The sequence below is a fragment of the Panthera pardus genome, unplaced genomic scaffold (assembly GCF_024362965.1).
Source record: "Panthera pardus isolate Hobbes unplaced genomic scaffold, ASM2436296v1 HiC_scaffold_19, whole genome shotgun sequence".
Taxonomy (NCBI): Eukaryota; Metazoa; Chordata; class Mammalia; order Carnivora; family Felidae; genus Panthera; species Panthera pardus.
In genome coordinates this window covers 14,622,016-14,694,104 of record NW_026526754.1, presented here as the reverse complement: position 1 = coordinate 14,694,104, position 72,089 = coordinate 14,622,016, and the positions used below count along the sequence as shown (strand labels likewise).

The following is a 72,089-nucleotide window of genomic DNA, read 5'->3' as shown; positions in this document are numbered from 1 at the left end:
GAGGATCCAGACAGAGCAGGCTCTGTACTGACAACAGAGAGCTCAATGTGAGGCTCAAACTCACAAGCGTGAGATCATGACCTGAGCCAAAGTGGGATGCTTAACCAAGTGAGCCACCAAGGTGCCCCTGACCTTATTTGTTTTTACCTTTACTCCTGTTTATGACTCTTTATCACCTAAGCTCCAGGTCTATCAGTTTACACACTATTACCCAGCATTTTAAAAATATTTGTCCTTGGGGTTATCTGTGTGAAACACACATCCCCCAGACTATCACATAGAACTCTTCATCATTCACATTGCAACATAACTATCACCTTTGAAAAGCATGTCCTTCTATTTGAAGCAGTTCCTATCTACCACCAGTTATCATCGTTTTAGTACATAGTTTTGTTTACCTAAAAGCACTAATAATGTTCACATACAATTTTATCTACTTATTATATATGTACTTTTTAATCTATAAACACAAATGTGAATTTCAGGAGAGCAAGGGCCCACTCAAGTTGCAGCACCTCTCCTAACTCAGAGCCCTTCACACTGATGATAAATACAAAGTAAATACATGTTAAGTGAATAAAATAATCTGTAAACACAGTACAGAAGATGTCATCAAGGTCACATAACAGTAACTAAGTTTTTTAAGTGTGCCAAAGAAAAATTACAGTTACAGCTGACAGCTCTTGGAAGATGCAAATTAGTGAGGAGAATGAGGGAGTTATAGGGCCTATAAAAAACCTCTTAAAAGAGGGCCTCAAGGAGGCAGGGATTGTGGAACCATAGTATGAAGAGCCCATCAAAATCCCTCCGCAGGAAGTAATGTCGCAACTGGACAAAAGTGACCAAAACAATCATTTTGGCACGCTGGAGATCAAGCAGAGGCATATAAAACAAATCCAGAAGAGTTAATTTAAGAAAACTACCCAATCTGAGGCAAATGAACAGTGGGACTTGGAGCTCTGCCCTGGGGCTGCTTTCATCTGCCTTATTCCTCCCACACCAGCCTGGCTAAGCAGGAAGCATCAGCTTCCCTGCCAGAGGGCATTGACTTAATTTGGAACAGAGACTAGAAAACTACCAAACTCCTGGCCATTGTCCACAACAGCAGCAATCCTGGTAGCAAAAACTGGGGATACTTAAAACACAGCTAGCATGAGGTTGCAATTTTGGGTGAGACACGCAGCACCTGTCTAAGTTAGCCAGAACTTAACCAGGGATCACAGAATGAGCCCGTGATACGCTCCCACAGATCTCAAGCAACCAGGATGCCCATGTGCGCACGCAAAACTGCAGACACTAAGGACGTATGAAGAAGGGGTCCTAATGATCCAGACATCCCTCTTTGGATCATGAGAATTTCTGTCTTCTCAGAGAAACTACACAGGACCCAGCAGAAAATTTAAAACCAAAGTAGACAGATTTCTACATTGCCAGAAGTACACAATAGGTAAACAAATGTGCCTGTGTTCCACTAAAATGCTGCTTACAGAAACAGGTAATTGAACCAGATTTGGCTCATAGGACATTGTCTGCTGATCACTGCTCTAAAGAAGTGTCCGCTAACCCACTGTGACATAAAATGGATCACTGGTTGGGGCACGTGGGTTGCTCAGTCTATTGCTTAACCGACTCTTGATCTCAGCTGAGGTCTTGATCTCAGGGTCATGAGTTCAAGCCCTGCACTGGGCTCCATGCTGGGCCTGGAGCGTATTTTAAAAAAATAAATAAAGGGGCACCTGGGTGGCTCAGTTGGTTGAGCATCTGACTTCGGCACAGGTCGCGATGTCATAGTGAGTTCGAGCCCACGTTGGGCTTGCTGCTGTAAGCATACATCCCACTTAGGATCCTCTGTACAACTCTCTCTCTGCCCCTCTCCGCCCCCCATCTCAAAAAGTAAGTGAATATTAAAAAAATGTTTTAATAAATAAATAAACAAATAAATAAAAACAGATCACTGGTTTGAGGTTTTGAAGGTGGCAGGAGTAAGGGATTATAAAAAACGAAGAGGGAACTTTTAGGGGCTGATAGAAATAGTAATCATCCTGATTGTGGTGATCGTTACACAGGTGCATACATATATTAAAATCTAAGAAAGTGTGAATTTAAATATGTGCAGTTAATTATATGTCAATTATATCCAAATAAAGTTATTAAAAATCAATTTTACCACATTAACAGAATAAATTAGAACAACCATATGACTGTATCCATAGATGCATAAAAAGTGTTTTTTTCAACTCTGACATTCCCTTCTGCTATACAAAATACCTGACATATACTCAGTAAAAGCAGTTATTTTATGGGAGACAGTGACATAATAGAAAGGTATAGTGGAAACAACACTGGCTTTTGAAACAGGTAGGCTATTCTTCAAGTCCAAACTAAGTTATTCACTAACTGTATAAATTAATGCCAATAACAGTTACTTTCCTGGCCTATATTGTAATCATTAGAACAGTTTACATAATGTGTATTGTAGAACTCCTGATTTTCAGTGGGTAGCCATTACTATTCTTGTGGTATTCTAAATTTAACATTTTAAAATCCGTACAGATCCTGGCAGACTGTGCCTAGTAGTCCCATCAGTAATTAATAATAATGAGTTAGTTACATTTTGAAGCTATTTATTATGTCAATTTTCAATCATATACTAAGGTAAAGAGAACACATAATGAATTTTCATGGACTCAAAAAATTTCCATAGTAATCATCTTGGCATTCTTTATCATCTATCCTCCTTTTTTTCCCCCCGCCAGAGTATGCCAAAATAAATTCTAGATATCATAGTATTTTTCCATGTAAAATTTAAATTTAAAAATTTCCTTTAATGTTTAATTAAAGACTTTTAAATGTTAAGACCTTGTATTAGTTTGCTAAAGCTGCCATAACAAAGTATGACAGGCTGTATGGCTAAAACAATAGAAATTTTCCCTCAATTCTGAGGCTATATGTCTAAGTTCAAGATGCTGGCAGAGCTGGTTTCTTCTGAGGCCTCTCTGGCCAACTTGATGGCCACATCTTTCCACTTGAAGACATGGTCTTCCCTCTGCATGTGTCTGTGTCCTAATTTCCTCTTCTAATAAGGACATGAGTCATATTAGAATCGGGCCCATTCTTAAGACCTCATTTTACCTTAATTAGTTCTTTAGAGTTACTGAGGGTTAGAACATCAACATCAGAATTCTGGATAGACACAATCCAGCACAAAACAGAGCTAGACAATAATACAGACCTGTAATGGCCATAGCAATGTGTGGCTCGGATATCCTGCAATAAATTGTGTCATTTGTTGGTAGTCCCCAGCCGCTATACTCTAAGTTCTGTGGCAATGTTTACCCCAAAGCCACACCATCTCTGAGTTGCTCCTAGTCAATGACTGGGCACAGTGGGAACACTAGAGCCAGCCATTTCTGCCCTACATGAATCTCCTCTGGTGGGAAATAACTGCTCTGGGACCCCTCAGTGTCCTGGTCAAGACTTTCTCAGAGGTGCTCCACAGTGTGAGGCCTCTCCAGCCCCATTTGCCTTTCTCTCCTTACTGCCTTCCTTCCTTCCTTCTCTTTCTCTTTTCACAAGTCCGAGATGTGTCTCATGATCTAAAACCTTCCCCTATTGATCCTATTCCCCACCCAGGTTTATCTCCTAACAAATCTTGTACATGTCTAATTCTACCTTCTATCTTCTATTTACACAAGAAGCATACTAATGGTAAATGCTGAAATCTGTAAAGCAGGTAAGTAAATGAATGGCAAAGCTGGGAGTCAGGTTTCTCATTGCTAGAATGGGCTGTTTAAGATAAGCAGGAGCAGGTGGTCCATGTGGTGATAGACTGCTGTTGAAGACATCAATACGAACTCATGTTTATCTTACTATGCATGCCGATGGTTACCTGTAAAATATTTATAGACATGTGTATATACAAACGTTAGTATGTACACATACTTTGCTTTGTCAGCTAAGGCGGCCCAGAAGAATGAATGATGCTTCAGTAGCAATGAGTGCATTTATCACTCAGATACTGGTTTCTAATGTCATTCTTCAATAAAAGGAACCAGGGCTCCTTGAAGAAATGGCTGATCCTAGTACAGGGGCAGGATATCTGCAAGATGAGCCTGGAGCATCTTCAGGTGCCAGAAAGTAAGTAAATGCTAAACAAAACAATAAAACAAAAACACACTCACAATGATGGGGATATACCAAAGGGACCTAAGAGCCAACATAAATGGCCCCCAATGACCAAAGCTAAAATAATTTGAACAAAATAAAGTTGTACTGGATTACAATGCAAAGTAAAAAATAAATACTTATAATTCCATACAGATATAAGCATATGATTGAATGAATAAATGGGAGAAAAGACAAATCTCCTAAGCAGAAGAATTTTAAGTAACTTATGTAGATACTCCACCCTAAAGGAGGTAAAGTACAACTCTCTACTCCTTGATTGTGGGCTGCACATAGTGACTTTCTTCCAAAAAGTACAGTATTAAAAAAAAAAAGAGGAAAAGAGTAACTTTACAGTGGAGAAACTGACACAGCTTCAGCCAGATGATCAAAGGAAGCGTTAAGACTGGTAAGTCACGTTGATACGATGTACCCTTGATATGTGGTGATGAAAATTATACTTTATCTCTGTGCTCGTGCTCTCAAAAATTCATAAACCCAGTCTAATCATAAGGAAAACACCAGACCAATCTCCAATGAGGGACATTCTACAAAACACCTGACTAGGACTCCTTAAAACTGTCAAGGTCATCAAAAGCAAGGAAAGTCTGAGTCACTGCCACAGCCAGGAACATCCTAAGGAAACATAAGAATTAAATGTAAAGTTGTATCCTGGATGGTACCACATAATAACAACAATAAAAAAAAAAAAGACATTAGGTAAAAAACTAAGGAAATCTGACTAAAATATAGACTTTAAATTGTGTATTATATTGGTTCATTGATTATAATAATTGTACCATATCACTTTAAAATGTTAATAAGAGGGGAAGCTAGATATGGGGTATTTGGAAGCTTTTTGTACTTTTTTATAATTTTTCTGTAACCCCAAAATTGTTTTAAAATAAAAAATCTGTAAGACAAAATGCCATGTGGATTATGATTGCAATAACTAGTATTTATTTAGCACTTTCCAGACTACAAAGCACTCTCTACTGCATTAACTCATTGAATGATAAATCCATTACCTTCCAGGATTTTATGATGAGATCATATTATGAAGCCTGTCTAAAAAGCACATTAATAAAACATGTAACTGTCATTATTTCAATAAAATCATGTTCTCCTCAGGAAAAAAAAAAAGTGAATCATAAAGGACCTGAATTTACCAGCACAGCTTTTAATTTCTGGCAAATTTCACATCTTTGCTCTGTGTGTCAAACCTGTTCTGGGCATGTTGGGTTTCTATTTTGCAGATCTCCAGTGATTTTAACAGCAGTTGTGAATACTTAATGAAATTCATCATGCATTTACAACAAATTGCTCACCTTTCCCAACCCCAGAGAGAGGTGTGGAAGTAGAAGAAAAGAAGCTAGTGATGAATTCTATCCCTCCTCACCAGAGCAGGAGGGAATAACTGACAGAACAGGTGCCTGCCAGAGATCCAGCAAGCACTCTGGTATTTCAGCTTGGCTCCTCTCCATCTCCATCTTTTTGGGCATCCTCCTCTCCAATATCACTCTGTCATGCCACTTCACTCCTTCCCTTTATTTTGCCCATGGGTCACTTTCCCCTCCTCTCCATTGCTTTAGGCCAATCAGAGAAACTCAGACAAATACCCAAATCCTAGAGATGACTGCATGTGTTACTCAGGAAAAATAGGTGGCTAAGTATAGATGAGACGGTTAAAATTAACTTCTAGGATGCCATATATGTCCAAAAGTACTTATTCACTCTTTGTAAACTTATCATTTGGAGTGGGATGACCTCCCACTCCAAACACAAGTAAGCATTTTGCTGGGCCTGTGAGGCCAACAATGGTATGTTTCTTGGCTATAACTTATCATAAACCTGTAATGTGTTAAGGTGAAAAATTCTTCAGACAGGAAGATGGCAGTAGAGTACGAGGACCCTTAGGATCTCCTCATCCCACAAATACAACTAGATACCTATCAAATCACCCTAATTACCCCAGAAATTGACCTGAAGACTGACAGAACAAGCTCCACAATTAAAAGGAGGGAAGAGGCCACATCAAATAAGGTAGGAAGTGCAGAGACACGGTTTAGGGGAAAAATGGATCCTGGATGCTGCAGAGAAGAGGAAGCCATGGTCACAGAGAAGAGTGACACAGAAACACACAAGGAAAAAGTTTCCCCATAGCCACTGGCTTGGAAAATGAGAAGGGCTGAATTTTGTGAGTTCTTACAACCAGCAGGCCTTAAAGCTTGGAATTTTAAAGGTCAGCGGGCTTTGCTGGAATGGAGCTCAGAATGCTGGAATGGTGCTGCTCCTGGAGAGAATTCAGGAAAACAACTCAGGGGCATACAGCATGGAAACAGTGATCTGAAGAGGACCTAGGGCACACAGTGGGGAGATTGTTTGCTGTTCTAAGAGCATGTCTGTTCTAAGAGCATGTCCCTGAGAGGCAGTATCCACAGAGACACCTCTCCAGTAACAAAGGAGCTGGCCTGTGCCATTTCCTTCCACCACCCCTCAGCTTCAACAGACAGCCACCAATGGGAAGCAGTGCAGCACCAAGGCTGGCTGCCTAGCTTGTTTATACTATATCCCACCCCCATGCACTCTGGTAAATTGCCCTTTTCACTCATGCACAGCTGACCCCTCCCCAAGGAGGCCAGCACAAACCCCTGCCCATACCACATCTCCTGACCAGAGAGTTTTGCAGGGCCTCAGTTCCAATGGAGGTAACGGGTGTCACTGCACAAGCAGACCAGAGCACACGTGGTTAAAATTCGCCACGTTCCGGACAGGAACCAAACACTACCCAAAGCAGGCAAGGAGAGCTTCTGCAGATGACTGGCCTGAAGGATAGAGTAGCCAAAACACAAGACGAGGGTACAGGCAGCACACACTGGAGATACTACCTGAAGCACCAGGGCCTGGGCACTACATGATCTCTTCTTCATAAGGCCATTACTTTCAAGAACAAGAGACACGATTGGCTTTTCTAATACAGAAAAGCAGTTGGAGACTTAAACAAAATGAGAAGACAGAGGAATGTATCCCAAATGAATGAACGTGATAAGGCCATAGCCAGAGATCTAAGCAAAACAGATAAAAGTAATATTTCTGTAAAATAATCTCCATCTGCCTGATGGGGAATTTAAAGCAACCATCCTAAGGATACTCACTGGGCATGAGACAAGAATGGAAGATATCAGTGAGACCCTTACCACAGAGATAACAGAGTTAAAAAAGATTCAATCAGAGATGAAGAGTGCAACAAACAAGATTAGAAACACAAATGATGTAAAGAACAGCAGGCTGGGGGCGCCTGGGCAGCACAGTCGGTTAAGCGTCCGACTTCAGCCAGGTCACGATCTCGCGGTCCGTGAGTTCGAGCCCCGCGTCAGGCTCTGGGCTGATGGCTCAGAGCCTGGAGCCTGTTTCCGATTCTGTGTCTCCCTCTCTCTCTGCCCCTCCCCCGTTCATGCTCTGTCTCTCTCTGTCCCAAAAATAAATAAAAAACGTTGAAAAAAAAAAATTTAAAAATAAAAAAAAAAAAAAAGAAAGAACAGCAGGCTGGAAGAAGCAGAGGAATGAATTAATGATCCAGAAGACAACATAGCAGAAAAGCAATAAAGCTGAACAAAAGAAAGAAACATGCAAAATGAGAAAAGACTTGGGTAACTTAGTGACTCCATCAAGCATAGTAACATACATATTTCAGGAGTCCCAGGAGAAGAAGAGAGACAAAAGGGGGTAGAAAATTAACTTGAAGAAATGACAGATGAAAACTACCCTAATCTGGGGAAGGAAACAGACATCCAGATCCAGGAGGCACAGAGAACTCCAACCAAAATCAACAACAAACAGCAGGCCCATACCAAGATATACTGTAATTAAATTGGCAAAATATAAAGAAAAGCTCATAAAAGCAACAAGAGAAAAGCAGCCATTAACTTACAAGGGAAAACCTGTAAGACTGTCAGCTGACTTGTCAACAGAAACTTTGCAAGCCAAATGGCTGAATGGGAAAAATGTGCAGCCAAGAATACTCTATCCAGCAAGGCTATCATACAGAATAGAATGAGAGATAGAGTATCTGAGACAAACAAAAACTAAAGGAGTCTGCGACCACTACATCAGCCCTGCAAGATATTTAAGGGGATTCTTTGAGTAGAAAGGAAAACTGAAAGGGACAGTATAAAGGTAGGAAAAACAAAAGCAATAAAAATGAGTATTTCTGTAAAAAAAATCAAGATTTTATTTCTCCAGAAACAACCACAAAACAAGTAACAAAATGGCAATAAATACATACCTACTGGGGAACCTGGGAGGCTCAGGTAGTTAAGCATCCAACTCTTGATTTTGGCTCGGATCATGACTTCACAGTTTGGGATAGCAAGCCCTGCATTGAGCTCCACACTGTTACCATGGAAAGGAGCGTGGGATTCTCTTTCTCCCTCTCTCTCTGTCCCTCTCCTACTCTCTCTCTCTCTCTCTCTCTCTCTCTTAAATAAACTTAAAAAAATACTTATCTATCAATAATTACTTCAAATGTAATTTGACTATCTGATCAAAAGACAGGATAAAAAAAACAAGACCCATCCATATCCTGCCTACAAGAGATTCATTTCAGACCTCAAGACACCTGCAGATTGAAAGGGAGAGGATGAAGAAACATCTATCATGCAAATGTTTGTCAAAAGAAAACCAGAGTAGCAACACATATGTCTAACAAACTTCTCTTTAAAACAAAGACTGTAACAAGAGAAAAAGAAGGACACTATAGAATAATAAAGGGGACAATCCAACAAGAAGATATAACAATTATAAATAGTTATGTACCCAACATCAAAGCACCCAAATACATAAAACAGTTAATAACAAACATAAAGGAAATAATCAATAACAATACAATAATAGTAGGGGACTTTAACACCCCCCTTACATCAATGAACATCATCTAAACAAAAAATCAACAAGAAAAATATGGCTATGAATGACACACTAGACTAAAAGGACTTAACAAATATATTCAGAACATTCCATCCTAAAACAAGAGAATACACATTCTTTTTAAGTGCACATGGAACATTCTCCAGATCACATATTAGGACACAAAACAAGCCTCAACAAACGCAAAAACACTGGTGTCATACCAGGCACATTTTCTGACCACAGCACTGTGAAACTAGAAGTCAAGCACAATAAAAAAATATCAAAGACTACAAATACATACTACTAAACAATGAATGGTTCAACCAGAAATTAAAAGAAGAAATTTTTAAAATACATGAAAACACAATGGTCCAAAACCTCTGGGATGCAGCAAAGGCAGTTCTAAAAGGGAAGTTTATAGCAAAACAGGTCTAACTCAAGAAGCAAGAAAAATCTGAAATAAACAACCTAACCTTGCACCTAAAGAAGCTAGAAGAACAACAACAAACAAAGCCTAAAGGAAGCAGAAAGAAGAAAATAGGAAAGATTACATCAGAAATAAATGATATAGAAACTAAAAAAGCAATAGAACAGATCAATGAAAGCACAAGCTGGTTCTTTGGAAAAAATTTTAAATTGATAAACTGCTAGTCAAACTTATCAAAAGGAAAAGAGGAAGGACCCAAATAAATAAAATCACAAATGAGAGAGAAAAATAACAACCAACACCACAGACATACAAACAATTTAAAGAGAATATTATAAAAAACTGTATGTCAACAAACTGGACAACCTAGAAGAAATGGATAAACTCCAAAAACATATAAACTACCAAAACTGAAACAGAAAGAAATAGAAAATTTGAACAGGCTGACAACTAGCAAAGAAATTGAATCAGTAATCAAAACACTCCCAACAAACCAAAGTCCAGGACCAGACAGCTTCATAGGAGAATTCTACCAAATATGTAAAGAATTGATAGCTATTCTTTTCAAACTATTCCAAAATATAGAAAAGGAAGGAAAACTTCCAAATTCATTTTATGAGGACAGTATTGCCCTGATACCAAAACCAGATAAAAACACCACAAAATAAGAAAACTACAGCCCAATATCCCCAACAAACATAGTTGCAAAAACCCTCAACAAAATATTAGCATACTGAACCCAACAATACATTAAAAAAATCATTCATTACAATCAAATGGGATTTAATCCTGGGTTACAAGGATGGTTTGCTGTTTGCAAATCAACCAACATGATATACAACACATGAACAAAAGAAAGGAAAAGAACCATATGATCATTTCAGTAGATGCAGAAAAAGCATTTGACAAAGTACAATATTCATGACAAAAGCACTCAACAAAGTAGATTTAGAAGAAATATACTTCAACATCATAAAGGCTATATATGACAAACCCACAGCTAATATTATCGTAAATAGGGGAAAACTAAGAGCTTTTTCTCTGAGGTTAGGAACAAGACAAAGATGTCCACTCTCACCACTTTTATTCAACATAGTCCTGGAAGTCCTAGCCATAGCAATCAGAAAACAAAAAGAAATAAAAGGCAAATTTAAAAAAGGCATCCAAACTGGTAAGGAAGTTGTAAAACTTTCACTATTTGCAGATGACATGATACTATATATAGGTACTATATAAAGATTCCACCAAGAAAATTTCTAGAACTGACAAACAAATTCAGAAAAGTTGCAGGAGACAAAATCAACCAAGAGAGATCTACTGCATTTCTATACATCAATAATGAAATTAAGGAATCAATCCCATTTAAAATTGCACCAAAAACAGTAAGATACCTAGGGATAAACCTAACCAAAGAAGTAAAAGACTTATACTCTGGAAACTATAAAACATCGATGAAAGAAACTTGGAAAGACATTCCATGTTCATGGATTGGAAGAACAGTGTTAATATGTCAATACTACCCAAAGCAATCTGCACATTTCATGCAATCCCTATTAAAATACCAGAAGCATTTTTCACAGAGCTAAAACAAAAAATCCTAAAATTTGTATGGAACCACAAAAGATTCTGAATAGCCACAGCTATCTTGAAAAAGAAAAGCAAAGCTGGAGGCATCACAATTCTGAACTTCACGTTATATTAACAAGCTGTAGTAATCAAAACAGTATGGTACTGGCACAAAAATAAGTAAACAGAACAGAATAGAAAACCCAGAAATGGACCCACAATTATATGGTCAATTAATCTCTGACAAAACAGGAAAGAATATGCAATGGGAAAAAAATCTCTCCAACAAATAGTGTTAGGAAAACTGGACAACATGCAAAAGAATGAAACAAGACCACTTTATTACATCATACACAAAATTAACTTCAAATTTGATTCAAGTAAAGACCTAAATATGAGACCTAAAACCATAAAAATCCTAGAAGAGAATACAGGCAGTAATATCTTTGACATCAATAATAGTAACTTTTTATTAGACATGTTGCCAGAGGCAAGGGAAAAAAAAGCAAAAATAATCTAATGGAACTACATCAAAATAAAAAGCTTCTGTACAGCAAAGGAAATAATCAACAAAACTAAAAGATAACCTACAGAATGGGAGAAGATATTTGCAAATGACAGATCTGATAAAAGCTAGTATCCAAAATATATAAGGAACTTATAAAACTCAATACTCAAAAAATAAAATCCAATTAAAAATGGGCAGAAGACATGAATAGACATTTTTCTAAAGAAGACATACAATGGCCAACAAACACATGAAAAGATGCTCGACACCACTTTTCATCAGGGAAATTCAAATCAAAACCACAATGAGATATCACCTCACACCTGTCAGAGTGGCTGAAATCAACAACAGAAGAATCAACAGGTGTTGGCAAGAATGTGGAGAAGGTGAACCTTTCTACACTGTTGGTGTAAATGCAAACATAGTGGTGCAACCACTATGGAAACAGAATGGAGTTTCCTCAAAAAATTAAAAACAAAACTAAACTACCCTATGATCCAGCAATCACACTACTAGGTATTTACCCAAAGAATACAAAAATACCAATTCAAAAGGATACATGAACCCCAATGTTTATAGCAGTAGTATCTACAATAACCAAATTATGGAAACAGCCCAAGTGCCCATCAAATGATGAATGGATCAAGAATGTGGTAGATATATATTACGAAATATTACTCAGCCATAAAAAAGAATGAAATCTTGCTATTTGCACTGACACGAAAGGAGCCAGAGGGTACAATGCTCAGGGAAATAAGTCAGACAGAGAAAGGCAAACACCATAGGATTTTACTCATATGTGGAATTTAAAAAAACAAAACCAACAAGCAAAGGGAAAAAAACAGAGATATAGAGAGGCAAATCAAGAAACAGACTCTTAACTATAGAGAACAAACTGATGGTTCCCAGGGGGAAGGTGGGTGGGAGGAATGGGTGAAACAGGTGATGGGTGTTAAGGAGTGCATTTCTTGTGATTAGCACGGGTGTTGTATGGAAGTACTGAATCACTATATTGTACACCTGAAACTAGTATTACACTGTATGTTAGCTAACTAGAGTTTAAATAAAAACTTTAAAAAGAGAAGAAAATCCCCACAAAAATTCTAAATACAGTAAAACCTTGATATGTAAGCATAATTTATTCCAGAAACATGCTTGTAATCTAAAGCACTTGTATATCAAAGTGAATTTCCCCGTAAGAAATAATGGAAACTCAGATTATTCATCCCACGACACAAAAATATTCATTTAAAAATGATTACAATATTGCATATAATACAAAATAATAAAGGAAAATACAAAATATAAAGAAAAATAAGCAAATTAACTTGCACTTATCTCTGAAAACTTTTGTGGCTGGTGTGACACGAGGGAGATTGGAGGGAGATGAGAGGAGGGTTACTGTGTAGGATGACTTCACTATCACTGAGAAAAACCACTACTGTCTATTGGCTCAATGGAATGTTTTTCTTTTTGTGCAACTTTAACAAGGAACCTATGCAATGACACTTGCTTCTGTTTGCTTTTGAGGATTTCACATAAATGTGACATCGCATTAATGATCACCCACAATCCAGCAGCGTGTGAGAGAGAAGAGCCATTGGCTCAGTTGTGCTCATGTGATGTTCAGCATCACGTACTACTCATATTGCAAGACATGGCTCATTTATCAAGTTAAAATTTATTAGAAATGTTTGTTCGTCTTGCAGAATACTTAGAGAACAAGTTACTCACAAACCAAGGTTTCACTGTACTTTTTTTTTTTTTTTTGGAAAAGTATACTTTTTTTTTTTTATCTTTTTTTATTTTTTATTTTTTTAAATTACATCCAAGTTAGTTAGCATCCAGTGCAACAATGATTTCAGGAGTAGATTCCTTAATGCCCCTTACCCATTTAGCCCATCCCCCACCACAACCCCTCCAGCAACCCTCAGTTTGTTCTCCATATTTATGAGTCTCTTCTGTTTTGTCCCCCTCCCTGTTTTTCTATTATTTTTGTTTGCCTTCCCTTAGGTTCATCCGTTTTGTCTCTTCAAGTCCTCATATGAGTGAAGTCATATGATTTTTGTCCTTCTCTGACTAATGTACTCTTCATCATAAAACAAGAGGATCCAGATTCAGAGGTTCCATGATGAATCTGACACATGCTAGCCATGTGATTTAAGACCTCACAAGTTCACTTCCTTATTTGTAAAATTAGAATAATGTGTTCTGAGTACATGTTAAGCATTTGGTGAATATTAGGGGAGAAAAAAACCTACTTAAGAGTAGCATATGCTACACTGACTCTTGCTTACAGGTCCACAATGTATAAAAAAAATAACAAAAATCTATCTTGATCTCAGGATAGTGCATGTTAAATTTTCTTTCCTGATAGGCTTTTGAAATAAATATTGAATGTTCTAAATAAATCATGTAACATGGCATTAATAAAAACAGTCATAAACATATAGCATATCACAAATACCTACCCTAAATGTGACACATACTTGGAAAGACAAATGCTAGTGAAATGTGTGTGTGACTTTGAAGTGAAATGATCAGTGTTTAGCCAGTTCTTTGAAAGCAAATCATTTTTTAATCTTTTTAAATCAACCACTTAGCAATATTCAAGCTTAAGTTTTCTATATATTTTGAACGAATAACAAATACATTAAAATTTTACATATTTAGTGAAAATACCTAGTGAATGCATACAATATATAAGTTAAATAATCTAACATTTATTTTCCCTCTATGAGGAAATTTTTTAAATCCATCTTGCCCAGGTCGGAATATTTCCTTGTATACCTCTGCTAGCTGCACTTGGCAGGTCACCCACCACCATCACAACAATCAAGAAAAAATGTGAACAAGACCATTTCTCTGTCTCAAAGCATTTGATTTAGTCTCTGCCTCAGAGTTTAAACCACCCCAAGTTGTGTGGGCCAAATAAGCACAAAGAATTCAATGGTGAGCAATAACTATACTCAAAATTGCTGTACCTCTGTTCTTTTCTCAAGAATTATAAATTTTGGACCAGGAGTGCAAATTCTAGGATTTGATATGATGTTTACAACCGAAGTAAGAAAGGGGAACAAAGAATTCAAGACAATAGGATAGCTTCCTTTACTCTGCTTTTACACATTGAATATTACCCTAATATCCTTTTTGAATCTTCAACTCAGAGGTGTAAAGCAGAAGTTTCATACCCCTTGCTTTAGAGTGGCATCTCATTGGAAGGAAGCTAGTATTATATCAGCAGCTATATTCTTTCTCCAACAGAATAGAGAAAAACATTTTTCTACATTTAACAGGCCTGATGGTAACATTTGGGTGTATTTTTCTCTTTCATCTTTTTATTATGGGATAAATATTCAGGTTGTCACTAATCTTTACAATAAATACAGTATCAGCTGTCCCCCCCCCCATTTCTTTTCTCCAGTGTGTGAGGGGTTAAAAGACACTCTTTACATCAGCAAACAAGATAATACTGACAATGTGTCCAACTTCTTAATATAATTATATGGCAAAACCTCTCACCCTCCAGGAAACACTCAAACTTCACGGCATTCACTAATTGAGAAGTCACAAGGAGCATGTATTTACAACTCAACTTATGGACACAGCTTCCTGAATATATGGAACTAAAAACTACAAAAGAAAAAACAACTGGTTCAGAGAGAAGCCTTCAGCCAGTCAATAAACTCGAAGCTGGAAAACAGGTCATAGTAAAAGTCAATGTAAAGCAGAGCTCCAAATTCAGTGGGGACATGGCTTTTTGACCTACTACCAACAAAGACTGAAATGTTATTCATTTTCCCCATATTTTCATGTAAATTTAATTTTTATGAAATTGCTGACTTGTTAACCCTAGAGGCTAGTGATCTATTAATCTACAAAATGAGTATTAATGGTAAACTCTTCAAATGAGCACTTTTTCATTCCTGTCACCTCTATTTTATTCCAAAGAGTACACTGTGCTCCTCCTGAATGTATTTGCTGGATAGAAAATGAAGAGAGATATGAGTGTTTTATATTCACTCCCTTACCCCAAAGGAATGAGTGGATGATCCTTAAAAGCCTGTTAATTACTCCCTGAACATACCATGAAAATAATAGCAAATCTGGAAGTCTAATTCTTTGTCATAAAATAAGGGTAAAGAAACTTGCCCAAAGATGTAGATATTAGCAGCAAACAAAGAATCAAAGCTGACTCAAAGAGTTATAATGTAAGAATGCCTTGAGCTTGGCTTGGTTATTTTTCGCTTCCATAAAATTGAATGGTATGTTTTAAAAATGTTCCTTGAGTTTTCAAAATATCATGGAAGAAGGCAGTAACTGTTTTTAGTTCTCATTAATGTTTCTTTAATTCGCACATGGATTATGAAAGAAATAGATTTTGGTTATCAGTTACATTGGACCAACTCTCCCGTTGGGAACAAATGTAATAGCCAGATACATTTTTTAAAGTCTGTTTGAAGGCATCAGAGAGATACCAAGTCAGAAAGGACTTGAAGGGTCAAGAACCCAGGGAGAAAAGAAGAGCATAGAATTGAGCTGGATATTTAGAAGTACTTTCACCTGTAAGGCATTTTCTAATTCCCAAGCAGTGGCCAAGGGGCAGAAAAACCCAGCACAAAGTGATGGTCACAAATCTTATTTGGGGTTTTTCCAGAAGCAGAACAGAGATAAATATTTTAGTGCAAGTAGTTCATTTGGGAGATGCAAGGAACATGAAGACTAAAGTGGGAATTGATGTAAGGAAGAGAGACAACCAATAAGAAGCACCCAAATAAGCAGGATACAAACAACTGGAATAACTCTGGGACATGTAAGCACATACCTCAGTTACATCCTATGTGGCGGCGGGGGTTGGGGGGGGTAAGGTTTGTATGACCTTTCTTATCAGGCTGAGGGATAAGACTGAGGGATATTTCTGAGGGTGTTAAATAATTCCAAAGTACTTCTAGCCTTCCATGAGTACAGCAGAACATACAGTTACTGGCAGCCACCAATTATCTAGAGCACACAGATACAGTAAGCCTGCAGTCTGACCTTCGTGATACTCAAAACAATTCATGCCCCCAAGTTAAGTGTATTCTTTCCTGTCACCTTTCCTTCAGGGTCAAGTTTTATTTGGTTTTGTTTTTTAATTAACATGCACAGGAGTTTTAGTGGAACAAGTTACATGCCTCATTGCAGTTTATCTGAAAGTTGTAACTAATATTTACTATCTCTTCTACCACTCAATCAAGGTAATTGGCCAGTGCTTCTGATGATCTGGGATAAACCAGGTCTTCATCTTTGAGGACTCTGAGACCCCAGTTACCATGCTCTTGGTAGATCATGCTTTCTGCCATTACCCCTTTCTGGTAAATTACTAGATACAGAAACACAAGGAACTTGTGTTTGTCCCTGCCTTCATTATTATGTTGCAGCAACTCTGTATACACACGATAGTAATGATCTATTTCCACTAACAGTGTAATAACTTCTCAAATGCCTTCTATACCTCATGGTGAAAGACCAGCATGATTAAAGTACAGCTGTGATTTTAGCTTTTGTGGAACTCTTGTATGTACCCTGGCGGAAGCATTTCTCTCAGGGAAAGTGAAGCACAAATTCATCAAGTGGGTCCCTGGGAATAATGGTGAAAGAGACCACTAATACTCCCACTCTTGGTTCTTAGACCCTGGAGATCCTGTGATACCTTGAGGGGTCTTTGCAGTCAAGAATATTTTCCTAATATTGAGATGTTATTTGCCTTTATCACTGCAATAGATGCCAACAGTTATCAGTGCTATCACTTGGTTAAATTTATGGTACTTCCCCATAATTTTCCCTATGGTACTTCCCCATAATTTTCCCTATCTATCTGATATGTTCAGGATTCAGACGAGTTAAGTGAATGGAAATACAATGGAGATCACCAACCCTGCATTCTTTAAGTGCATGGGGTGATACTAAATCTGCCTTTTCTCTTAGGATATATTAGGCTTCTCATTTAGTCTCTTGACCAGTGAGGAATTTTAGGTATTTCCACTTGTTTTTTTAACAAACATTCTGGTTCTTTCTCCGTAAGACAGAAAACCAATGTAAGAATTCTGCCTAATTATAATTATACATATATATCTTCGTTATGCAAGGAAGGACTGGGGAATTCACCAGAAAAGTAATGACACCAATGGATTCACAGTGAGAGAGACTTAGGCCAGGACTCTATGTATCACCTGATCACCCTAGTACCTTAAGTAGCAAGAGGACTACAGGATTACAAAGATTGAAACAATTCCATGTGTATCTCTAACCAAGTGGAATTAGATGAGAAACCAGTAACAAAAATCTAACTAGAAAATTTCCCAATCTTTGAGTCAAAGCTAAAGTTGCTGTGCTATTTTTTTAATTTGCTAAATGGAAATACAATAAACATAAATTATATTGAGTCTTCTGAGACACATTTAAAAATTCTAGGATGGAAATTTATAGACTTGAGGGTTTATTTAGAAAAAGAATAAATGCTAATACTCAATGATCTAAGTAACCATCTCAGTAAGCTATCCAATGAAAGCAAAAGGAAGGCAATAGTAAAAATAAGATAAAAAATTAATGAAATAAAGAAAAGAACCCATTAGAGAAAAAAATTTAAATGACAAGTTTGGAAAATAATAGTTTAAAAAAATAAATAATAACTTAATAAAACTGTGGACTCCATGTAAAGACCTTTAAGAGAGGGACAAAGACAAAGAGAGAGACAAAGAAAAGCCAAATAATATTAGGAATGAAAAATATTCAAATACTATATGATTTCACTTACGTGGGATTTAAGAAACAAAAGAAAGGAACACGGCAGGGAAAAGGGAAGCAAACCAAGAAAGAGACTCTTAACTATAGAGCACAAACTGAGGTTCTTGGAGGGGAGGGGGGAAGGGGGAGGGGGTAAGTAAGAGATGGAGGATAGTAAGGAGGGCACTTGTTGGGATGAGCACCTATTATATATAAGTGATGAATCACTAAATTCTACACCTGAAACTAACATTACAATATATGTTAACTAACTGGAATTTAAATGAAAAATTGGAGAAAGAAGAAGAAAAGATGTAAAAAGGTATGAAGACTTCATATAATTTTAGATAAAATGAAAAGATTGCTAGTAAAATGCAATTTAATAAATCTAACACAAGAAGAAATAGATAATATGAATATTCCCATACCTATAAATTATTTTTAGTCTTTATTTTTGAGAGAGACACAGGGTGTGAGCAGGGGAGGAGCAAAGAAAGAGGGAGACACAGCATCTGAAGCAGGCTCCAGACCCCGAGCTGTCAGCACAGAGCCCAACGCGGGGCTCAAACTCATGAACCTTGAGATCATGACCTGAGCCAAAGTCAGACGCTCAACCAACTGAGCCACCCAGGCACCCCTGAATATTCCTATACCTATAAAAATGACAGCTAAAATGAAAACCTTCAGAGGAAACTTCAGGCCAAGATGATTTCATTATTGAATTCTTCCAAATATTTCAGAAATAATTAACCTCAATCTTACTTAAAAACTTTTCTAGAGAATAAAGGGGAAAATTTTCAGCCTATTTGAGACCAAGATAACTATCAGTCCCAAATTTGACAAAAACATAAACCTATGTGCAAAATCATATATAAAATGTTGGCAAAAATAATCCAGAAATATATACAAGTTGGACTGATTCCGGGAATGCACAATTGGTTTTAACATCTGAAAATAAATCATGTAATTCATCACATTAACAAAATAATTAATGTTTTCAAGAGTATATCTGAAAAAATATTAAATACTCTTTCATGCATTCACAATAAAACCCACTATAATACTAACAGAAGATTCCCTTAAGCTATCTAAAAAATACCTTACAACAAAAAATTACACCCAATAATGAATACTGAAGTTTCTCCATGAAACTGTAGGGAGAAACTAAGATGTCCATTATCACCAGCTTTGTTCAACATAATCTTGAAGGTCCAAGCAAGAGAAATAAATAAAAATATCAAAATTATAATTATTTCAAAGAAAAAATAAAACTTTAAGTTCATATATTATGTATATAAAACATATAGATAAATCTAAAGATAATTCTTCACCTTAATAAGTGATTTTAAGAATCTTATGGGTTAAAAGGTTAATATAAAATCACTTTTGTTTCCATTTAGAGGCAATAATTAGAATATTTTTCATAATACAATTTACAATAGCATCAAAAGCATCAAATATCAGGCATAAATGTAATTAAGAATTATACAAAATTATCAGGACACCTGGGTGGCTCAGTAGGTTAAGAATCCGACTGCAGCTCAAGTCATGATCTTGTGTTTCATGAATCCACGCCCCACATCGGGCTCTGTGCTGACAGCTCGGAGCCTGGAGCCTCCTTTGGATTCTGACTCCATCTCCCTCTGCTCCTCCCCTGCTCATGGTCTCTCTCTCAAGTATAAATAAACATTAAAAAATTTAAACTTAAAAGAAAAGGAATTATACAAAATTATCAAAAGAAAATAAAGATGTAAGATAATGAGGGTTATGACTTATTCATGAGCAAAAGGATTAATATTGTAAAGATTTATTTTTTTCTTTAACATTTTTGAGACACACACACACACACACACACACACACACACACACACAGACAGCATGCGTGGGGGAAGGCAGAGAGAGAGGGAGGCACAAAATCCAAAGCAGTCTGCAGGCTCTGAGCTGTCAGCACAGAGCCCAACACAGGGCTCAAACCCATGAACCGTGAGATCTTGAGCCAAGATGAAGTTGGTCGTTCAACCGACTAAGCCACCCACGCACCCCAAAATTTGTGTTTTCTTAAATCGATACATAGATTTTGTGCACTCTCAATCAAAATACCCTCATTTGTTTTTTAAACTTGCAGACTTTTTCTAAAATTTGTATGGAAAATGTAAGTGGACAAGAAGAGCCAAATCTATCTTTTCTTTAAAAAGCCCCCCCCCCCCCCAAAAAAAAAAAAACCTGGAGGACTTCCATAACAAGATATCAAAATTTGTTGTAAAAAAAGAATATGTAAGAAAATGCTGTATTGAGTCAAGCAAAGGCAGACAGATGTATGAAATGGAACAAGATTCAGATTACATTTAAGTAGAGATTTGATGAGTGACAAATATTTGCTTGCAACAGAATAGACTTTTTGATGAATTAGTTTGGTCATTGTATTAGGATATGCACTTGGTCAATCTATATATGGATGACCATTAAACTGGACAACCTACCTCACATCATACAAATAAACGTGTAGAAGAATAAAGGGAATAAAAATTTTTAAGATATATAATAAAAAAAATCTTTGGAACTTAAGATAGGAGAAATAGGCAAGTTTCCTTATGGGGTAATTATAAATAAAAATATTGATAAATCAAATTAAAATAAAGAAGGGATCCTCATCAGAAAAGACTATTAAGAGAGTAAAGATGTGTGCCAGAGTAGAAGGATATATTCACAACGTATTTCATAAACAAGAGGCCCATATTCAGAATATAGGAAAAATTTGTAACAATCAAGATGTAGAAGACAACCAAGAGAAATGGCCAAGAGTCTTTTGCAACTTCTCAAAAGAGGATATGTCATGATCAATAAACACGAAAGAGCATTCAGTCTCCTTAATCACCAGAAAAATGTAAACTAACTCCACAACAATCTACATGTGCATATATATTAATATGACTGTAATGTAAAAGTCTGAAAACACTGAGCACTGCTAAGATGAGGAGAACCTGGAACTCTCATCATTTCCACTGTGGAAAACTGGGGCTTTCTATAAAAGACAGACATGTTCATACCCTATCAATCCCCCACTAACAATCACAAATCTAAATACAAACCTAATAAAATTGCATACATATACTGACTGAACGATTTGCATAACTACATTATAATAACATTATGTGAATAGCAGCAAACCAGAAACAAGGCAAATGTCAATAAAGATTAGTGGAATTCATAAAAATAAATACCGTATTTCTAAAGCAACAGAATGGAACAACAGCGCACATGCAACTTTGACTAAAAGAAACCACACACAAAATAGTACATACTGTATGATTCCATTCAGGCAAAACTAACCTACAGTGAAAGAAGTGGCTTCTTTGCAGAAGGTGGCTAATAAAATGAAGGGGTCACACAGAAGGACATTCGTGAAAATTCTTTAAGGTCCATTTTTACTGTGTTATTCTGTATATGCATTATAATTTGATAAAAAATAAATTCAAATACAGATTAAAATGGAATTATAACACAGAAAGTAAACATAATGTCAAAATTAATCACAAAAGAAAACAGAGGATAATTAGTCTTAAGAATTTGTACTACAGTAAGTAAATCTAATTTCTTGATTCATTCTTTAAATGATTCAAAGTTTTGAGAACTCTTTGAAAAATCAAATTCCTATTAGAAATCAAATATTACATATTAAATGCAAAGTGAATAAGTTGGAATATTAATTCAGTATATCCACAGGGTATTGTGGATAAAAGTGAGAAAAATCTCAATTATAGAATTTTACTATTACAAATAGAAAGTCTGCATGCCTGATGAACTGTGCATTTGCATTAATGAACTTGAACTAGTTTGATGTATCACCAATTGGAAGTACTACCAACCCCTCAAATAATTTTAACCCCAATTAAATGTTTTATCTTTTCCCCAAAGCTGCTTATGCTTCTCTGTTCCCAGTTGCTATAAATGACAGCCTGGTCTCCTAATCATTTGCATTTAAAACCTCAGTGCTACCCTTGACACTGCCCTCTCCTCTATTGATTCCTTTGCCTTATTAGCTTTCACATCTATCACAACCTTTACATTCCAGTGACCAACCTCTCCTTCAAGCCCACAATTACTCTCTCCTAGAATACTGCAAATAGTCTTTTCACTTCTAGTCTCTTGATGTCAGTCAGGGCTATTCAAGCTAGTAGATTAGTCTCTTTTTTGTGGGCAGCACTAATCATGTTATTCTTCATTTCAAAAAACCTTAATTGAGTTGCTATTATCTAGAGAATGAACCCTAGTATCCTTAGCTTGACTTCCAAGGCCATCCAAAATCTGGCCCCAAACTAATCTGCAGTTCGCATGCTCTATTCCAGCAATGCAGCAGTAATTACATTCACCTCACTTTTCTGGCTGTTTCTTTGATTGTACTACCGCCGCTGTCAAGAATAATTTTTTCCACTCTTCCACAATTCTATGTCCTCTACAACCTTTAAAACTCAATTTGTCATGAAAACTGTAGAATAAGAACTTGTTTAAGTGGTTTTTAAAATTGATCAGGTTTTAGGATCACCCGAGGAGCTTCTAAAATTAACCAGTAATGGGGGTCATATCTGCAGACTGCTAGAGTCACCAAAGTTGACAACGTCCCAGTGGTATTGCAGCGGCCACCAGCTCAACAGTTTTGCAGGACCTGATGAACTAACATCTGGGGGCACAGAAGATGGCCAGGCTAAGCAGAAAAGTAAGGTTACATCACATCAGACTTGCCATGTATATGGACAACCACGGTCACAGAATGAAGGTTGAAGTAAAAGCAAATTGTTTGCAATCCACTTCTGATATGGTTTTAACAGTCCTTCCTAACTAATTATCCTACAGGTAACATTGATCAATTCTGGAGAAACTACTGAAAAATAAATTTAAAACAAAAAACAGTATCATGAAGAAGATTCTAGAGAAGAAGAACACAGTTGGAAAAAGGGAAGAGCACAGTTCTCAAAACATCATAGGAAAACACTCAAAAATTGCAGAGAAAATATTGAAAGCAGTGGGGGGGGGGGGGTGAGGGAACAAGCAAAAACAAAAGGTATCTTACATGCAGGAAACACCGATTTAAACACCAGTGACTTCTCATCAGGAGCAACTGAAGGCAAAGAAAAGCTACAACATCCTTAAAGTTCTGACACACAAGAAAACAACAAATACCTACAAACAACAAATCCTGTAACTTATAAAATGCTTTTCATAAATGGAAGCAGACTTCAGGTTTCTGCCTAAGAAGCTGGTTACAGTGTCATTCCCACCCTAATGACAAGAAAAAGCAAGATAATTTACAAAATTATAATGGTTCTTGGACACATTAAAAGGTGAGGAAATAGAACCAACTAATATCAAAGGAAAGACAGGGCATGAGCACAGTCCTAATAGCTGCACCAGGAGGACAATGACATCTTCATACAAGATGATACGAGGAATTCAGCTGTTTTCAGTGAACAGGGCTCACCAGTGTGAGCTAGTGGGAGAGACTAGAAGCCCTAAAAGTCGCAGACTCTTACACCCACTAGAGACTCTTCTCCATGGACTCAGAGGGTGCATAAGAAATCTATACGACAAAGAACGGGAGTGGGGGGAAGCCTGGGGAAAGCCTCTTGTGATGCTGCAGGCCAGAACACACGGAGTGGCAGCCCCTGGAGAAAAACACAAAGCACCAGCTGGTGTCTTCTCCACTAAATAACAGAGGGTTTAAGCCACCAATGAAAAGGCAGCAAACCCTATGCCTAAGAGGATAGAGTAAAAGATCCACCATGACTGGGACAAGTGGAGAAAGAGAAAAGGAAAAAGGCTTCATCTCCTCAGGGAAGGGGCAGGAAACCTGGACTCAATCCATTAGATGTTTCCTAATACACAGAGCAGTGGCAGGATCACTGAGAGAATCCAACCCAAGAACCAGAGACTCAGGACTCCAGGCTGGGCCAGGAACACAGAGACCCCTGCCCCTTGCATCTCAAAATAAGCAGACCATGCACAATTAACAACCAAAGAGCAATTTACCACTCAAGAAAGTGGCAAAAACAAGGAAAAAGAGCCTTCTCTGAGGTTATCTGATGTATCTATATCATCTACAAAGTAATGTGACCTCCATTTTTTAGGCAACTAATTAGTTTAAAAAAATGCATGTCACACTATTTTTGAAAAGAAGAGAAGAGAAGAGAAGAGAAGAGAAGAGAAGAGAAAAGAAAAGAAAAGAAAAGAAAAGAAAAGAAAAGAAAAGAAAAGAAAATGAAACGAAACTTGGACCACAGAAAATATCTTAGAAGCAAGTGTAAGAAGCTGGAACATTTAATACTCCATGAAGTGGATACTTGGGAGAGGGGATAAGGAGCTTTAACTCATTATTTTAATCATCATTAAACTATCTGGATTATTATTTCAGTCAAATTCTCTTTCAAAGATCTCATGAAAGCTAAAATTAAAGATGCTGGAATTACTGGTAAATCTTGAAATCAATATAAACTTTTTTGGAAAACTATCTGGTAATTATACAATCAGGAGTACTGAAAATGACAGGGCACCTGGGTGGCTCAGTTGGTTAAGCGTCCAACCTCAACTCAGGTCATGATCCCATGGTTCGTGGGTTCATGTCGGGTTCTGTACTGAGAGCTCAGAGCCCCAAGCCTGCTTCAGATTCTGTCTCCCTCTCTTTCTGCCCCTCTCCTACTCGCACTCTGTCTCTCTCTCTGTCAAAAATAAGTAAACATTAAAAAAAAAATTTAAATACGAGTACTGGAAACATCAACTTTTCTGTTTTTGGTATAAATTTTTATCACGGACCTATATTCTAAGAAAATAATGCATAATATGAAAAAGATTACTGCAACATACATTTAACAAAATGCTGAATTTTTTAAATGTACCTACAACTTTCAACTCTAGAATAATTCCATTTTTACAGCACCTCCACTTAATGGACATGGTTTCGTCATTAGGAATTACTGTTATACAGACTACAAAGCACCATGGGCAATGAATACAATATGATTATGTTAACTGCAAAGCGAAGACAATGCCACACAGTTGTGCACAGGCAAAGAGCCAAACTTACTAAATTTGTACCCTGGAAAATTTGCTACTCTAAGCTTTAGTCTTCACACCTATTAAATGAAAGCAATAATACATATACACTCGATTTTTCACTAGAACTAGAATGAGAAAATAACAGGAATGTGCACATTACCTGAGTGCTTGATAAATATTAGTTATGAGTTAGTTATGATATAATATGCAAATAGAATCTTAAATAGACAAACATATAGATACAAATGACATTAGAAGGAAATAATCTAACACACATAGGTATGTTCTTTGCTAATTTTATTGGAATTTTTTCCTTTTTTATATTTTCTAATTTTTTCAGTGTAGATTATGGTTCCCTTCCGAATTTAAAAAGTGATTATATTGGATAATGTGATTTCCCCTCATATTCTCTGCTTAGGACAGATCTATTCAATCTAGAACAACTGCCCATATTTGGAACATTCCTTTAGTGTTTTCAAATGCCAAATTCAGGGAGGAATATAAATTCTTTAGTCTACTTGTACTTGAACTTTAGTTGCCTCTAAAAGTGGCTCTGTTAAATAAAACTCTCTTCAGCTGGAGTATTTTAAAACTTTTAGAAAAAAAGCTTTACATTCAATGAACACATTCACACGTACAAACTTCATCTGGGAAAAAAACCATGCTCCAGTCATCTAGAAATTGATAGAAAGACTCCATCAAGTGCAGCAGTGGACCCTGCTCATAAGTGAGGGGCTTAGCTCATTCTGGAGCCAAAGATTTGTGAGGCCACAAAAAGAGTCCCTGACACACATGTGATTGATGACATCGCCCTAGATCTAGGGAGTATGGCTTTATTCAAATATATCCCTACACTGCTGACAACACCCAAATCCAAACCGTTCCAAATGAAGGCTTGAAGAAACAATTTTCAGGTGAACTGAAGAAGAAAATCATATGTTTGCACCAAGGGAGGTAGCAAATTTATGAAAACAATACGGGTGAAATGACAGGTTTGTAGGATGATTTTTGGTACATCTGCATGTGAACTTTCACTCGGCAGGAACTGTGAGGACAATATGAAGAGAGAAAAATAAAAATTCAGTTCTTACCCATAAAGCTGAACCTGCTCTAAGTAGTTAGAAATCTGGAATAGTGGAGTGTGTGCGTGTGCATTTCTCCCAACTCCAGAAACAAATTAAGAAGAAAATTACTTTGTTTTTGAGTTCAAAAATGACACTAAAGCAAGTGTTGCTAATCATATGTGATTGCAGCTTTGAAAAAAGCATCTACAAAAGTCTTACTTGATAAAAATAAGCTTACCGGTTGAGTATGAAAATATCCAAGGAATTTTAGCAGACAGGTTACTCACCAGCAGTTTTTACAGAGGTGAGTTCAAACAATACTATACTCCAATGTATGTATATATATAGGAATCTCTGGTTCCTTCTTCTAATACTTAGCCATCCAAAAAATTTTCAGTTTAGAATAAAGATAAAGCTACTCTGGTCTATAATTTCTGCCAATGTTGTTTTTCTAGTCCACTACCACCTTCTCCTCCCTCTCTTAAAAACCATTCTACAAACATGCCACATATGTTAAAAGTTTTAATGGCATTGCAGCATTTCTTACAATTGAGTTTTTGCACCTGTGGTTCCATTCTATAGCAAGAAGTAACTCCAGTCTTTCCACAAAACATCCCAACCAGCAAAGTTCAATTACATGCAGGTATTTGGTCCTATAATCTTCTTATAGAAGTTGTAGGTCAAGGTGAGAATACGTGGTGTGGATTAAGGAATAATAAGACATAATCTGCAGTACCACTTTAAGGGCCATTTAGCAGTAACTGAAAAACCAGTACTAAAAAGTTAGCCTATTTGGCCTTGTGATCCATTTCTATTTATTTATACAAAAATTCACACACTGTACAAAGTGGGTAAGGAAATTCATAGCAGATATTCTGAACACAGTGATATTATTCTATGAATTATCCTGTGATATATTATGAAGCCACTAAAAAAAGCAGGCTCATGTGTCTGACAGAAAAATTTTAAAGTAGAAATTTAACTTAAGAAAAGCAAATTGTGTGGTAAAATGTTAACATTATGAAACAGTTGTGTAAAATAACTATTGTTATTTGTTTATCTGTGTACAACTCTAAATGCACAGAAAACAGTATCAGGAAGTGTGCACGCCAAGGTTGACAGCAGTAGAGACTACCCTTGGAACTGAGCACATACTTGCATTTGTATGCAAACTGTGCATACAAGGTACACAAAATTGTGCATACAATTGTGCATGCAAGCTATGTGTATGTGCACCTGTGAGAAATCTTTATGTTTTTCCATTGTGTTTGCTTCAGTGAGATTCTTTTACTTTTTATGTAGTTGAAAATAAAATATGTTTCAAATGAGAGACACTTTACATACAGAGGAAAATATGAGAAAATAGTATATAATGAAGAACAACATATCAGACAAATAAAATGTGAATCATTACTGTATGTTAACATTCAATAACAGGTTTTCAGAGAATAAAGAAATCATTTACAGCAGAATAAAAACCTCCTAAGGTCAAAACTATGAAGACACGAGGAATAATTTAAAACTAAACAGAAACAATAAAGATTCCTAATATTTAGCATAGTGCCTGGCACATAGTAGCTATTCAATAACCATTTGTTAAATGCCAATAGTTGCCATGAGACCCTGGATACGTTATATCTTCACAGCTGAATTCTCATGCTGGTCAAACACACTCATTTTCCTGGATTATTTTCAGGATCCCATTAAGATATAAAAGTCTTCATTTAATGGATCATATCATTTCTATGCCAATATATTACATCCTAATGTGGAAAAGATTTTCTGGGACTTTCAATTTTCAGAACAATCCATCCCATCACATCTATAGAAGTAGAAATAAAGTTGTTTGGCTTCTTGTGATATTTAATTTAGGGACTATGGCCAGAAGATGTATGCCTCCTGCTGGCAAGGTACATAACGTCACTGGTAAGGTACACATTTCAGACCCACAAACTTGGCAAACAATTCTCACAGCTGCCACTCAAAATAGGGCTAGGAATTACCATTCCAAACTGATTCTGGTTTTAACAAGGCAAACATCAGGGTAAGTAAGTAGAAAACTTCAAAACCTGTTTGTCTACGTTAAATGTTAAGAGAAAGAAATGTTTCTCCAGAATAAAAAATATTTCTTTGAAAACAGGATAGGTTTTATCAAGAATGTGGCAATAAATACAGCGGGTTTAGGATTATATATGAAAACCTATGAAAGGAAAGCAAACTGCTACACAAGGTAATTGCTAAATTTGTGAATTGTAACTGATTTTTTCCTAAATGGAAATAAGTTGTAACTACAAGAAAATATATACATGTACTATGCTTTTTAAAAAATAATAAATCAGAGAAAAGTATATAAATGAAAGTAAAAATTACACATAAAATGCACAATCCTGCAATCCATGGATAACCACTGCTAACATTTTGTTCTATATCCTTCTAATCATTGTTTTTTCCAAAGTACACACACTTTACATGTTTGAACTCACAGTATTTTAAAATCTGCTCTTTCACTTTAAAGTATAGTATTTTGAAAATATAATCTATGTCATAATAGCAAATGCTTAAATTCTAACAGCTTTTCACTACTGAAATATGTTATTATGAGATATCTAGAAAATACACATTTTCTCAATTACGCTAAATTCCCAGTTAAAATTCTGAAAACTAAAATAGAAATTACTTCTCTAAGACTGAGATTCTTGAAATTTCCTGTCGAAAAACTACAGAGGGGCTCCTGGGTGGCTCAATCTGTTAAGCGTCCAACTTTGGCTCAGGTCATGATCCCACGGATTTGGAGTACAAGCCCCGGCATTGGGTTCTGTGCTGACAGCTCAGAGCTTGGAGCCTGTTTAAAATTCTGTATCTGGGGGGGTTCCGGAAGATGGCGGCGTAGGAGGACGCGGGGCTCACAGCGCGTCCTGCCGATCACTTAGATTCCAACTACACCTGCCTAAAGAACCCAGAAAACCGCCAGAGGATTAGCAGAAGGGAGTCTCCGGAGTCAAGCGCAGACTAGAGGCCCACGGAAGAGGGTAGGAAGGGCGGCGAGGCGGTGCGCGCTCCACGGACTGGCGGGAGGGAGCCGGGGCGGAGGGGCGGCTCGCCGGCCAAGCAGAGCCCCCGAGTCTGGCTGGCAAAAGCGGAGGGGCCGGACAGACTGTGTTCCGACAGCAAGCGCGACTTAGCGTCTGGGAGGTCATAAGTTAACAGCTCTGCTCGGAAAGCGGGAAGGCTGGAGGACAAAGGGAGGGAGAGCTGCTGAGCCCCCGGACGGCAGAGCTCAGCTTGGCGGGGAACAAAGGCGCCAGCGCCATCTCCCCCGCCCATCCCCCAGCCAAAATCCCAAAGGGAACCAGTTCCTGCCAGGGAACTTGCTCGCTCCGCGCAAACACCCAACTCTGTGCTTCCGCGGAGCCAAACCTCCGGCAGCAGATCTGACTCCCTCCCGCTGCCACAGGGCTCCTCCTGAAGTGGATCACCTAAGGAGAAGCGAGCTAAGCCTGCCCCTCCAGCCCCCGTGCACCTTGCCTACCCACCCCAGCTAATACGCCAGATCCCCAGCAACACAAGCCTGGCAGTGTGCAAGTAGCCCAGACGGGCCACGCCACCCCACAGTGAATCCCGCCCCTAGGAGAGGGGAAGAGAAGGCACACACCAGTCTGACTGTGGCCCCAGCAGTGGGCTGGGGGCAGACATCGGGTCGGACTGCGGCCCCGCCCACTAACTCCAGTTATACACCACAGCACAGGGGAAGTGCACTGCAGGTCCTCACCACGCCAGGGACTCTCCAAAATGACCAAACGGAAGAATTCCCCTCAGAAGAATCTCCAGGAAATAACAACAGCTAATGAACTGATCAAAAGGATTTAAATAATATAACAGAAAGTGAATTTAGAATAATAGTCATAAAATTAATCGCTGGGCTTGAAAACAGTATACAGGACAGCAGAGAATCTCTTGCCACAAAGATCAAGGGACTAAGGAACAGTCACGAGGAGTTGAAAAACGCTTTAAACGAAATGCAAAACAAAATGGAATCCACGATGGCTCGGCTTGAAGAGGCAGAGGAGAGAATAGGTGAACTAGAAGATAAAGTTATGGAGAAAGAGGAAGCTGAAAGAAAGAGAGATAAAAAAATCCAGGAGTATGAGGGGAAAATTAGAGAACTAAGTGATACACTAAAAAAAAATAATATACGCATAATTGGTATCCCAGAGGAGGAAGAGAGAGGGAAAGGTGCTGAAGGGGTACTTGAACAAATTATAGCTGAGAACTTCCCTGAACTGGGGAAGGAAAAAGGCATTGAAATCCAAGAGGCACAGAGAACTCCCTTCAGACGTAACTTGAATCGATCTTCTGCACGACATATCATAGTGAAACTGGCAAAATACAAGGATAAAGAGAAAATTCTGAAAGCAGCAAGGGATAAACGTGCCCTCACATATAAAGGGACACCTATAAGACTCGTGACTGATCTCTCCTTTGAAACTTGGCAGGCCAGAAAGGCTTGGCACGATATCTACAGTGTGCTAAACAGAAAAAATATGCAGCCGAGAATCCTTTATCCAGCAAGTCTGTCATTGAGAATAGAAGGAGAGATAAAGGTCTTCCCAAACAAACAAAAACTGAAGGAATTTGTCACCACGAAACCAGCCCTACAAGAGATCCTAAGGGGGATCCTGTGAGACAAAGTACCAGAGACATCACTACAAGCATAAAACATACAGACATCACAATGACTCTAAACCCATATCTTTCTATAATAACACTGAATGTAAATGGATTAAATGCGCCAACTAAAAGACATAGGGTATCAGAATGGATAAAAAAACAAGACCCATCTATTTGCTGTCTACAAGAGACTCATTTTAGATCTGAGGACACCTTTAGATTGAGAGTGAGGGGATGGAGAACTATTTATCATGCTCCTGGAAGCCAAAAGAAAGCTGGAGTAGCCATACTTATATCAGACAAACTAGACTTTAAAGTAAAGGCTGTAACAAGAGATGAAGAAGGGCATTATATAATAATCACAGGGTCTATCCACCAGGAAGAGCTAACTATTATAAATGTCTATGCGCCAAATACCCAAGCCCCCAGATATATAAAACAATTACTCATAAACATAAGCAACCTTATTGATAAGAATGTGGTCATTGCAGGGGACTTTAACACCCCACTTACAGAAATGGATAGATCATCTAGACACACAGTCAATAAAGAAACAAGGGCCCTGAATGATACATTGGATCAGATGGACTTGACAGATATATTTAGAACTCTGCATCCCAAAGCAACAGAATATACTTTCTTCTCGAGTGCACATGGAACATTCTCCAAGATAGATCATATACTGGGTCACAAAACAGCCCTTCATAAGTTTACAAGAATTGAAATTATACCATGCATACTTTCAGACCACAATGCTATGAAGCTTGAAATCAACCACAGGAAAAAGTCTGGAAAACCTCCAAAAGCATGGAGGTTAAAGAACACCCTACTAACGAATGAGTGGGTCAACCAGGCAATTAGAGAAGAAATTAAAATATATATGGAAACAAACGAAAATGAAAATACAACAATCCAAACGCTTTGGGATGCAGCGAAGGCAGTCCTGAGAGGAAAATACATTGCAATCCAGGCCTATCTCAAGAAACAAGAAAAATCCCAAATACAAAATCTAACAGCACACCTAAAGGAAATAGAAGCAGAACAGCAAAGGCAGCCTAAACCCAGCAGAAGAAGAGAAATAATAAAGATCAGAGCAGAAATAAACAATATAGAATCTAAAAAAACTGTAGAGCAGATCAACGAAACCAAGAGTTGGTTTTTTGAAAAAATAAACATAATTGACAAACCTCTAGCCAGGCTTCTCAAAAAGAAAAGGGAGATGACCCAAATAGATAAAATCATGAATGAAAATGGAATGATTACAACCAATCCCTCAGAGATACAAACAATTATCAGGGAATACTATGAAAAATTATATGCCAGCAAATTGGACAACCTGGAAGAAATGGACAAATTTCTAAACACCCACACTCTTCCAAAACTCAATCAGGAGGAAATAGAAAGCTTGAACAGACCCATAACCAGCGAAGAAATTGAATCGGTTATCAAAAATCTCCCAACAAATAAGAGTCCAGGACCAGATGGCTTCCCAGGGGAGTTCTACCAGACATTTAAAGCAGAGATAATACCTATCCTTCTCAAGCTATTCCAAGAAATAGAAAGGGAAGGAAAACTTCCGGACTCATTCTATGAAGCCAGTATTACTTTGATTCCTAAACCAGACAGAGACCCAGTAAAAAAAGAGAACTACAGGCCAATATCCCTGATGAATATGGATGCAAAAATTCTTAATAAGATACTAGCAAATCGAATTCAACAGCATATAAAAAGAATTATTCACCATGATCAAGTGGGATTCATTCCTGGGATGCAGGGCTGGTTCAACATTCGCAAATCGATCAACGTGATACATCACATTAACAAAAAAAAAGAGAAGAACCATATGATCCTGTCAATCGATGCAGAAAAGGCCTTTGACAAAATCCAGCACCCTTTCTTAATAAAAACCCTTGAGAAAGTCGGGATAGAAGGAACATACTTAAAGATCATAAAGGCCATTTATGAAAAGCCCACAGCTAACATCATCCTCAACGGGGAAAAACTGAGAGCTTTTTCCCTGAGATCAGGAACACGACAGGGATGCCCACTGTCACCGCTGTTGTTTAATATAGTGCTGGAAGTTCTAGCATCAGCAATCAGACAACAAAAGGAAATCAAAGGCATCAAAATTGGCAAAGATGAAGTCAAGCTTTCGCTTTTTGCAGATGACATGATATTATACATGGAAAATCCGACAGACTCCACCAAAAGTCTGCTAGAACTGATACATGAATTCAGCAAAGTTGCAGGATACAAAATCAATGTGCAGAAATCAGTTGCATTCTTATACACTAACAATGAAGCAACAGAAAGACAAATGAAGAAACTGATCCCATTCACAATTGCACCAAGAAGCATAAAATACCTAGGAATAAATCTAACCAAAGATGTAAAAGATCTGTATGCTGAACACTATAGAAAGCTTATGCAGGTAATTGAAGAAGATATAAAGAAATGGAAAGACATTCCCTGCTGATGGATTGGAAGAATAAATATTGTCAAAATGTCAATACTACCCAAAGCTATCTACACATTCAATGCAATCCCAATCAAAATTGCACCAGCATTCTTCTCGAAACTAGAACAAGCAATCCTAAAATTCGTATGGAACCACAAAAGGCCCCGAATAGCCAAAGTAATTTTGAAGAAGAAGACCAAAGCAGGAGGCATCACAATCCCAGACTTTAGCCTCTACTACAAAGCTGTCATCATCAAGACAGCATGGTATTGGCATAAAAACAGACACATAGACCAATGGAATAGAATAGAAACCCCAGAACTAGACCCACAAACGTATGGCCAACTCATCTTTGACAAAGCAGGAAAGAACATCCAATGGAAAAAAGACAGTCTCTTTAACAAATGGTGCTGGGAGAACTGGACAGCAACATGCAGAAGGTTGAAACTAGACCACTTTCTCACACCATTCACAAAAATAAACTCAAAATGGATAAAGGACCTGAATGTGAGACAGGAAACCATCAAAACCTTAGAGGAGAAAGCAGGAAAAGACCTCTCTGACCTCAGCCGTAGCAATCTCTTACTCGGCACATCCCCAAAGGCAAGGGAATTAAAAGCAAAAGTGAATTACTGGGACCTTATGAAGATAAAAAGCTTCTGCACAGCAAAGGAAACAACCAACAAAACTAAAAGGCAACCAACGGAATGGGAAAAGATATTTGCAAATGACACATCGGACAAAGGGCTAGTATCCAAAATCTATAAAGAGCTCATCAAACTCCACACCCGAAAAACAAATAACCCAGTGAAGAAATGGGCAGAAAACATGAATAGACACTTCTCTAAAGAAGACATCCGGATGGCCAACAGGCACATGAAAAGATGTTCAACGTCGCTCCTTATCAGGGAAATACAAATCAAAACCACACTCAGATACCACCTCACGCCAGTCAGAGTGGCCAAAATGAAGAAATCAGGAGACTATAGATGCTGGAGAGGATGTGGAGAAACAGGAACCCTCTTGCACTGTTGGTGGGAATGCAAATTGGTGCAGCCGCTCTGGAAAGCAGTGTGGAGGTTCCTCAGAAAATTAAAAATAGACCTACCCTATGACCCAGCAATAGCACTGCTAGGAATTTACCCAAGGGATACAGGAGTACTGATGCATAGGGGCACCTGTACCCCAATGTTTATAGCGGCACTCTCAACAATAGCCAAATTATGGAAAGAGCCTAAATGTCCATCAACTGATGAATGGATAAAGAAATTGTGGTTTATATACACAATGGAATACTACGTGGCAATGAGAAAGAATGAAATATGGCCTTTTGTAGCAACATGGATGGAACTGGAGAGTGTGATGCTAAGTGAAATAAGCCATACAGAGAAAGACAGATACCATATGGTTTCACTCTTATGTGGATCCTGAGAAACATAACAGAAACCCATGGGGGAGGGGAAGGAAAAAAAAAAAAAAAAAAAAAAAGAGGTTAGAGTGGGAGAGAGCCAAAGCATAAGAGACTGTTAAAAACTGAGAACAAACTGAGGGTTGATGGGGGGTGGGAGGGAGGGCAGGGTGGGTGATGGGTATTGAGGAGGGCACCTTTTGGGATGAGCACTGGGTGTTGTATGGAAACCAATTTGACAGTAAATTTCATATATTAAAAAATAAAAAAAAATAATTAAAAAAAAAATTAGGAGAGTTGTGAAAATTCACAAAATTAAAAAAAAAAAAATTAAAAAAATAAAATAAAATTCTGTATCTCCCTCTCTCTCTGCCCCTCCCTCACTCACACTCTGTCTCTCTCTCTCAAAAATAAACAATAAAAAACCTTAAAAACACATATTTATGGCAACTTTGAAAAAACAGAATATAATGAAATTAAAATAAAAAATTTAAGTGGGGAAAATCAGGTAAAATTAAAGCCCGACAGGCAGAAAAAGAGGGGAGATTAAAGCAAAGGAATGAAAGGCAACAAAACAGTTAAAAATGTGGTACTTTTTAAACCAACTATATCAACCATCACTTTAAATGTGAATGGTCTAGGGGAGGAGCCAAGATGGCAGAACAGCATGGAAGTTTTTTGTGTGTCTCATGTCCATGAAATACAGCCAGACCAACATTAAACCATCCTGCACACCTAGAAAACTGATCTGAAGATTAACACAACAATCTGGACAACCTGAACCACAGAATTCAGCAGGTACATGGGGTGGAGAGGTGAACTTGGGAAGAGAATGGCTGCAGAGGGCAGGGAACTTCTTTTGCATGAGGAGACAGGATGGAGACGGGGGGGGGGGGGGGGGGGGGGGGCGGGGCCTGGAACACAGGAAAAGCACCCCTCCCCAAAAGCAGCTAGAGAGAAAGTGGAAAATTGGAAACAGCTGCAGGGATTGAACTAAAAAGGAAGAAAGGAGAGGGTTTAAACTCCATTAAGACTGTAAACAGAGGGAGTGCAGAGTCTGAAACTCTGCAGCTCAGTACCTGGCGGCACTCTGGTGGGAAGGGCAAATCCCCAGGAGCAGAATGGGGTCCAGGAGGTTCTCAGGCCACACAGGGAGAAACGGTTCCACTACTGGAAGGCCATTTGATAGAGGCTGTGAGATCACCTGGGCCCAGAAGACCCCAGAGAATGGCCACATTTGCTGGTGCTGGAACAAGGTCACTGGGGGTGAAGCCTGGTGCCAGATGTGTGTTGTGATTTTCCATAATCCCTGAGGCACTGCTGCTACACTGTCTAGTGAACTTTTTCTGGGGCAGGCTGGCACCTGACCACAATCTTTGGGCATCAGCAACAGCCCAGTCCTGCAAGCGTTCCTGGGTGTGGCTGGCACCCAGCCATTGCTTGGTGAGACCCTCTGCAGAGGGGCGGAGAGGGTCAAAACCGCAGTCCCTCAGAAGTAGGGGGCCAGGGAAGGCAGCTGCATCTGAGACAAAACTCAGGAGGGAGGTGCTGCCTGCTGCTTGGTTCACAGTGTGGAAGCGGGGAGTGGACGGAAGCTGAAGACAAAGGATGGGTGTGCGATTGCTGATCAGGGAGAACAGAGTTCTGATACTAGAGACTGGGTAGCTGGGTGACGCCATTTTCACCACTCCCATGCATGCGCACACATACCTACAAGCACCACAACAATCCACCCCAGTGGAATAGCGGCGCCATCTAGTGGAGAACGGAGCCATTACACTAAGCCCCACCCAACTGGGCCACAAATCACTCTACCTGCTTAGTTTATGGACTATAAAGCGCTTCAGAGTTTGACCTGCAGGGGAAAACGAAGTAATTTCAGTCGTATTTCAGTCTGTTAACCGGTCCAACTATTCAATTTTCTTCATTTCATTTTCTCTTTTTCATTTCTTTTCTTGAATACAGAAAAGGAAAAAAATTCATTTTCATTTTCAAATTTATTAAAAATATTTTTCTTTCATTTTTTTCTACTATGTTGTTTACTTTGCAGTAATTTCTTTCAATTTCTATTTTACTTCCATCATTTCATTTTAGTATACTTCAGAGTATTCATTTTCTCAAATTTTCAAACAATTTCCTTTTTTCTTTTTTTCCCTTTTTTCTCTAATCTATCAAGCCACATTCAACACCCAAACCAAAACATACCTAGGATCTAGCATCATTTATTCGACTGTGTGTATGTGTGTGTGTGTTTAATTTTTTAATTTTAGTATTTTTTAATTTTAATTTTTTTATTTTAAATACTTCTACCTCATTCCTTTTCTCCCTTCAAAACAACAAAATGAAGGAATTCACCCCAAAAGAAAGAGCAGGAAGAAATGACAGCCAGGGACTTAACCAACAGAGATACAAGCAAGATGTATGAACCAGAATTTAGAATCAAAATAATAAAAACACTAGTTGGAGTTGAAAATAGATTAGATCCCTTTCTGAAGAGATAAAAGAAGTAAAAGCTAGTCAGGATGAAATTAAAAAATGCTAACTGAGCTGCAATCTCAAATGGATGCCGTGGTGGAAAGGATGGATGAGGCAGAACAGAGAATCAGCGATAAAGAGACCAAACTTATGGAGAATAATGAAGCAGAAAAAAAAGAGGAAGATTAAGGCAAAAGAGCACAATTTAAGAATTAGAGAAATCAGTGACTCATTAAAAAGGAACAACATCAGAATCATAGGGGTCCCAGAACAGGAAGAGAGAGAAATAGAGGTAGAAGGGTTATGTGAGCAAATCATAGCAGAAAACTTTCCTAACCTGGGGAAAGACACAGTCATCAAAATCCGGGAAGCACAGAGGACTCCCATTAGATTCAACAAAAACCGACCATCAATAAGACATATCATAATCAAATTCACAAAATACTCAAGCAAGGACAGAATCATGAAAGCTGCAAGGAAAAAAAGTCCTTAACCTACAAGGGAAGACCGATCAGGTTTGCAGCAAACCAATCCACAGAAAGTTGGCAGGCCAGAAAGGAGTGGCAGGATATATTCAATGCGCTGAATCAAAAAAATATGCAGCCAAGAATGCTTTATCCAGTAAGGCTGTTATTCAAAATAGAAGGAGAGATAAAAAGCTTCCCGGACAGGGGGGCCTAACTTCAGCTCGGGTCATGATCTCACAGCCCATGGGTTCGAGCCCCACATCTGGCTCTGTGCTGACAGCTCGGAGCTTGGAGCCTGCTTCGGATTCTGTGTCTCCCTCTCTCTGCCCCTCCCCTGTTCATGCTCTCTTTCTCTCTCTCAAAAATAAACATCAAAAATTTTTTTAAAAAACATTTCCCAAACAAAAGTTAAAGGAATTTGTGACCACTAAACCAGCCCTGCAAGAAATTTTAAGGTAGGGACTCTCTTAGGAGAGAAAAGAATAAATGAATGAAGGAAGGAAGGAAGGAATAAATATGTAAGTAAGTACCAAAAGCAACAAAGATAAGAAAGGACCAGAGAACACCACCAGAAACTCCAACTCTACAAGCAACATAATGGCAATAAATTCATATCTTTCAGTACTTATTCTAAACATTAATGGAGTAAATGCTCCAATAAAAAGACACAGGGTAACAGAATGGATAAGAAAACAAGATCCATCTATATGCTGTTTACAAGAGACCCACTTGAGACCTAAAGATGCCTTCAGATTGAAAGTAATGGGATGGAGAACCATCTATCATGCAAATGGTCAACAAAAAAAAGCCGGAGTAGCCATACTTATATCAGACAATCTAACTTTAAAATAAAGACTTCATCAAGAGATGCAGAAGGGCATTATATCATAATCAAGGGGTCTATAGACCAAGAAGACCTAACAATTGTAAACATTTATGCGCCAAATGTGGGAGGACCAAATATATACATCAATTAATCACACCCATAAACTAACTCATCGATAGTTAATACCATAATAGTAGACTTCAACACCCCACACACAGCAATGGACAGATCATCTAATCAAAAAATCAACAAGGAAACAATGGCTTTAAATGACACCCTGGACCAGATGGACTTAACAGATATATTCAGAACATTTCATCCTAAAGCAATGGAATATACATTCTTCTCCAGTGCACATGGAACATTTTCCAGAATAGACCACAAACTGGGACACAAATCAGCCCTCAGCAAGTACAAAAAGATCGAGATCATACCAAGCATATTTTCAGACCACAAAGCTATGAAACTTGAAATCAACCACAAGAAAAAATTCAGAAAGGTAACAAATAGTTGGAGATGGAAGAATATCTTATTAAAGAATAAATGGGCCAACCAAGAAGTTAAAGAGGAAATTAAAAATATATGGAAGTCAATGAAAATGATAACACCACAACCTAAAACCTCTAGGATGAGGCAAAGGTGGTCATAAGAGGAAAGTATATAGCAATCCAGGCCTTCCTAAAGAAGGAAGAAAGACCTCAGACACACAACCTAACCTTACACCTTAAAGAGCTGGAAAAAGACAGCAAATAAAATCCAAAACCAGCAGAAGACAGGAAATAATAAAGATCAGAGCAGAAATTAATGCTATTGAAACCAAAAAAAAAAAAAAAAAAAAACAAACCAGAGATCACAACACAGCAGGAATAAAAACAACAATAAGAGAATATTATGAGCAATATATGCCAATTAAATGGGCAATCTAAAAGAAATAGACAAATTCCTAGAAACATACACACTCCCAACCCGAAACAGGAAGAAATAGAAAATCTGAACAGACCCATAACCAGTAAGGAAATCAAATTAGTAATCAAACATCTCCCAAAAAACAAGAGTCCAGGGCCAGATGGCTTTCCAGGGGAATTCTACCAAACATTTAAGGAAGAGTTAACAGCTATTCTCTTGAAGCTATTCCAAAAAATAGAAATGCAATGAAAACTTCCAAACTCTATCTATGAAGCCAGCATTACCTTGATTCCAAAACCAGAGACCCCACTAAAAAGGAGAACTATACCAATTTCCCTGATGAACATGGATCCAAAAATCCTCAACAAGATATTAGCCAACTGGATCCAACAATACATTAAAAAAATTTCACCACGACCAAGTGGGATTTATACCTGAGATACAGGGCTGGTTCAATATCTGGAAAACAATTAACATGATTCATCACATCAATAAAAATACAAGAACCGTATGATCCCCTCAATAGATGCAGAGAAAGCATTTGACAAAATACAGCATGGTTTCTTGATAAAAACCCTCAAGAAAGTAGGGATAGAAGGAGCATACCAGAGATCATAAAAGCCATATACGAAAGACCCAACGCTAATATCATCCTCAATGGGGAAAAACTTAGAGCTTTCCCCCTAAGGTCAGGAATAAGACAGGGATGTCCACTCTCACCACTCTTATTCAACATAGTATTGGAAGTCTTAGCCTCTGCAATCAGACAACACAAAGAAATAAAAGGCATCCAAATCGGCCAGGAGGAGGTCAAACTTTCACTCTTCACAGATGACATGATACTCTATGTGGAAAACCCTAAAGATTCCACAAAAACTGCTAGAACAGATTCATGAATGCCACAAAGTTGCAGGATATAAAATCAATGTACAGAAAATGGTTGCATTCCTATTCACCAACAATGAAGCAACAGAAAGAGAAATCATTTACAATTTGCCCCAAATTGTATTTACAACTGCACCAAAAACCTTAAAATACCTCAGAATAAATCTAACCAAAGAGGTGAAAAAATCTGTACACTGAAAACTGTAGAAATCTTATGAAAGGAACTAAAGAAGACACAAAAAAATGGGAAAAAATTCCATGCTCCTGGATAGGAAGAACAAATATTGTCAGAACGTTGATACTACCCAAAGCAATCTACATATTCAAAGCAATCCCTATCAAAATAACACCAGCAGTCTTCACAGAGCTAGAACAAATAATCCTAAAATTTGTATGGAACCAGAGAAGACCCCAAATAGCCAAAGCAATCTTGAAAAAGAAAACCAAAGCAGGAGGCATCACAATCCCAGACTTCAAGCTATATATACTACAAAGCTGTAATCATGAAGACAGTATGGTACTGGCACAAGAACAGACACTCAGATCAATGGAACACAATAGAGAACCCAGAAATGGACCCACAAATGTATGGCCAACTAATCTTTGACAAAGCAAGAAAGAACACCCAATGGAATAAAGACAGTCTCTTCAATAAGTGGTGCTGGGAAAACTGGACAGAGACATGCAGAAGAATGAACCTGGACCACTTTCTTACACCATACACAAAAATAAACTAAAAATTGATGAAAGACCTCAATGTAAGACAGGAAGCCATTAAAATTCCCAAGGAGAAAGCAGGCAAAACCTCTTTGATCTTGGCCGCAGCAACTTCAACACGTCTCTGGGGGCAAGGGAAATGAAAGCAAAAATGAACTACCGGGACCTCATCAAAATAAAAAGCTTCTGCACAGTGAAGGAAACAATCAGCAAAACTAAAAGGCAACTGACAGAATGGGAGAAGATATTTGCAAACGCCATATCAGATAAAAGGCTAGTATCCAAAATCTATAAAGAACTTATCAAACTCAACACCCAAAAAACAAATCATCCAGTAAAGAAATGGCCAAAAGACATGAATAGACACTTCTCCAAAGAAGACACCCAGATGGCCAACTGACACATGAAAAATGCTCAACATCACTCATCATCAGGGAAATACAAATCAAAACTACAATGAGATACCCCCTCCCACCTGTCAGAATGGCTTACATTAGCAACTCAGGCAACAACAGATGTTGAGGAGAATGCAGAGAAAGAGGATCTCTTTTGCACTTTTGTTGGGAATCCAAGCTGGTGCAGCCACTCTGGGAAACAGTATGAAGGTTCCTCAAAAAATTAAAAATAGAACTACCCTACGACCCAGCAACTGTACTACAAGGTATTATTTCAAGGGACACAGGTGTGCTGTTTTGAAGGGACACATGCACCCCTGTTTATAGCAGCACTATCAACAACAGCCAAAGTATGGAAAGAGCCCAAATGTCCATCGATGGATGAATAAAGAAGATATGGTATATACATACAGTGGAGTATTACTCAGAAATCAAAAGGAATGAAATCTTGCCACTTGCAACCATGTGGATGGAACTAGAGGGTATTATGTTAAGTGAAATTAGAGAAAGACATATCATAGGACTTCACTCATATGGGAAGGGAAGCAAAAATAATATAAAAACAGAGAGGGGGACAAAACATAAGAGACTCTTAAATATGGAGAACAGAGGGTTAATGGAGGGGTTGTGGAAGGGGGAATGGGCTAAATGGGTAAGGGGCATTAAGGAATCTACTCCTGAAATCACTGTCACCCTATATGCTGACTAATCTGGATGTAAGTCAAAAAAAATTAAATTATAAATAACAAAATTTTACAATTAGACAGATAGATAGATAGATAGACAAATGTGAATGGTCTAGGGACACCTGTGTGGCTCAATGGTCCAACTTCAACTCAGGTCATGATCTCATGGTTCATGGGTTGGAGCCGCGCATTGGGCTCTGGGCTGACAGATCACAGCCTGGAGCCTGCTTCGGATTCTATGTCTCTCTCTCTCTCTCTCTCTCTCTCTCTCTCTCTCTCTCTCTGCCCTTCTCTTGCTCGTGCTCTCTTTCTCTCTCCCAAAAAAAAGAAACAAAATTTTTTATAAAGGAAAAGAAAAACTGTAGAAAACAGAAACAGAGCAAAGCAGAAAACTTGGGTGGAACATTCCATTTGAACATTCCCAACGGGGACTGTATCCTCCAGAAGAGGGATGTAGACAGAAGCAATCATAGACACATGTAAGGAACACATTTCAGTAAATCAACACAGCTCTATAGAGGATATATCTGAAGGCAGTAAGGATTTCAAAGTAGAAGGCAGAAAAAACAGATGCCTGGGTGGCTCAGTAAGTTGAGTGTCCAACTCTTGATTTTGGCTCAAGTCACGATCCCAGGGTTGTGGGATCAAGCTCTGCTTTGGGCTCTGTGCTGAGTGCTCTGCCCCTCCCCTGCTTGCACCCAATCTCTCTAAAATGAAAAAAAAAAAAAAAGGAAGGTAGAAAAGATAGGCAAGTCTCTAAAGAAAAAGTTGATTGATTTATTTTAGTTTTTATATTTTTGAGGTATAATCATTAAACAAAAAATTGCACATATTTAATGTATACATTTTTAAGTTTATTGAGAGAGAGACAGAGACAGAGACAGAGAGAGAAAATGAGCAGGGGAGGGACACAGAAAGAGAAAGAGAAAGAGAAAGAGAAAGAGAAAGAGAAAGAGAAAGAGAGAATTCCAGGCAGGTTCCAGGTTGTCACAGTAAGCCTGACACAGGGCTCAACCTCAAACCGTGAGATCATGACCTGAAGCAAAATCAAGAGTTGGATGCTTAACCAACTGAGTCACCCAGGCACCTCTTTAATGTATACATCTTGATGAGTTTAAGGCTTATGCATATACCTGTGACACCACTGTCACAACCAAGGTACTTAAACATATCTATCCACTTCCCAAAATTTCCTTGTGTTCTTTGATGGGGTTTTGCTTTGTTTTTTGTGGTAAGAAAACTTAACATGAAATTTACTCTTAATATATATTAAAGTACACAATATGTATTGTTAATTATAGGCACTATGTTGCACAGCAGATGTCTGGAACATATTCATCTTGTATAACTGAAACTTTATGCTCCGTGAACAACTCCTTCTCCCTAACCCCTGGAAAACCACCATTCCATTCTCTGCCTCTGTGTGTGACTATTGTGGATACCTCATGTAAGTGGAATAATGCAGTGTATGTCTGTTTGCAGCTGCCTTATTTCATGTAGTATAATTTCCCCTAGTTTTATCCATGTTCTCATATATTTCAGTACTTCTTTATTTTTTAAGGCTAAATAATAGTCCATGCATGTTTATGCCATAGTTTCTTTGTCCATTCGTCAACAAGACAACTGAATTGTTTCCACATCTTACTATTATGAATAATGCTGCAAAGAACAAGGGGGTACAGATAACTATTTGGGATACTTATTTCAACTCTTTTGGATATATACTCAAAAGTCGGATTGCCAGATCATATGGTAGTTCTATTTTTAATTTTAGAAAACATAAAATAAAGAAAAATAAAAAAATACTTTCAAGGGTAACTAAAATGAGAATGCTCATAAATGTGTAACTAAGACATATTTCCAAGCAGTGTGGAGGTTCCTCAGAAAATTAAAAATAGACCTACCCTATGACCCAGCAATAGCACTGCTAGGAATTTACCCAAGGGATACAGGAGTACTGATGCATAGGGGCACCTGTACCCCAATGTTTATAGCAGCACTCTCAACAATAGCCAAATTATGGAAAGAGCCTAAATGTCCATCAACTGATGAATGGATAAAGAAATTGTGGTTTATATACACAATGGAATACTACGTGGCAATGAGAAAAAATGAAATATGGCCTTTTGTAGCAACATGGATGGAACTGGAGAGTGTGATGCTAAGTGAAATAAGCCATACAGAGAAAGACAGATACCATATGGTTTCACTCTTATGTGGATCCTGAGAAACATAACAGAAAACCATGGGGGAGGGGAAGGAAAAAAAAAAAAAAAAAAAAAAAGAGGCTAGAGTGGGAGAGAGCCAAAGCATAAGAGACTGTTAAAAACTGAGAACTGAGGGTTGATGGGGGGTGGGAGGGAGGGCAGGGTGGGAGGGAGGGCAGGGTGGGTGATGGGTATTGAGGAGGGCACCTTTTGGGATGAGCACTGGGTGTTGTATGGAAACCAATTTGACAGTAAATTTCATATATTAAAAAATAAAAAATAAAAAAAAAAAAAGACATATTTCCAGGGGATAAACCATGTCAGAAGAGAGGGAAATAATACAGCTGAAAAGGGAAAATAAATATTTCAAAGCAATGCATTCACAAAAAAATGATTTGCTTTATTTGGTAAAGAAAGAAAATTAAAACCAGACCTATGCAATCATATTCTGTAATTACAAATCATTTCATTTCAAATGCACTTGGGTGAAGGCATCTTATGAAGAGCTGATAGTAAATACATCACATTTTCCTTGTTTCTGTGGGAAGTCTCAAAGACACATAGGGCTTCTTTCCTGAAGAAGGGTTAGGACTAAGGACACCTGAATTGAAAATTTTATGAATGAAACTTAAAAATATAGAGCAAAGAATATATGAAATCTAGAAAGCCATGAAAGCTTTCTCACAAACATAGCCACCTCCAGCTACTTCCAAACTGATCCAAGCAAAATATCATGTCCTGTGTCTGTGAACCTGCTCATCAAAGAAAATGCCCCCACCTAAAATCATTGATACCATCACACAGAGCAAACTTACAGTGGAATTAAGTACTGGGAGAAGAGTGAAGATGGTGGAAAAGTAAGGGGACCTCAAGCTTGCCCTGTCCCGGGAACACAACTGGGTAAGTATCAAATCATTCTGAAAACCCAAGGTATCAATCCAAGGACTGAGAGAACAAAACTGCAAATCTACAAGTAAAAAAAAAAATGATGTGGATAGTAGGAGCTGGGGAGAGTTGATTTGGGGGAGATAAGAACTGCAGGTGCTGCAGAAGGGAGGGAGCCTTGCTTATGGAGACTACCACAAGTTATTATAAGCAGCAGAGTGCAAAATCTGAAGTTTTAGAATTTCGCCACCCCCTCAGTCATAACTAGCTTTGGAGTGCTTCTGTGGGAAGGGAGGGTGAAGACCCCGGAGCAGACGGTGTGGTCTGAGGAGCTGCTGAGTCACATGAGGAGAATCGTTCCCATGCTTGGGAGTGCAACTGGGAGAGGCAGCAAGGCCTCTCCAGGGACACAAGAATGGGTGGCTCCAATGACATGCACTGTTCCCAGGTATAGGAGCAGAGACACCTGCTGACTGGCTCAGAGAGCAGTGAGGCTTGGTATTTTGTGCTCCACTTTGCCATAAACTCCAAAAAGCCGCACAGTCATGTGACCACTTTCCTGGGACTGGCTGGAAAACAGCAAAAGTTCAGGGAGATCCTCCCCCAAAGGATCAGTCCCTAAAATTTAGAGTTTGAAAACCCAGCCCCACACCAGAGATAGAACACACAAGTACTGTGCCACCCGGCAGGCAGACCGCTCCAACACAGGGTGAAGGCAGGGATCTGACCAATGCCAGGGACACAAGGGGGGGTGATTGTTTGCTCTTCTGTTAGGGCTTGTTTAAGAGGGGCAGGTACACGCTGTCTGCTCCAGGAAGGAGAGAGAAGAGAAAAGCCATCCCCCACTTCCACTCCCTGCCCATCAGCACTAACCAACCTCAGTGAGCTAAACAGCACTACCAAGTGGTGACTGGAGCCACTTACACCAAGTTCTGCTGCCCTGCACCCGGCAGATACATAACTACTAGGGCAGGTCAGCCTGAGAATCAGTGCAACAGGCCCTTCCCCCAGAAGACAAGCACACACCTCTCACATGCAATAAGCCTACTGATCAGAGTGCTACAAAGCTTCAGTTCTAGGGGAAACAGGATCTAGCTTCGCTTTTATTTTCATTTTTTTATTTTTTAATTTTTCATTTCCATTTTTTTTTTTTTTACTTTTATTTTTTGGATCTAGCTTCCTTTAACAAGCAGACCAAAACAAACCTAGGATCTAGCTTTTTTTTTTTCTGGACAAACTGACAAGACAGAGGAATTCACCCCAAAACAAAAAAAAGAAAGAAGTAACAGCAGGGATTCAATCAATATAGATACAAGCATGATGGCTGAGCTAGGATTTTCAAGAATAATTAAAAAGATACTATCTTGACTTTAAAAAAAGCATAGAAGACACGAGAAAATCACCTACTATAGAGACACAAGAACTAAAATCTAGTCAGGACGAAATTAAAAAAGCTATAACCGAGATGCAAAACCAAATGAATGCAATAACAAGGATGGACAAAGCAGAGGAATGAATCAGTGATACAGAAGATAAAATTATGAAAAACAATAAAGCTGAGGGGCAAAGATTTATTTCAGCAAATTATACCTGAAAACTTCACTAATCTTGAGAAGGACACAGACACAGAAATCCCAGAACAACAGAATTCCCAATAAATTAAACAAAAGCCAGCCATCACCATGATATATCATAGTCAAATTCACAAAATACACAAAATACAGACAAGGAAAGAATTATGAAAGCAACAAGAGAAAAAAAGTCCTTAACCTACAATGGAAGACAGATCAGGTTTGCAGCAGATCTGTCCACAGAAACTTGGCAGGCCAGATGTAAATGGCAGGATATATTCAACATGCTGAATGGGAAAAATATGCAACCAAGAATACTTTATCCAGCAAGGCCGTCATTCAGAATAGAAGGAGAGACCAAGAGTTTCCCAAAGAAACAATAACTAAAGGAGTTCATGACCACTAAACCACCCCCGTAAGAAATATTAAAGGGGACTCTGAGGGGGTTGGGGGGAGGGAACCAAAAGCAACCAAAAAAAGGAACAGAGATCACCAGAAACACCAGCTCTATAGGTAACACAATGACACAAAATTCTTATCTTTCAATAATCACTCTAAATGTAATGTAAATGGACTAAATGCTCCAATCAAAACACAGAGGTATCAGAAGGGATTTAAAAAAAATAAAAAAACAAGACCCATCTATATGCTGTCTACAAGAGACTCACTGCAGACCTAAAGACACCTGCAGATTCAAAGTGAAGGAATGGAGAACTATCTATCATGCTAATAGATATCAAAAACAGCTGGAGTAGCCATACTTATATCAGACAAACTAGATTTTTAAACAAAGGCTGTAACAAGAGATGAAGAAGGGCATTATATCATAATTAAGAGGTCTATCCATCAAAAAGATCTAACAATTGTAAATATTTATGCCTCCAAATTGGCAGTACCCAAATGTATAAGTAAATTAATAACAAACATGAAGAAATTCATTGATAATAATACAATAATAGTAAGGGGACTTTAACACCCCACTTACGGCAATGGAAAGATCATCTAAGCAGAAAATCAACAAGGAAAACAATGGCTTTGAATGACACACTGGACCTGATGGACTTGATACATATATTCAGAACACTTCATCCTAAGTAGCAGAATACACATTCTTTTTGAGGGCACATGGAACATTCTCCAGAAGTGATCATATACTGGATCACAAATCAGCCCTCACCAAGTACAAAAAGATCGAAATCATACCATGCTATTTTCAGACCACAACCCTATGAAACTTGAAGTCCATCACAAGAAAAAATTTTAAAAGACTACAAATACACAGGAGCTAAAGAATACCCTACTAAAGAATGAATGAGTTAGCCAGGAAATTAAGAAATTAACAAGGACATGGAGGGGCACCTGGGTGGGTCAGTTAAGCACCTGACTCTTGGTTTCAGCAGGTCATGATCTCATAGTTCATGAGTTCAAGACCTGCACTGGGCTCTATGCTGGCAGCGCAGAGCCTACTTGGGATTCTCTCTCTCTCTCTCTCTCTCTCTCTCTCTCTCTCTCTCTCTCTCTCGCCTACTTGGGATTCTCTCTCTCTCTCTCTCTCTGCCCCCTCCCCTACTCACACAGTCTCTGTCTCTCTCAAAATAAATAAACTTTTTAAAAAAAAAAGTACATGGAAGCAAATGAAAATGAAAACAGGACATTCCAAAACTTTGAGGATGCAGCAAAGGCAGTTCTAAGAGGGAAGTATATTACAATACAGGTCTACCTCAAGAGGCAATAAAGGTCCCAAACACACAACCTAACCTTACAACTAAAGGAACTAGGAAAGGAACAGCAAATAAAGCCTAAAGTCAACAGAAGGGAAGTAAAAAAGATTAGAGCAGAAGTAAAGGATACAGAAACAAAAAAAGTAGAACAGATCAACAAAACTAAAAGCCGGTTCTTTAGAAGAATTAGTAAAATTGACAAACCCCTAGCCAGACTTAATAAAAAGAAAAAAGACCCCCAAAAATAAAATCATGAATGAGATAGGACAGATCACATCATAATTAACACTACAGAAATACAAATAACCATAAGAGAATATTATGAGCAATTATATGCCAACAAACTGAGCAATCTGGAAGAAATAGACAAATTCCTATCAAGTGCCAAAACTGAAACAGAAACTGAAATTTTTAACAGACCCATAACCAGCAAGGAAATTGAATCAGTAATCAAAAATCTCCTAAGAAACAAAAGTCCAGGGCCAGATGCATCCCCAAGGGAATTCTACTAGACATTTAAAGAAGAGTTCATACCTATTCTCAAACTGTTCCAAAAAACAGAAATGGAAGGAAAACTTCCAAACTTACTCTCAAGACTAGCATCACCTTGATTCCAAAACCAGACCAAGACCACATTAAAAAGGAGAATTACAGGCCACTTTCCCTGATGAACATGGATGTAAAAATTCCCAGCAAGACACTAGCAAATCGAATCCAGCAGTACAGTAAAAGAGTTATTCACCACGATCAAATGGAATTTATTCCTGGGCTGCAGGTCTAGTTCAATATTCAAAAATCAATCAACATGATATACCACATTAAAAGAAGACAGGTTAAGAACCACACAATCCTCTCAACAGATGCAGAAAAAGCATTTGACAAAATACAAGATCCATTCTTGATAAAAACCCTCAACAAAGTAGGGATAGAATATACCTTAATATCAGAAAGGCCATGTAAGAAAGACCTACAGCTAATATAATCCTAAATGGGAAAAAACTGAGAGCTTTCCCCCTAAGTCAGGAACACAACAGGGATATCCACTCTCACTCTCACCACTGTTGTTCAACATAGTGTTGGAAGTCCTAGACAACAAAAATAAATAAAAGGCATCTAAATTGTCAAGGAAGAAGTCAAATATTCATTATTTGCAAGTAACATGATACTCTATGTAGAAAATCCAAAAGACTCCACAAAAGAATTTCTAGAATACATGAATTCAGCAAAAATCACAGTATATAAAATCAACCACAGTACACCAATAATGAAGCAGCAGAAAGAGAAATCAAGGAATTGATCCCATTTACAACTGTACCAAAAAACTAAGATACCTATGAATAAACCTAACCCAAGAGGTCAAAGATCTGTACCCTATCAACTGCAGAACACTTATGAAGGAAATTGAAGAGGACACAAGAAGTGGAAAAACATTCCACGCTCATGGATTGGAAGAAGAAATATTGCTAAAATGAATATACTACCCTAAGCAATCTACACATTTAATGCAATCCTTATCAAAATACCACCAGCATTTTCACAGAGCTAGAATGAAAAACAAAAAAATCCTAAAATCCGTATGGAACTACAAAAGACCCCGGATAGCCAAAGCAATCCTGAAAAAGGAAAGCAAAGCCGTGAAGTGTCTGGGTGGCTTAGTCAGTTAAGTGTCCAACTCTTGACTTTGGCCCAGGTCATGACCTCACGGTTTGTGAGTTTGAGCACCGCATCAGGCTCCATACTAATGGTGCACAGCCTGCCTGGAATTATATTCTCTCTCTCTCTCTCTCTCTCTCTCTCTCTCTCTCTTTCCCTCTTCAGTGCTCTTTCTCTCTAAGGAAAGGAAAGGAAAGGAAAGGAAAGGAAAGGAAAGGAAAGGAAAGGAAAGGAAAGGAAAGGAAAGGAAAGGAAAGGAAAAAGGAAAGGAGAAAAGAAAGGAAAAGAAAAAAAAAGAAAAGAAAAGAAAAGAAAAAAACGAAACGAAAAGAAAAGCTGGAGGCATCATGATTCTGGACATCAAGCTCTATTATAAAGCTGTAGTCATCCAGACAGTATGGTACTGACACAAAAACGCATAGATCAATGAAACAGAATAGTAAACCTCGAAATGGATGCAAAACTATATGGTTAACTCATCTTTGACAAAGGAGGAAGGAATATTCAATGGAAAAAAGAGTCTCTTCAACAAATGGTGATGGGAAAACTGAACAGCAACATGCAAAAGAATGAGACTGGACCACTTTCTCACACCACACACAAAAATAACTTCAAAATGGATGAAAGACCTAAATGTGAGAAAGGAAACCATCAAAATCCTAGAAGAGAACAGACAGTCTTTGATCTTGTCCAGAGCAACTTCTTACTAGACACAACGCCAGAGGCAAGGGAAACCAATGCAACAATCAACTACTGTGACCTCATCAAGATAAAAAAACAAACTTCTGTACCGTGAAGGAAACAATCAACAAAACTAAAAGGCAGCCTATAAAATGGGAGAAGATATTTGCAAATGACATATCAGATAAGGGGCTAGTATCCAAAATCTATAAAGAACTTATCAAACTCAATATCCAAAAACAGATAATCCAGTTAAGAAATGGACAAAAGCCATGAATAGACATTTTTCCAAAGAAGACATCCAGATATGATGCTCAACATCACTCATCATCAGAGAAATACAAATCAAAACGTAATGAGATACCACCTCACACCTGTCAGAATGGCTAAAATTAACACAAGAGACAACAGGTGTTGGCAAGGATGTGGAGAAAGGGAAACCTTCTTGCACTGTTGGAATGAAAACTGGTGCAACCACTCTGGAAAACAGTATGGAAGTTCCCTAAAAAGTTAAAAATAGAACTACCCTAAGATCCAGCAACTGCACTATTAGGTATTTACCCAAAGGATACGAAAATACTGATTCAAAGGGGGTACAGGCACCGTGATGTTTATTGCACCATTATCAACAATAACCTAACTATGGAGAGAGCCCAAATGTCCATCGACTGATGAATGGATAAAGAAGATGCGGGGTGTGTGTGTATGTATGTGCATGTGTGTATGTGTGTGTATATAAATACAAATACATATATATACACATATAAAGATAAATACATGTTTATACACATATACATATACACACAAATATATATAACGGAATATTACTCAGCCATAAAGAAGAATGAAATCTTGCCCTTTACAATGATGTGGATGGAGCTAAAGTGTATTATGCTAAGTGAAAGAAGTAAGGCAGAGAAAGACAAATGCCGTAAGATTTCACTCATATGTGGAATTTAAGAAACAAAACAGATGAACGTATAGGAAGAGGAAAAAAGAAAAAGGAGAGGGAAACAGACCATAAGAGACTCTTAAAGATAGAGAACAAAATGAGGGTTGAGGAAGGGAAGTGGGTGGGGGATGGGCTAGATGGCTGATGGGAATTGAGGGCACTCGTGCTGAGCACTGGGTTTTGTAACTAAATGATGAATCACTGAGTTATACTCCTGAAATCAATATTGCACTGTATCTTAACTAGAATTTAAATAAAAATTTGAAAAGTAAAAAGGGAATTAAGTATAGAAAAAACCTTTAAACGTCTGACCTAACATCTTTCACTACATCTTTCTTCTACCATCTTTAATAAAAACTTACCTACACTCTTCTGATGATGTGTTTTTCCTTAGGGGATTCGTGGTCTGAATCATAAACCCCATGAATCAGAAGCACCCCATCACCACCACCACCAGGGCACAGGTTCAGGCTCACTCAACAGATGCTGTCTCCTCCAGACACCAAGTTCTCTAAGTAGCCCTGGTGCTAAGTGACATAAGCCAGTCACAGAAAGAAAGATATGGCACGACTCCCCTTAGGCAAAGTATCTAAAATGGTCAAACTCCTGGCAGCAGAGGGAGGTAGGTACCAGTAGCTGGGGGAGGGAGAATGGAGAATTACTGTTCAGTGTGAATAAAGTTTCACAGTTGTGTAAGATGAAAATGTTCTAGAGATCAGCTCTACAGCACTGTGCTCGTAACAATGCTAAGACTAGGCACTCAAATATTTGTTAAGAGGGTAGATCTCGTGCATGTGTTTTATCATACTAAGATAAAGAAATAATTTTTTTAAAAAAAATAAAGAACTTCCAAAATAATGAGAGTTCAGAACACATCTCTGAATTATCTGTGTAGTGCCAACTCTACTCATCATTTAGAGACAAAAGAGAGGTGGACACAAAAGCTCGGACAAGCACTGACGGGACATAAATAAAAGAGTATTCTCCAAGCAGGGCTTCTGAAGTATATTGCAGTGATTTTGAAGAAACAACGCTTCAATTGTTCTCACGCCCAGAAATAATCTTATTGAAGGTGAAGCTTCTGGGTGTCCGACAGCTCTTCACAAAAATGAAACATTTTCTGAGTACTTACAAAGGAAGAGAGTGCGATTTAGGCTGGGCTGCAAGAGTGACTGACTATAATAGACCTCAAAGAGAAAGCATCTACTACACAGCTTTCTTTCATCCCAAGTCTTTTTTATCCCAAATATGTTTTAAAGAATTTTTCTTAGACTCTTGCAAACAATTTCAACAATGACTAAACTTCCATTTTGCCAAATAAGCGGAGACGGTTTTATGAAAACAATGTAGAAAATAACCAGGCCGCTAGCAATTGGCTGACCCCTGGAAGCATTTCAGAAGTGTTTCAAGTGTCAGCTTCATCCTCTTGTGGTTTCATTTGTTATTATTATATTAGTGGGGGGGGGGGGGGGGAGGGAATGTCTTGTTATTTTCTCTTTTTTATTATCAAAGTGTTTTTCCTTTGGGGAAATAAAAAAACAAGACTTCCATGAAACACAGACATCCATGAAAATGAATTAAAACCATACACACCTAGATTGACTTCATGCTTACTTAGCCCTGTATTAGATTAATAAATGTTTAAAAAGAAACCTGGGGCTGGGGGAGGGGCAAAGAGGCACTCTTGACTCCACAAATGGAGTAAACTGGGTTTGAGTCTATTATGCTCAGAAAACTAGAAATGGCTCCTTTTCAAGTCCCTTAAATAAACTTACTTCGAAGAATATTGATTATGAACTAATTTTCCATTAGGCAATTAAGTATCAGAGAAAAGGCCTGTAAGGAGGGAAAATTAATTCTTCTGTTAAACCTCTTTCTCAACAATGGTTTCATTTCACTAAGTCATTTAAAATCTGTACAAAGACATTCTGTTTAAAAGATTAATATTTAGCTAATTTATAGTCATTTCCATCATAGGATCTTTAAGTCTTTGCATGTTTGTTTTTATCATTATTAATTTCTTCATCTCTTTTAACAATATATTCATTTACCATTGCTGCTATAATCAATTGCCACAAAATTAGTGGTTGAAAACAACACAAGTTTATTATCTTATGGTTCTGGAGGTTTTAAGTTTAAAAAGAACCACAATGTCCACAGAGCTGCACTCCCTTCTGGAGGATCTAGTGGATAATCCATTTCCTTACCTTTTTTAGCTTCTGAAGGAGGCCTGCATTCCGTGGCTGGTGGTCCCCTTCCCCCATCTTCAAAGCCAGCAACCCGGGGGTGGAATCCCCCTCCCGCTGCCAACTCTTTGGCTCTCTCCTCAAGTTCCCTTTTCCAATTTAAAAGACCCTTGTGATTATAATCCAAGATGACCCACCTATTTTAAGATTACTTGATTAGCAACCTAATTCTATCTATAATCTTTACTCCTCTTTGTCATGTAACCTAACATGGAATTTACCAAAAGATACAGACATCTGCAGATCAAAATTCCCATTCTATCAGTTATTAATCCTAAAAGTCAAAAGAGAGTGAAGTTTCTCCAAAATGGTTAAAATGGCAAATTCAACAATAATCAGAAGACTTCTTAATTTGTATGTAACTTCAGAAGTCCACCCACCCACCCAACTCCCTCCAATGAAAGTAGACGCTAGCAATAAATAGAAAGGTGTTCTGCTCACCAAAGATTGACATTTGGGATATGCAACTTTGCAAGTACAGGAGTTGCCAGGCCAGAGTGCATTCTCCTACCAAATAATGTTGTAAGAACTTGGAATGCCCTTGCCAACTGGGGATATCAATATGGAAATGAACAGGACCCAAGCAGGCTTGTGCCAAATAGTGTGAAGAGATGATGATCATCACCAACAGTTGAAAGAAACAAAAGAAACCTGAGAGAAAAGGCACAGTTTATGTGGACTAGTTAAACCCACAACATCCATAAGACTCTATTATCTTTCCATGGGGCACCTGGGTGGCTCAGTCGGTTGAGCATCCAACTTTGGCTCAGGTCATGATCTCACAGCTCTTGAGTTTGAGCCCCACGTCGGGCTCTGTGCTGACAGCTCAGAGCCTGGAGCCTGCTTCTGCTTCTGTGTCTCCCTCTCTCTGCCCCTAACCCACTCTCATTCTGTCTCTGTCTCTTTCAAAAATAAACAAACATTTAAAAAAAAATTTTTTTAACTCTATTATCTTTCCAATCATATCACTTTTTGTTCCACTCTGAATAGAATTCTGGAAATGCCATTTTCTGTCTTATCCCCCTCCTCCCTCCAGTACAACTCCTCTTTCCTAAACACCTGCCACCCCACCAGTATAGATCTTCAAGCCCTGCTCCCAGTGCCATCTAGGGCTAAGAGTGACTTGGGAAACCATAAAACATACCAGTGTCCTGACCCCCCTCAAGACCAAGTGAAGTCAGGAATTCTGGTCATGGGGCTAGGCTCTTTATTCTTTGAAGCTGCTCAGATGTTTCTAGTACATAGTCAGGGTTGACATTAGATCCCAGTGGGGCAGCTGCTCCTCAGGGGAAGGGTGGCAGGTTTTTCGGATTCTTCAAAGCAGGACATCAACAAGAAGACCAGATGCTACTGGCAACCACATCTCATAGTACAAACTGAATTTTTTTGCTTTTTTTTTTTTGCTTTTTTTTTTATTTCCACAAAGAGTAGAACGAAAGGCGGGGGTAGGGGGTAGTTAGGAAGAAGAGGAGTTAGAAAGACACTTGTTTCTCTGACACTTCCCCTAGTTGAACATAAATTGTCACCAAGAGAGAAAGATAGCTCTCTCTACTTACATAGTATGCTGGGGGAAATCGGAGGCTGCCCAGCATCCCATACCAAAGGACACATTTACTGTCTCAGATGACACTAAGACCCCAGGGAAGCCGACGGTTCTTAAGCCTTCCCAGCCTAAACACCCCACTTAGTGCTACATTTGCTTCATGTGGTGAAGGCAACTCTTTCCACGAACCCCATCCCATACCCTCAACTCACAGCAAGGCACAAGGTCTTCTCTATGATGATCCCATACCCCTCAAGAGATGGTCTCAATCTCCCCTCTGTTGGCCAGCAAGAAGTCAAAAATGGCAAAAAACAACACCGTTGATCTCACTTTTATTTCAATCTCTGATTTCTGGATCTGGAATCTGATCAAGATATGGGGATGGAGAGGGACTTCTCCTATCATAGCATGTGACCTCCCCAGAGCAAACAATTACATCAAGTATTTATTCACAGCCCTGGCTTTCAACTCACAAATGTTCTCGTCTATCAAAATATAGGAGCCCAAACTGTGCATTTCAAGGACAGCTGAGAGGAAAGCAGGGTGAACAAACCATGAAACAAACAATAGCCCTGACTCCAAGGTGACACAGCATTGGCTACTCGGTCTGTCTCATGGAGAAAACACAGAATGAAAAGACAGCGTGAGTATGAGGAAACACGTACCAACTCTGAGAAGTTCCTGAGCAGGTCAGAGATTGTTGTGTATGTGCTGTATCTCTTTATGCGGTATGTGTGGCATAGGTGGATCTGGGGGCTTCCACCCCTCCCACACACACAGTGCTTTGGAACAACCTTTGCCCAACATGGCTGTCAGGCATCCCACTACTGTCAGAACACAAACCCTACAGGGTTAAAGCTGTTCTGCAGTCATGTCCCATTGACTCCTCCATTCTCAAGTTCAAAACCTTGAACGACAAACCTAAGGAGATTCCTACTCCCTAACTTGAGAGTTTACCAGAAAGTGAGAAAGAGCCCTTCAGAGTTCAAGACAACAGTTTTACAGTGCCTACAGCTCTCCATCATGGAGCCCACCCCCTCCCTTATGTCCAAACACACCAGGAGAGTCACAGGCCAGTACCTGCCCCTGACCCTTCTTGCCAGAGAGGGTGGCTACTAACTGGGGGGATATGAGCAACTCACAGGCCATGAAACAGAAAAAATTAAAAAGAGCAATATAAACACAAGAAACACAAAAACTAAAGAATACTTATCATCTGAATTACTGAAACATATGGGATCAATATTTTTAATTTTTTAAATTTATTTTTGAGAGAGAGAGAGAGAGAGACAAAGTACAAGCAGGAGAAGGGCAGAGAGAGAGAGAGAGAGAGACAGAATCTGAAGCAGGCTCCACACTCTGAGCTGTCTGCACAGAGCCCAACACAGGGCTCAAACCCACCAACTGTGAGATCCTGACCCAAAGTCAGACACTTCACCAACAAGCCACCCAGGTGCCCCTATGGGGTCAAAAAATTTAAATAAATACAATAAATATCTCCTGAGACAAAACAAAGAATGGTAGGAACATCAAAGATAAACAAGAAAAGAAAGTCCCAAGTAGGGTTTAAATAGAATTAAACTCTTGTTAAATAATTGCATTACTTTGGAAATATAAAAAGTACTAGTTTAAACTTTTAACAAGCCAAGGATAAATACTGCAATCAACTGAAAAAGTTGACTAAAAACGAAAAATAATAAAAATATTGATTAATCCAAAGATAAAAAGGGAGAAAAACAAAGAGAAGGGAAAATAGAGAAAAAGCAAAATGGCAGACTTAGTAATAAGTAAATAACCAACAACTATAATTAAATGTTAATAAAATCAACATTGTACATAAAGCAAAGATTTTCATATTGGAGAGAAATAATAAAGCCCTACTGTATGCTGTTTACAAGGTATATGTTTTAAAACACAAAAGCTGTCTAAAATAAAGGGATGGGGAATGATATACCAAAAGTTTGTAACTAAAATAAAGCTGGTGTAACTATATTAATATCAGACTTTTGAGCAAGAAATATCACTTTATAATAAAAAGACATCTCTTAAGAATACAAAGATCATAAGGATGGTTTTATTGAATTTAGTCATAGTAAATTTATTTTTAATACACTGCTAATTTCTAATATTTTCTTTAGAACTTCATTGATACACATAGTCTTAAGAAAAAATGAGCTGTTGAAGAGGGTGTTTTTGTTTTTGTCAGTTGGTCAGTCTTCACAATGACATAAACAGGGACGCATCAGCAGTCTTCTCTGGAACAGTATTAAAGAGCACCAGGATAATAAAAGCTAACATTAAGCTCCTTTGGTATGCTTGGCAAGGCAATGAATGTTACATGTACTATCTCTTATCCTGGGGGGAATATGCTGCTCAGACCTGGAATTTGAAACTGAGTTGAGCTTCACTCTATTCCTGACTCAATTACTGCTTTATTATTAATCTATGGATCCTAAAGGAGCTACAGGCATACCTTTCTTGTTTTCCTTAGAAACATGGAGGTATTAAGGCTATGCATCAGGCCACTGACACTATTGCTATAATGTGACACTTGCAATAATAAGTAAACACGAATATTTTCTGAGTTATCAATAAGCTGAATTATCAAACTAGTATGAACTTCATTACTCTTACTAATACTCCTGAGCGGGGAGAGGGAAAGGACTAGTGCTCTGACTTGAAGGATTATTTCAAAGGATTTTATAGTATTAAGATGGAAAAAGTGGATGAAAATTTTCAAAATCTCTCTTTTGAAAAATACACATGAAACCAGTTGTTCTTAAATTTGTGCATCCACCAGAATCCCCTAGTAGGCTTGTGAAAACAGATTTCCGGAACTCACTCAGGAGTTTTTCAGTCAAAAGGTCTGGAATGGGACTTGTTAATCTGCATTTCTAACAAGTTTCCAGGTGATGCTGGATGTTTTTGGTCCCAAGACCAGACTTTGAAAAAGCCACCACTTTAAACAAATGAAGAGCCCCACCTGGAAATTATCTCATCTCCAGTATCTGAGCGATTTTTTTCCTAATCTAAAACACTGAATTAGTTTAATGTGAATGAGATTTCTTCCACATTAAAAGCTAACAAACAATTGGATATTTTCCATAAAACAACTGTTGGTACAGATCCAGTATCCGGAAACCCTCTATGTCTCTATCTCACACCTGGGCAGGGACCTGCAGTGTTGAAATATAATAGTGCTCCACAATTCTCCTTCAAAATTCTAGAGAGTCCCCGAAGGTGAATATTACTATGGCATTTGGCCTTTCAAATTAGTTTGCATCATTGCATTTTATGCTACTCCCTACTCTCATGAACACGGAGTCTCATTAAAGTAGGAAAACACTGTAATTGAAAGCGCCCAGAGAAGCCAAGGGTATCCACAAGACACAAATACTTGTCTTCTCCCTTATTATCTGATGTTTAGTGTATCCAACTTACAAAAGGAAATGGATGTAAACAAAAACCCTAAGAGCAACAACAAGTTAGGAAGAATGTCAAGTGGGACATAAAGACACGGTATCTTGAGACAGGCTGGCATTCAGTGCAGCAGAACAGAGAGTAGTCCCTCTAGAGAGGTACCTGATAGGACACATGCAGTACAAAAAAGTGCAGAGGCTAAGAAAAGGAATAGGACAGGACAATTAATGACACTGCACCCAGATCAGTAGGGGGACATAATTATAACAGTATTGACCAGGACACGTTAAATAAGTTCTACAGACCTGCTGTACAACATTGCACCTAGACTCAGTGATACTGTACTCTAAAAACTTTAAGAGGTAGATCTCATGTCAATTGTTCTTCCAAAAATAAAAGTAAAATTAAATATATATATATATATATATATATATATATATATATATATATGTATGTATAAAGATGAGATATTAGCATGAAACATCAGTAATTCCAATTTGTAGATAGGATCTTGGCAGTGCTAGATGTGGCTGTTTCACTCACACATGGTTCATCTTCCAAGGGTTTGAAAAAACGGAGAAATCACCAAGAGTCATCAAAAGTGGGGAAATCACAGGGTGCCATGTGAATGAGAAAGCTTTGGAGAGAATCTATGGGGAGGACGTACAGCGGCTAAGCCTTTGTACTATAGGGTAGACCCGCTACCCATGCACACACTTGTGACTGCCTTATTTAAATTCAAGTTGTCTTTCTCTCCAGGACCCTTGAAATGATGAAGATCCTTAAATATTATTGCCTTGGTTTTCCTAAATTCACACTGGTGTTTTTACAGGTACCCGGCCAGATACAGATCATATATGATAAAACTGTTTAAAATGCACTTTGCATGGTTTGCTTGAAATAAACTACAGTGCAGTCAAACTTGAGTGAGAAATCTACAACATGTGAGAAACAAAATATTTCCAAAACAGTAAGAAATAAGAAATATTACAACCATTCTGCTTGTCATTTTAAGTTATTTACGTAAAGAAGTTGAAAAGGACCACCACTTGCAAAAGAACAGCAGATCATTTTTCCCCCTCAGTGTGGCTAAAAAAAATTTTTTTTAGAAAATTTGGTATTTTTTTACACTTTTTTTTAAATACTTTTGAGAGCAGGGCAGAGAGAGAACGAGCCGGAAAGGGGCAGAGCAAGAGGGAGACAGAGAATCCAAAATGGGCTCTGTGCTGACAGCATGGAGCCCAATGCAGGGCGCAAACTCACAAACCCACGAGATTATGACCTGAGCTGAAGTCAGACACTTAACCGACTGAGCCACCCAGGCATCCCCTGGTATTTTGACAATATTAAAACCATCAGAACCAAGAAAATTCTTACTTTGGTTGAATTCATAGAACTGTCAGTAATATGCTTTAGAAATTAAATATGTGCATCTCACAGGTAAAATCACAAGGAGCAATGTTTGAAATCAATTTACAAAAATGGTGATTTAACACAAAATTAAACAGTCCTTTTTTTGTGACTGTATCTGAACAATGTCTAAAAATTTTATATCAGCTCCAAACAATATCCACACTTGATCTGATTATGTTACCGTATCTTCAAGTCTTCAGTCACAGAAAAAAATTCTTTCACTTACCATCTTTGTGTCTTTGTAGGGTACTTACCATCTTTGTAGGGTACTCCTGTTCCCCTTTTAATTATGCAAATTTTCAAACATAACCACAAGTACACAGAACACTCTCATCACCCAGCTTTAATATATATTAACATGTGACCAGCTTCAATTTATCTACTGACCCACATATTTTAACCAAAATATTTTTTTATTTTTTTATTTTTTTTATCTTTATTCATTTTTGAAAGACAGAGAGAAACAGAGCACAAGCAGGGGTGGGGCGGAGAGAGAGGGGGACACAGAATCTGAAGCAGGCTCCAGGCTCTGAGCTGTCAGCACAGAGTCCGACACGGGGCTCGAACTCATGAACCGTGAGATCATGACCTGAGCAGAAGGCAGACGCTCAACCAACTGAGCCCCCGGGTACCCCATTTAGCCACAATATTTTAAAGCAAATCCCACAGCATGGTATTTCAACTGTAAATACTAGTATGCTTCTTCTCTAAGGCTATTTTGAAATAATCGCCATACTTTAAGTCAGTTATGCTAAGTGAAATAAGTCACACAGAGAAAGAGAGATACTGTATGTTTTCACTCTTAGGTGGATCCTGAGAAACTTAACAGAAGAGGAAGGGGAAGGGGAAGGGGAAAAAAAAGTTACAGAGAGGGAAGGAGGCAAACCGTACGAGACTCTTAAAAACTGAGAATAAACTGAGGGTTGATGGGGGGTGGGAGGGAGGGGAAAGTGGGTGATGGGCATAGAGGAGGGCACCTGTTGGGATGAGCACTGGGTGTTGTATGGAAACCAATTTGACAATAAATTTCATATTTTAAAAGTCAGTAATTTTTTAATATCATGAAATTTTTGTTTCTTTCTTTTAATCAGGATCTCTCAATGTCCACATACTATATTGTTATATCTTTTAAGTATTATTTATTCCACTGATTTGTACTATCTAATGTTTCACATTCTGCATTTGACTGATTACTTCCTCGTGGTGTATACATTAACTCTCCTGTCTGCTGTATTTCCTACAAACTGACAGGTAGATCTTAGAGGACCTGAGGTAGTCAGGCTCAAGTGTTTTGACAACATACTTCATATGTGGTGCTTTTACTTCCTATTACTTCTTATCACTGACCCTATGATAGCTGGTTGCCTCATATTTAATGATGTTAAGATGTATCAGTAGGTTCAGATGATGTTAGTCCACCCTCATTTTAAAATTTCCAATCAAGTGTTCCCCTAATGATTTTAGGATTCACTGTGATTACTGCCCAGACCCACTATTTCATCCCAAGTTTCAAAATGTGATTTTACAATTCTATCATTCTTGGGGTGTCTAAGTGTCTTAGTTAAGAGGCGACTCGATCTCAGCACAGGTGTTCATCTCAGGGTCGTGAGTTCAAACCCCACTTTGGCTCTGCTGAGTGTGAAGCCTACTTAAAAAAAAAAAAAAAAAAAAAAAAAATATATATATATATATATATATATGTATATATACACACACACACACATACACACCACACACACACGTACATATATTCATATATTCTATCACTCTTATTTATGTATTCATTTGTTGAATTCCAATAAGGATGAACCATCCTCCCAACTTGTTACATTCCATTTTAAGATTTTTTTCAATTCTTCTAATGTAAAGAATATTTTCCTATCTATAGAAGTAAAAAATATTTCTTGTCCTATTTTTGGATGTGTAGCCATGATGTAGTTGAGTGCCTGGGGAATGTTAAATAATGCCAATAATGAGCCAGATCATCCCAATGCATAAATTATCCTCGGGCTTACATCCCTTACTTTAGAAGCTTCATTAATTGCTTTAGCAGCATTAACTTTTAAAGGCCATTGGGGTCCCATTAAGTTACAGTTATATTATGTCTCCATCCCAGATGTCTCTCCCCAGAGAGTAGTTTGTGTGTTAAGAGAACTGGGGGTGACAAAAGAGAGAAAGCACCACTTTTAGTTGTAAGTTAACTCAAAAGAGTAAGTTTTGCAAGAATAACCAGAAAATCCATTTATTTAAAGCTTCATAAAATTTGACTGAAGTACTCTTAATAGTCTAGCTATACTCTTAAAAACCATGGCCAATTTTTGCAGCTTGATGAAGCACAGTGCTCATGAGGCCCAAGTTTGCTCCCACTGGATGGGCTAGTTAACATCTTGAGGAAAACAGGAAACAACTCTGGGATTTCTGCACCCTGACTCTGGTGGCTGCCTTGAAAAATGCATGTCATTAAACTTGGAACAGTAGAGAAAGACAACGCATACATTTAAACAACACTAGCAAAGACTCAAAGGAACAACATCAACTAGAATACATTCAGAATAAAAGAATATGCCTTTAGCTCCCATGAAGCCTTCCCTCTGGTGGATTCATGATAATTCTTCCAAATATTTCTATATACACCTTCCCTTTTAAAAATACACTCCTTCCAAACTCACAGAATTATCTTAACAGCACATCACCTCAAAATACAATTCTTTCTCTTTTTTTTTTTTTTTTCATTCATTAATCAGGCTTCTCAAAAGACTAATTAGGCTTCTGCTTAAAAGACAGACACAGAGACCCAGAGGAGGAAGAGAGAACTGCAGGCAGAAGGAGCAAGCATATTAGAGGAACAGGATCAGAGCAAAACAGAGCCAGGGAAACCAGAGGAATTGCTTTAAGAAATCAATGATTTTTTTTTCCTTTCATCCGAAGCCAAGGAGGAAAGATGACCAAGCAGAATGGGCGAGTTGAAGTGTCTGGGCCTGCAGAACATCGCAGAAAGAGAAACAGTTGACTTTGCAGACCCCTGACAGGTTGTACACACAGAAGCTCCAGATACGCCAGAGTGGACTCCTCCAGAAATTAGGAACTTGTCTGAAAATTTACTCACAGAGCAAGTGGGACCTAAGATTTTCTCCCCAAACCAGAGAAGCCTGTTGCTCACTTCCCCTTACCACACAAAAGAACCCCAAAAGGTTCCATAGAATGTTGTGGAGTTCATTCTGGGGTGAAAATACACTGGTTCTCTGCTATCTTTCTGAGCACCACAGTGTACACATTCCTGGTCCTAAGCAAAAACTAATGATACTCCTTGGAAATGAGATAAATGGAAAGGGGGTTACTTTATTTAATGATCAACTGGCTAGTCGGCTGTCTCCCTATTTTTCCTTCTAGGATTTGTTTCGGTCCTTTGGAAGTAAAACTTGGAACTCTTTCTGCCTACCACACTATGATTAGATAAAGAATCCAAAACCACATTTCCCCTGTATTAACCTATTTTATTTTCTCCATTATCACTGTGGTCCCCCTATTTAAGGGAGCTTTTCATTTTTCTTATTATTTTTATTTAAATTCCAGTTAGTTAACATACAGTGTAATATTAGTTTCAGGTATACCATATAGAGATTCAACACTTAAAATACCCAGTACTCATCACAACTGCACCCCTTAATACTCATCAGCTATTTACCCATCCCCCTACACACCTCCCCTCTGGGAACCCTCTCTATAGTTTGTTATCTACAGTTAAGAGTCTGTTCCTTGGTTTTCCTTTTTTTCCCCATGTTTGTTCGTTTGGTTTCTTAAATTCCACGTATGAGTGAAGTCATGTGGTATTCGTCTTTCTTTGACTGACTTATCTCGGTTAGCCTAATACTCTCTAGCTCCATCCACATCATTGCAAATGGCAAGATTTCATTCTTTTTGATGACTGAGTAATATTCCATTATATATACATATATACAACATCTTCTTTATCCACTTTATCCATTCATCAGTTGGTGGACATGTGGGCTTTCTCCATAGTTTGGCTATTGCTGATAAATGCAGCCATAAAGGTTGGAGTACATGTATTCCTTTGAGTTAGTATTTTTGTATCCTGTGGATAAATATCTACTAATGCAATTGCCGGATCACGGGGTAGTTTGATTTTTAACTTTTTGAGGAATCCTCATGCTGTTTTAAGGGAGCTTTTTCTTTTCCAGGGTGGCATAAAGCTTTTCAACAATTTTATTATGTGGTAATAAAAATAAATTTTCAAATCTAAACAGTAATAAAATAATTATTAAACAACTATCCATGTGTCAAGATTCCAGGGACAAAGAGAATGCTCCTTAGCCCACAGATTAGAAATTTCAAAGAGGGCACCCGGCAGGCAGGGTTTGTCCTCGTGTGTTCATCAGCTTTACGTTTCAGGAATTACAGAAGCCAAAGTATTCTCCATTAGTATGCATTTAGGACATCTGTCTTCAGTTTACATTATGCAAGTGCATGTTAAAGAGAGCGAAAGCAGGTTTTACAGATACATACAGAACTCTGAAGAAAGAGGTAAATCAAGTTATTAAATCAATATTTGCAAAATGTCACTGCAAGTAGATAATCCTGGGAATTTTAGCTCAAATATGAATTCAGAGAAGACGACATTTGCTAGGGGTTTATCTGCAAAGATCAAGAGTCTGGTTCACATTATGGATTTGAGTAAGTCACAAGGGAAAAGTTGGCTATGGAAGCAGGACACAGCCATTGCTATGGTCTGAATGTTTATGTTCCACCAAAATGCGTATTTTGAAATCCTAATGCCCGATATGATAGTATTAGGAGGTGGGCCACTGAGAAATGCTGAGGTTATGAGTGCCTCAGAGCCCTTGTGAATGGAATTAGTGCCATTATAAAAGAAGCCCCAAAAGCTCCTAGCCCTTTTCACCATGTGAGAATACAATAAATCTATCGTTCAGATGAGAGCCTTCACTTGACCATGCTAGCACTCTGATCTCACATTTGCAGCCTCCAGAACTGTAAGAAATAAATCTATGTAAATTCTAAGCCACCCAGACAGTGGTATTTTGTTACAGCAGCCTGAACGTACTAAGACAGCTATTACAAACTTTAGTACCTCCATCTCTCAAAACCCATGGCTGATCTTCAGGAAAATAAAACAATATTAACAATAGATTTTCTCTGAAAAACTAGTATTTTCAAATGCTTCCATTGACTTAGATCCTTCTGAAGGGTTAGATTTTTGCTATTTTGACTCAGAGTTGCCACTGCACAACACATTATATACATTAAAATAATTATTATCAGAACATATGCAAGCAATCTTACATACAGACTCTCTTTGAGCAGGAGTTGTTTTGTTTGTGTTTATTTGGTTATGCTTTCTTTTTAGGAAGGGGGGAAATATTATCAAAATTGAAGCTTTGAAGAGAAATGGATAACTATTATTTTAGAGATCAGTTCTACTTGAATAGAGACAACATCCAGAAACCACCCCCTTGCATATTTCCCTTTCCAGTCCTCCCTCTCCCTCTCACACACCCAACTTGATCCATGTAACGGGACATGGCCCCAACTTTCAATACAAAGAGTCTCATTTTAGTTGCAATGGCTAATCCCAGACTTGGCTGTTCTGTGATGATTCTGAAACCACCTCTGACCCTGCAAGAGTGTGCATTTGTGTGGAAGAATCTTCCATTGTATTATCTTTACCCATTGAAAAACCTAAACATCTTTGAATAATTCTAGGTTATTGTCACCTTGTCTTATCTTCTTAGACTGAACAATTCCCTCTCCATCTATATGGTTACCTTAAATGTATTCATAGAGTGACAGTGTGTTTCCCCTGAGCTTCTTTCTTTGTACCTGATGATTGCCTTGCTGGAGGGAGGCAGATGGAAAGGAATCATGCATTCTTCACCCTTTAAAAAGTAAAGCAACTCAGATTTAAGATGTCACACTGTTTTATTGGAAAGTATAAAAAGAACTGTTTTACGGTGTCATTACAATGACACGGTGCAAGGGCTGGCTCTAAAAAATACCACTACCTTGGGAGACCAAATAGTTTAAGGCAGAAACTATCAAACGATCTCATACTAAACTGTTTATCCATCAATTGAGAATGGAATTGTTTTTTTCTAATGGAGTGCTATGCCTTGTTATTGATTTATTGAATACTGCAATCACCACTGTGAAAATTAATACTGAAGGGAAAATTCATGTGTCATTTGATGACCTAGTTAGGGACACATGTTCAAGATTGAATAAAATATAATCCTAACAGTCAGAAATAAAAACATTACTGGGATATTTTATCTCCACCCTAAGTGGTGGAGTTGGGGTTTAGGTGCCCCAAAATGTATAAAGTAACTAAAATATGCTTTACATGCCTGTGTTTATTTAATGATTACTCCCTTGAACTGCCCAATCAAAAATTCAGACAGAAAAATAACTCTTAATTCCCAACAGTGTTTACCTTAAAAAAAGACATCTTTTGGTTTTTTGGTTTCTTAGGGGTTTTTTTAACAGTCTTAATTCACCTATACAACTAGATTCTTAGAAACACCTTTTATTTATGTGCCTTTACATAGTATATTTCATGCATCACAGGGTGGTGAACATATTCTTTCAATGAACTATCACTGTCCTTATTCATATATATAACTAGCACTTTTAGAAACATCTTTTATACATATGTCTTTACATCATTTATTCCATGTACCACGGTGTGATGAACACATTCTTTCACCAAATACAATCCTTATTCACACATTAACTATCATTTCAAAAGTAAAAACAGACAAGAGGGGCTAAACTAATAAAGTTCTGCACAACAAAGTAAACAATCAATAGAGTGGAAAGGCAACTTACAGAATGGGAGAAATATATGCACTGTATGTGATAAGCAGTTAATTTCCAAAATATATAAGGCAGTCCTACAACAAAACAGCAAAAACAGCAAAAAACAAAAAAAGCCAAATTTTAAAAATGGGCAAAGGACTTGAACAGACATTTATCTAAAGAAGACATACAAATGACCAACAAGAATATGAAAAGATGCTAAACAGCACTAATCATCAGGGAAATGCAAACCAAAACCACATTATCACCTCACCACCTGTTAGTATGGCTATTGTCAAAATAATAATTACTATTATTGTTGTCATTGTCGGAAAGAATGTGGGGAAATTGGAATGTTTGTATTGTACACTGTTGATAGAATATAGAACTGTGCAGCCCTATAGAAAACAGTACAAAGGGTTCTCAAAAAGTTAAAAATAGAACTATTATATGATCTGGCAATCTTCTGAATTAAAATCAGGATCTTCACTCCTATGTTCACAGCAGCATTATTCACAACAGGCAAGATTTATAAACAACCTAAATATTCATCAATGATGAATGGATAAAGAAAATGAGGTAAATAAATACGATGGTATATTATTCAGTTGTAAACAGAAGTAAGTCCTGCCATATGCATCAATATGGATGAACCTGGAAGACATTATGATAAGTGAAATAAGGTAGTCACAGAAGGACAAACACTGCATGGTTCTGCTTATAGGAAGTATTTTAAGTAGTTAAACTCATGAAAGTACAGAAGAGAGCAATGGTTGCCAGACACTAGACACTCCCTTCAGCAGCAAGAAAATCTTAAAATTTGTGAAGGGAAACAAACATGTCTTGAGCATGTGATAGGTTCATTTGCATATATACTTCATTCCACACGAGGTTTTTTTTCCTATAGCTTATTCCCTAATAGTAGGTTTGTCTAATGCCAAATACTGGATCATGATCCTTACAATGGACTAGATAAGGGTGTGAATGAGGTGGATGTGCAAATCAATTCTTAATATAATAGCAGCACAAAGGAGGGGCATTTCCTTATTGATTTAATAGAGAGCCAAGAATTATCCTAACGTATGTTAGGTCTGTTATTAGAAATTTTATCTTTAAAAATCTTCAGTTCGGTCTTCTAAACTTCAAATGGCACTCTACTTAGGCAAACTGCTTCTCTGGAACAAAACCATGTTTTTACATTTACCTGAAAACATATACCCTAGCTGATAAGCCCTATTCAAGGCTGTATCTTTCTGATTCTAAACCAGACACTTCAGGAGAATTCCATTAACAATAAATGCTTAGTGGTGATCATTTCACAACATATACAAATATCAGATCATTATGTAGTACCCCTGAAACTAATACAACGTATGTCAACTATACCTCAATAAAAAAATAAAAAATGCTTAATTATAACAGGTAATATCTTAATAAATTTCTATGACAATATTTAAAATAAGTAAACTAAGGGTCACCTGGGTGACTCAGTCATTAAAGCATCTGACTTCTGATTTTGGCTCAGGCTGTGAAATCAAGGTTATGAGATTGTGCCCCACCTAGCGCTCTGCACTGAGCATGGAGCCTGCTTGGGATTGTCTCCCTCCCTATTTTTCTGTCCCTTCTCTGCTTGCACACATGCTCACTCTCTCAAAGAAAACAAAAAGGAAAGGAAAGGAAAGGAAAGGAAAGGAAAGGAAAGGAAAGGAAAGGAAAGGAAAGGAAAGGAAAGGAAAGGAAAGGAAAGGGAAAAAAAAGAAAAAGAGAAAGAAAAAAAAAGAAAAGGGGTAAGTAAACTGATTCTGTCACCATCTCCTCTGCCTCCATAATTACCATAATTCCTGTGATACGTTCTACAAGACGCCCTGTACCATTGATGAATCCACACATCCTATTCTGATAAAGAGTTTATTTTTGTATTTTAATAGAATATGTTGTATGTATTTTCAACTTGCTTTTTTCATATATCTTGCAAACCAGTCTGTGACTGAATGTCATGTTTTATAACCCTTCCTAGTCATAATAATGTAGTTGGACCTGAGGTGCTTTCTCATCCCCTACTGCTCTCATGCCCTACTGTGAAATTTACTTAATTTAATTTATATCATAAAGAAGAATGGCAATGCCATAAAGCATGCACATTTAAAATTTAGTAAGTGATACCAAATTTCTCCCCATAGTGTCTATACCAATTAATAACTCCACCAGAATGCTAAATATTTGATATACACCTTTAATCACACTTGACATTAGCATTATTTTTTTAATTCTCATGGTGGGAAATTTATCTATTTAGTGGTTAAATTTTTTCAATTCGTTTTTATGATAAAATATATAACTGCTGAAATCTATATATGAACTTCAGTGTTTCAACTTCTATGAATTTCCTCTTCCTATCTTTGTCCATTTTTATTGGGTTAATATTCTTCTTAAATATTGGAAATGTTTCCTTTTAGGAATCATAGATGTTACTCCTTTATCTGTTAACATAATAAAAGGTATTTCTTCCCTGTTGTCACTGATACTTAACTCTACTGCACTGTTTTTTCAGTTTCTGTTGGACTATATATCTTAATAGAAACAAATTTACCAGTGGCTGTGCTCATAAAGAAACAGCCTGCCAAATTCTATTTTAAAATCTATTAGATGTTTTATTGGGACCACACTGATATTACACATTAACTTATTAGAGACATATTACATTTTTTAAATATTGAGTCTTCCATCCAGGAAAAATGGCATTTCTTTACATTATTTGGCATGTTTTTATGTTCTATAGCAATTTTTTTTAATTACAGGAATGTTTATGTGACTTCATACAATCCAAAAAAATGCAATATATGAATACGGCTAAGTGCATAATGGTTATATTTTTTTTCAAGAAGCTATGATTCTCATTTCTAGTACAAATAGATATAAACTGCACACATAGAAAAACAGGCTGGTCATTAGTTTCAAAATTTTGCCCCAAAATGACCTATAGGTGCATTCTTTTCTGATCTTTCATAAAGTCCAAGAATACAACTAAAGAAAAACTTTATTCTCTGATTCCTACCATTTGAAAGATGTTATTATCTATTGCAATAGACCAAGATATGGAAAGATGTCTGTATTAAACATTTCAAAATGAAGCAGTAATGAGGACCTTCTTGTTAAAAAGGTCACTACCTAAGGATCTTTCTTATAAATTCAAAATGATAAAAATACGGTTATAAAAACCTTCTAAGTACATTTTCTGCATATAGATTTCCCTTTATTATGTGAGTTTTTAAAAAATAAGTCTCAAAAAAATAACAGCAATAAATTACATTATTGTATATATTGCACTGAATGGAATATTTGAATTATAATTATCCTACAAAATATCAAGTTGTATCATAATTGAGAAGTGTACCTTGAATTAAAATATTTCAGTATACTTTGGTTTTGGAGTATGATAAAAGCAACCAAATCACCAAAACAGAGTTTTAAGTTGTAGGTTTAAAATGTGGTTTTGCATTAAACTGAAGACATTCATTTAATTTAAAACATAAAAAGAAAGGAAAAGTAGGAAAGTTACTGAAAGTATTACTTTCAAAGTTCACAACATTTATTCAAGGGATCTTATTCTCTTATGAACAACATCAAAAACAATAATAGATTCAGTCTTTAGAAAAGAAAAAAAGAAGGACATCCTGCCATATGTAACAAATACAGATGAACCTGGAGGCTATCATGCTAAGTGATAGCATACCAATTATGTAATATGAGTAAGTTCTGGAAACCTGCTGCTATAAAACACTGCATCTATACTTAATACTGTATTGTGCACTTAAAATTTTTGTTAAGCAGGTAGGTCTCAGGTTAAGTGCTCTTACTACAATTTTAAAGAAATAATGATTGTATGGGGTGCCTGGGTGGCTCATTCAGTTGAGCGTATGACTTTGGCTCAGGTCATCTCGCAGTCTGTGAGTTCCAGCCCCACGTTGGGCTCTGTGATGACAGCTCCAAACCTGGAGGCTGCTTTGGAATCTGCTTTGGTCTCCCTCTCTCTCTGCCCCTCACCCCCCACTGTCTGTCTTTGTCTCTGTCTCTCTCTCTCTCAAAAATAAATAAACATTTAAGAAAAGAAATAATGATTATAAATTAAAAGAAAAATCATAACTATTTTTCACCTATTAGATTAGCACAAAACTTAAAAGGAAATAACACTCATAGCTAATGAGGATAAGCCATCTTCAGACTTTGTTCATAGAGTATGAGTTGCTTCCTGGGGAAATTAATCTGGAAATTGTGTATTAAAATTTAAAATGTTACCTACTCCAGAAAATGTTCCATGTACACTTGAGAAGAATGTATATTCTACTGCTTTGGGACAAAATGTTCTAAATATATGTGTTGATTCCATCTGGTCCATGTGCCATTCAAAGCTATTGTTTCCTTATTGATTTCCTGCTTAGATGATTTGTGCATTGCTGTAAGTGGGGAGTTAAAGTCCTCTATTATTATGGTATTATTATCAATGAGTTTCTTTTTATTTGTTATTAATTGATGTATATATTTTGGTGCTTTCAAGTTGGGGGCATCAATATTTATAATTGTTAGATGTTCCAGGAGGAAAGATCCTTTAATTATGAGATAATGTAC

General features: G+C 37.7%; 1 protein-coding gene across 1 annotated transcript; it reads right to left on the bottom strand.

The window, feature by feature from the left end:
- Positions 1-35,899: 35,899 nt before the first annotated feature.
- LOC128778184 (uncharacterized) lies at positions 35,900-67,727 on the bottom strand. Its single transcript, XM_053906685.1, has 3 exons — positions 67,494-67,727; positions 66,434-66,544; positions 35,900-36,937 (listed from the first exon to the last, which is right to left on the bottom strand). The coding sequence occupies exon 3, from the start codon at positions 36,756-36,758 to the stop codon at positions 36,123-36,125; it is 636 nt and encodes a 211-aa protein (XP_053762660.1). The 5' UTR covers positions 36,759-36,937; positions 66,434-66,544; positions 67,494-67,727; the 3' UTR covers positions 35,900-36,122.
- Between the last annotated feature and the right edge of the window lie 4,362 nt (positions 67,728-72,089).

What these genes read in the sequence shown, in the direction of transcription:
- LOC128778184 (XM_053906685.1), bottom strand. Translation starts at nt 36,758, where the DNA reads ATGGCTCCGTTCTCCACTAGATGGCGCCGCTATTCCACTGGGGTGGAT.